Source organism: Neltuma alba, unplaced genomic scaffold (assembly GCF_004799145.2).
Source record: "Neltuma alba isolate B1F8T4 unplaced genomic scaffold, ASM479914v2 tig00010359_pilon, whole genome shotgun sequence".
NCBI classification, from domain to species: Eukaryota; Viridiplantae; Streptophyta; class Magnoliopsida; order Fabales; family Fabaceae; genus Neltuma; species Neltuma alba.
In genome coordinates, this window is record NW_021635267.1 from 855,247 (window position 1) to 927,335 (window position 72,089).

The window sequence follows — 72,089 nt, forward strand, 5'->3', positions numbered from 1 at the left end:
CTTGACTCTATTCCGTGAGAGCATGATACCAATGATATTTTTCCTTTAAAGAACATACTACAAGCTTCAAATAGAACTTGAAACTACCTCATTTCAATTTTTTTACAATTAGTTATGAATTTTCAAAGTTTGCAAAATTTTCAAGGTTTTGTGAATAGTAACTTAGGACCAAGTTTTGAAATATGGAATTTTCTTACCTTTAAGCCTTGAATAATGGTTCTAAATGGTCTTAATTGTGGTATCATGTATTATTAAGATAGGTGTGATACTTTTTGGTATCAGAGCCAAGTTTTGGATAATTATTGGTTGCATTGTAATGATTGATGCGAAATATGGTTGATTATTAGTTATTATTTGTGAAATTGGGTTATGTTTGGTTGTGTATTGTGAAATTGATGTAAGTATAGGAGGTAAAAATGGCTTGTTGTGAAGATAGTTAATCAGGAGGTATTGTGAACTAGAGAATGCTCAAGGAATCATATCCGAAGTGGTACCACCCACTGATAGAAGAAGACTTTGATGACCGTACTCTACCACCAGGGTACTATCAATTCTTAAGTGAAATTAAGGATATCCACTCGGAGCTAAATTCCAACCCGATCATAGAGCTTCAGGATGATGCATAAAGTGTGGTGAGACCTAGACCCAACCTGGACCAAGCAGGTCCTAGTGCGATCAGAGCGATACCTATAATTATAGTGGGACCCAGTAAAATCAAGGCTAAGGATTTGCCAATTAAAAAGAGACCTTTATTGGTGAAAAAGGAATTCAGAGGGTATGGTGATATCTTTCGGGAATTACTGGAGCTTGGAAGACATATAGATGGTCACAAAATTAGTATGCTTCCATCTATCTAGATTACTTCTTTTATGTGAGACTATTACACAATGAGGTGATTGAAGAGGATCCAGATGTTGATGATGCGCTTTGAAGGCAAGCATTATTAAACACACTTCCAAGGACCCGGATTTGGCAGGATGAGGTCTAAAAGATCTATGGTTGTTCGTACCTTATGAAGTTGACCAGTTGCTTGATAATTTTAGATCTTTGCTATCTTTATGTTTCCTTTTTCTTCTATGCCTTGAACTTGGATGACTGCATAATATGTAGTTTAATGAAGTTGAATGGTCCTGGAGTTATGTGTTGTTATATCGTGTATTTGTGAACTTTGTAATGAAATTTGGATGATGTAAATTCAAGACTATGTGTTGTGATGTAATGCTTTTGTTCATATATATTGGCCTGTTATAACTGGTTTTGTGTGGCATGAAAATGAGGAAAAGAAATACAAGAATTCATGGTCAATGGAGATAAAATTGTCGTAATTTGGATAAATTTTGAGACACATAAAATAATAAGCAAATCAAGTGGTAGATCATTAAATTTAGAGTTTTGTGCTAAGAGTTATGCCCTTTCAAAGTTGGGCTAAAATTCTGAAAAATTGAAAAATGACCAAATGAATAGTATAACTTTGCATGTTTCTTGACTCTATTCCGTGAGAGCATGATACCAATGATATTTTTCCTTTAAAGAACATACTACAAGCTTCAAATAGAACTTGAAACTACCTCATTTCAATTTTTTTACAATTAGTTATGAATTTTCAAAGTTTGTAAAATTTTCAAGGTTTTGTGAATAGTAACTTAGGACCAAGTTTTGAAATATGGAATTTTCTTACCTTTAAGCCTTGAATAATGGTTCTAAATGGTCTTAATTGTGGTATCATGTATTATTAAGATAGGTGTGATACTTTTTGGTATCAGAGCCAAGTTTTGGATAATTATTGGTTGCATTGTAATGATTGATGCGAAATATGGTTGATTATTAGTTATTATTTGTGAAATTGGGTTATGTTGGGTGTGTATTGTGAAATTGATGTAAGTATAGGAGGTAAAAATGGCTTGTTGTGAAGATAGTTAATCAGGAGGTATTGTGAACTAGAGAATGCTCAAGGAATCATATCCGAAGTGGTACCACCCACTGATAGAAGACTTTGATGACCGTACTCTACCACCAGGGTACTATCAATTCTTAAGTGAAATTAAGGATATCCACTCGGAGCTAAATTCCAACCCGATCATAGAGCTTCAGGATGATGCATAAAGTGTGGTGAGACCTAGACCCAACCTGGACCAAGCAGGTCCTAGTGCGATCAGAGCGATACCTATAATTATAGTGGGACCCAGTAAAATCAAGGCTAAGGATTTGCCAATTAAAAAGAGACCTTTATTGGTGAAAAAGGAATTCAGAGGGTATGGTGATATCTTTCGGGAATTACTGGAGCTTGGAAGACATATAGATGGTCACAAAATTAGTATGCTTCCATCTATCTAGATTACTTCTTTTATGTGAGACTATTACACAATGAGGTGATTGAAGAGGATCCAGATGTTGATGATGCGCTTTGAAGGCAAGCATTATTAAACACACTTCCAAGGACCCGGATTTGGCAGGATGAGGTCTAAAAGATCTATGGTTGTTCAGTACCTTATGAATTTGACCAGTTGCTTGATAATTTAGAGATCTTTGCTATCTTTATGTTTCCTTTTTCTTCTATGCCTTGAACTTGGATGACTGCATAATATGTAGTTGTGACAGGTTGTACTAACACTTAAGTAAATGTTTTGGCTAATTATGCTATATCTATATACAAATAGAACAGTTTAATGTAAAATATCTTTTATGTGTAGTAATAATTCTATTCCTCTTGTAGCTAAGAAGACTTAATAAAATGGTTACAATAAGATGCGGAATCAAGGCAGGGGAAGAACTAGCAAGACCCCCTGTTGATCCAATACAAAGAATTATGGAAAGATTAGAGGGATAGTAAAAGACCATGCAAGAGATACAAGCTACACAAGGTAAACAAGAATAGGAAAGGGATGCTGCCATAGCTATAGTAGTAACAGCAACATTAGTATAGTTACAACAAACCAGGCAAGGCTTGACTGGAGCAGCCCAACCCATCCAACAACCTTAGCAACCTCGAGAAGGAGTTGCTGAGAGGACACAGCCTATTATAGAACACGATACCTTGCAATAGTGGATAGTAAAATTTGGGAAACATCACCCTCCAGCTTTCGAGGGAACTTTGGACATGCAGGTAGCCGGGGACTGGATAACTAGACTAGAGAAAATCTTCAATATTCTAGAATGTTCATCTGAAAGGAAAGCTCACATATCAATTTACAAAGTAGAAGGGGAAGCTGACAGATGGTGGAGGAACACAAAACTAGTCCTCCAAGCAAACGCGACTCCCGTTACTTGGGAGGTGTTTAAGGAGCAATTTTTCTTGAAGTATTTCTCTTGCTCAGTAAGAGACGAGAAGGAGGCATAATTTTTTATGGTGAAGCAAATGGCCAATAAATCTTTTGATGAGTATTTGGCCCAGTATATTAAGCTGTCTAGGTATTTTACATACCTTCAACATATGAATGATGAACATTGGTTCATAGAAAAGATGATTCAGGGGCTGAGATCTGAATTGAGAGAGGAAGTGGTCCCGAGATAGCTTGAAGTCTTTAACAAGGTAGTGGAAGCCTAACGCATCATTGAGAGTAGCCAGAATCATTACGAGTTGACCAAAGTAACCCCTAAAGCTGAGAAATCAGGGGTAACGTCTGGACAGGAAGGAACTTCTTACGGTGATAGTAGGAAGAAGAGAAGGCCTAACTTTGCTAGAAAGCCTAGGTGGGGAGCCAGATGAGGAGGTTTTGAGAACGTTTGCCGAGGACGTGAATATGATATCTGTGGCAAAAATCACAGAGATAGGCCATGCATAATGGGTTAGAATGTGTACTGCAGATGCAGAGAGCCCAGACACTTTGCCAGGGAGTGTCTGCAAGGTGTCGAAAGTGCGGCGAGGCCTTTGGCTCAAGGCAGGGTGTTTGTCCTTAATAGGAAAGAGGCTTGTAAGTCACCCGAGATGATCCAAGGTACGATTAGTGTGAATGATTATCTTGTGAATGTATTATTGACTTGGGTACCAGCCACTTTTATATCATATGATTGTGCTAGGTGCTTAGTGTAAGGAATTGAAAGACACGTAGCGGAAAATAATTTTAAAATTTTCAATCCTTTGCCCGGATCTACCGATTGTGTTTAAGTCAAGTTGTAAGAGGTGTTACCTGCGGTATTCGAATAGTTGGTGGCTCGGGGATTCTGACGTTCAAGATGCCTATGCTCTCCTTTTGTTTGTGAGAAGTCGACAACTCAAATCGGCTTCCTCTACCGGTATCCACACGAACAGCGTTCCAATCACGAACAACGTGCTAGCGCCTCTTGTCCTTCTAGGGTGTTTTTTTTTGAGAATCCGTCCTTACCGTCTCTATGTTGGCCATTTCTTATCTGCAAACCTTTTGCACTCTCCCACACACAAAATCCTAGCTCCTAATATCAAATATATAGGATGCTATCGGTATTATGAAGGACATTGGATTTCGGAATTAATCCTAAATTAATTCTGAAATTAATACAATATCATATATTGCGTAATCTGATAAGAAATCAATTAAATAAATATGGTTTATATATTAAATCCGTCCTACAGATTTAATTCACCTATTCATTTAATTCAAAATAAAGATATGACGGAATTATATTTGATTTATTCTAATAAATCAAATTTGAGATATTATATATACCTTATCAATTTAAAAATGATATAGATTTAATTTATCCTTATAAATCAAATCTTATAAATTCTCTTATATCATATAATATATATACGAAAATTTATATATATATACACATCCACCCTAGATTATTCATTGAATCTGGACATATCTTAGATTCAATGAATCTGGACATCATAGCTCGTGTTGGGCTATTTTGTGTGCGACCCTTTAGGCCCATATGAAGTTGGCAGTAGGCCATTTACTATAATGACTCACAAGTCATAAGCGGTCTCTAGCAAGACATCACGACTACCCAAATCATATGAGGATCGATGAATGATGTAACCTTTCATACAACCATATCACGTCCCTTTTGTCACACAACATTTTGGTCATGGATGAGGCATGGAGAACGTCATCCTCCTATTCTTGACCATTACTTTCTCGATCCCTGAGTAGTCTGATTATAGAAATGAAACTACCATTCCATTATAGTATGGCCATACATTTCTCAGACTCACTCATCGAGAGGCCCAGTAATATCTCTCTACGAATGTGAGGGACAAATTCCATCTTGACCATTCACATTCCTCCATATGAAAAACCACTAAGCCTAAAGATAGTCTTTATGATCACTCGGTCAAAAGTGACTTTTGACTAGGTCAATGCTGAGCGTTTCTAATGTAGGAATCCATGATGATCTCAGGTCAAAGGGCATAGTGACATGGTTTGTATATGAGAGAAGCTTATGACTTAACCCATACAGCTCTCTCATAGCGGGTCGGTCCAACACCTTGTACTCTTACATGTGCCTATGACTTTGATTTATATCTCTATACATCTTCAAAGTCATATTGGTCTTATTTCATCTCTGCTCCCACATAGATGACTGACCAGGGACATTTAGGATAAGATCATGAGTTATCCAAGGATAGTCATCACAGTAAACATGCAAATAATATGATAACATAATTAAGAAATTCATAAATCAACAATGTTCATAACACAATGATTGGCCCTTAAGGCACAATTTCCAACATCCTCCCACTTGCACTAGGTACAATCATTAATTTGCCTAATTCCCATTGACTTAACATGACACTCATGCTTTGCCTACACAAGCGGCTTTGTTAGAGGATCAGCAATATTGTCTTCTCTTACTACTTTGCATATTTTTATATCACCTCTATCATTGATTTCTCTGATGAGATGAAATCGCCTGAGTATATGCTTGGTCCTTTGATGTGACCTAGGCTCTTTGGCCTGTGCAATGATACCGCTGTTGTCACAGAACAAAGTTATTGGATCTGAGATGGTAGGTATCACCCCAAGTTCAGTAATGAACTTCCTAATCCAAACGGCTTCCTTAGCTGCATCAGATGCTGCTATATACTCAGCTTCCGTTGCAGAATCCGCTATAGTGCCCTGCTTAGAGCTCTTCTAGGTTACTGCTCCATTATTCAGGAGGAATATGTATCCTGATTGCGATTTAAGGTCATCTTGGTCAGTTTGGAAACTTGCATCTATGTAACCAGTTACACAGAGCTCATCATCCAATCCACCATAGACCAAGAATAAGTCCTTAGTCCTTCTTAAGTACTTAAGGATATTCTTGACAGTAGTCCAATGGCCCTCACCAGGGTCCTGTTGATATCTGCTAGTCATACTTAAGGCAAACGAGACATTCGGTCGAGTACATAACATGGTGTACACGATAGATCCTATGGCTGAGGCATATGGAAACTTACTCATGCGACCTCGCTGATCAGGTGTACTAGGACACAAATCCTTGCTGAGGTGAATACCATGAGACATGGGTATGAAACCCCTCTTTGATTCCTGCATACTGAACCTATACAGTATTTTGTCTATGTATGTGCTCTGACTGAGTCCTAGAAGTCTTTTAGATCTATCTTATAGATCCTAATTCCTAGGATGTAGGTGGCTTCACCCAAGTCTTTCATTGAGAAAGACTTTCCTAACCAAGACTTGACAATCTGCAAGGTAGGAATGTCATTCCCAATAAGTAGGATGTCATCGATATAGAGTACCAAAAACACAACTGTGCTCCCACTAACCTTCTTGTACACACAAGGTTCATCAATATTTTGAAGAAATCTAAACCCTTTGACTACTTCATCAAAATGATAATTCCAACTTCGAGATGCTTGCTTCAATCCATAAATGGACCTTTGAAGCTTGCACACCTTATCAGAGTCCTCGGAACGCACAAACCCTTCAGGCTGTGTCATGTACACATCCTCAAGGAGCTTTCCATTAAGGAAGGCTGTCTTGACGTCCATCTGCCATATTTCATAGTCATAATATGCTGCAAGGGCAAGGAGGATTCTAATTGACTTGGCCATTGCAACCGAGGAAAAAGTCTCATCATAGTCTACACCATGAGTTTGAGTAAATCCTTTTGCAACCAATCGTGCCTTGAAGACATTTACATTGCCATCCATGTCGGTTTTCTCCTTAAAAACCCACTTGCACCTGACGGTTTTTACACCTTGAGGCGGGTCGACTAAGGTCCAAACCTGATTGTTGTACATGGATTGCATCTCAGACTTCATGGCATTAAGCCATTTTTCAGAGTTTAGTCCCACTATAACTTCTTGATAGGTAGTTGGCTCATTATGCTCAATGAGCAACACATCACGATTGTTAGAAATCAGAAATCCATATCTCTGAGGCTAAAGCCGTGTCCTATTAGTTCTCCGTGGACCTTGCGTGACTTGAGGAGTCTTAACAACTTCTTGTGAGTTATCTCTGTTTTCCATCTGTAGTTCTGTGGCGTCTTGTGGCTCTCGAACTTCTTTGAGATGTACCTTGCTCCCACTGGTTCTTTTAGAGATAAATTCTCGTTTACCATTTCTGACAACAAACACTTTGTTATCGCGAGGTTGTAGACATAGTATCCCTTGGTTTCCTTAGGATATCCCACAAAAAGGCACTTTGAGGATTTGGGCGCTAATTTATCTGAGGCTTGTTGCTTAACATAGACCTCACATCCCCAAATCTTGAGAAAAGACAAACTAGGTTTACTCCCAGTCCATATCTCATACGGAGTTTTTTTTAATTGCCTTAGATGGAACACGATTCAGTGTGAACGCATCTGTCTTTAGGGCATGGCCTTAAAAGGACGGTGGAAGATCTGTTCGACTCATCATGGATCGAACCATATCTAATAGTGTTCGATTCCTCCGTTCAGAAATGCCATTCCATTATGGTGTTCCTAAAGGAGTCAATTGTGAGACTATCCCACAACTCCTAAGATGATCAATGAACTCTTGGCTCAAATATTCACCACCCCGATCAGATCGAAGGGCTTTAATTGTGTTGCCAAGCTGGTTTTGTACTTCATTTTGAAATATCTTGAACATTTCAAAAGATTCAGATTTATTTCATCAGATAGATGTACCCATATCTACTAAAATCATCTATGAATGTGATGAAGTACGAATAACCTCCTCTGGCATTTGTATTCATCAGTCCACACACATCTGAATGTATGAGGCCCAACAAATCAGTGGCCCTCTCACTGTGCCCAGTGAAAGGTGACTTTGTCATCTTTCCTAACAAGCAAGACTCGCAAGTGTCATATGATTCAAAATCAAATGAGTTGATAAATCCATCTTGATAGAGTTTAGAAATTCGTTTCTCATTTATGTGGCCCAGACGACAGTGCCAGAGGTATGTCAAATTCAAATCGTTTGGTTTGACCCTTTTGGTGGTTATGTTATAGATATTTCCATGATTGAGTTGTTCCAAATTCAATATATAATGATCAACATGCAAATCACCATGAGCATAGAAAACATTATTACGATAAATAGAACATCTACCATTCCCAGCAATGGAAGTATAACCTTCCTTATCCAAATAAGAAAGAGAAACAATTACTACTCAAAAAGCAGGAACATAATAGCAATTGTTCAAAACTAACAAAAGCCCAGTGGGCAGAACTAATTCATAAGTGTCTATAGCTAAAGCAGTAACCCTTGCTTTGTTTCCAACTCGTAGGTCAGCTTCACCCTTCTTCAGCTTCCTACTGTCCTTTAGACCCTGCCCATTTGTACAAATGTGAGAACCACATGCGGTATCTAATACCCATGTATTGGAAGTAGAAAGATGAATGTCTATACCATAAATACCTGAAGTGATAGCCCCACTATCCTTCTTGTTCTTTTTTAGATCTTCGAGGTAGAGCTTGCAATTCCTCTTCCAATGACCAGGTTCATTGCAGAAGAAGCAGACTCCTTCCTTTGGAGGCTTTGCCTTCTTTGGTGCAGGCTTGGTTTCGGGCTTGCCTGACTCTTTGGTCTTACCAGATGAGCCATGACCTTTCCCTTTGCCCTTGCCTTTCTTCTTCATACCCTTTCCTTTCTGAACCATCAAAACAGTACTGGGCTTCTTCTTAACACTTGGCTCAGCAGTTTTAAGCATCCTATACAGTTCAGAAATAGATTTCTCCATGTTGTTCATGTTGTAGTTCATGACAAACTGGTCATAACTTTCTGGGAGTGAGTTTAAGATCAAATCAGTAGCTAACTCCTAGCTCATGGGAAATCCAAGCCTCTTAAGGTGATCAATGTACCCTTTCATCTTTAAGACATGAGCACTGACTGATGCACCTTCAGCCATCTTGCAGGAATGTAAGGCCTTAGTGGTCTCATACCTCTCTTACCTTGCCTGTTACTGGAACATTTCCTTGAGATGGACAATCATCTCATAAGCCTCCATATGTTCCAGATCTCTTTGGAGCTCTGGAACCATGGTGGCAAGCATCAAGCATCCCACATCGACAGAGTCTTCTTTATGCTTTGTGTAAGCATCTCTCTGACCTCTAGGAGCATTGGCTGCTAGCTCCTCAGGAATGGGTTGATCTAGGACATGTGCCTTTCTTTCTTGCTTGAGAACAATTCTCAAGTTCCTGAACCAGTCAAGAAAGTTTGTCCCATTGAGTTTGTCCTTCTCAAGGATAGATCTCAATGATAATGTAGCAGTATTACTAGTCGTCATGATTCTACAATTAAAATATGCAATTGAATTAGCAATCTCCCACTAAATATACAACCCTCAATGTAATAATTAGTGGGCTAAGATCCATATTTGGCTTAAACTTAAGTCCGCTTTGGCAGGACGCTTAAAATTAAGTTATTTAGGTAGGTAACACCTTTACCAATTACATCAAATGTAACTCTTAGATGTTCATGGGATTATATCATCATATGATCCGGCATGTTTTAATCCCATCTAATGCCTTGAGACCCAAAACCGTTTTGTTAATCTCAATTAAGTCAAACAATAACAAACATATGTGAGTAGCACCATTACTCTTGCTTATCTCCCCAAGATAACTCAAATGCACCCACTTTGGTGGAGTCTACAAGTGAGCGATTGAGGTTTTGACAAGTGTTCATTAATTGACGGCATTATAACTTAAGATTTCATTTAGAGGGCTTAATTAACTATCTGGTTTACAAGAATGCATGTATCGCGGTTGTATCTTATACAAGTAATATGCATATAAAACATACATGTAGTGATATAATCATAAGATGCATGATTTTAAATGTGACACAATATGGCTCACCTATTCTAAGTCCCCTCAAGCCAATGAGAGGAGCTCTCTAATAAGAAAAAGAAAAATTACATAAAGAAACCTTGTTTTAACATTCGAGGGGAATGAGATGAGAAGAGAATGTACATCGAGAGTAAATAGAGGAAGGCACGACACGCAGGCCGTATTTAGAAAAATTACACACTTGTAATCTAGAGCCATATTGTTCACCATACCCAAACATTCAAGAATCAAGATTCATATTATGTGAAGGGCAATAAATGTTACAAAACTAAAACATTCATGCACCAAGAAAGGCAGTATATGTTACGATTAAGTCGCGCTATGACCAGGTAGCCACGGCAGTCCTGCTATTTTCTTAGATCTTCGTCAATTTTAATTGATCAAAATCAATTAATATGTATCACATACATGACCGATCAAAATCAAGAATTCCAATTCAGTTTCAATTTGGATTCCCTATATGTCATACATAATCGCACACATATCTTCGCACAATGATTATGCAATATGCATGTTCAATTCGAATTATAGAAATAACTAGTCGTACATCACATGTATCAACAATCGAACCTAACTTAAACACAAAACGGCACGGCTCTGATACCACTGTAAGGAATTGAAAGACACGTAGCGGAAAATAACTTTAAAATTTTCAACCCCTTGCCCGGATCTACCGATTGTGTTTAAGTCAAGTAGTAAGGGGTGTTACCTGCGGTATTCGAATTGTTAGTGGCTCAGGGATTCTGACGTTCGGGATGCCTATGCTCTCTTTGTTTGTGAGAAGTCGACAACTCAGATCGGCTTCCTCTACCGGTATCCACAAGAACAGTGTTCCAATCACGAATGACGTGTTAGCGCCTCTGTCCTTCTAGGGCCTTTTTTCTTTAGAATCCGTCCTCACTGTCTCTATTTTGGCCGTTTCTTATCTACAAACCTTTTGCACTCTTCCACACACAAAACCCTAGCTCCTAATATCAAATATATAGGATGCTATTGGTATTATGAAGGACATTAGATTTCGGAATTAATCCTAAATTAATTCCGAAATTAATACAATATCATATATTGCGTAATCTGATAAGAAATCAAAAATAAATATGGTTTATATATTAAATCCGTCCTACAGATTTAATTCACCTATTCATTTAATTCAAAATAAAGATATGACGGAATTATATTTGATTTATTCTAATAAATCAAATTTGAGATATTATATTATATTATCAATTAAAAATGATATAGATTTAATTTATCCTTATAAATCAAATCTTATAAATTCTCTTATATCATATAATATATATATACGCAAATATATATATATATACACGTCCACCCTAGATTATTCATTGAATCTGGACATATCTTAGATTCAATGAATCTGGACATCATAGCTCGTGTTGGGCTATTTTGTGTGCGACCCTGTAGGCCCATATGTAGTTGGCAGTGGGCCATTTACTATAATGACTCACAAATCGTAAGCGGTCTCTAGCAAGACATCACGACTACCCAAATCATATGAGGATCGATAAACGATGTAACCTTTCATACAACCATATCACGTCCCTTTTGTCACACGACATTTTGGTCATGGATGAGGCATGGAGAATGTCATCCTCCTATTCTGACCGTTAGTTTCTCGATCCCTGAGTAGTCTGAGTATAGAAATGGAACTACCTTTCCATTATAGTATGGCCATACATTTCTCAAACTCACTCATCGAGGGGCCCAGTAATATCTCTCTATGAATGTGAGGGACAAATTCCATCTTGACCATTCACATTCCTCCATATGAAAAGCTACTAAGTCTGAACATAGTCTTTATGATCACTCGGTCAAAAGTGACTTTTGACTAGGTCAATGCTGAGCGTTTTTCATGTAGGAATCCATGATGATCTCAGGTCAAGGGCATAGTGACATGGTTTGTATATGAGAGAAGCTTATGACTTAACCCATACAGCTCTCTCATAGCGGGTCGGTCCAACACCTTGTACTCTTACATGTGCCTATGACTTTGATTTATATCTCTATACATCTTAAAGTCATACTGGTCTTATTTTATCTCTGCTCCCACATAGATGACCGACGACAAGGGACATTTAGGATAAGATCATGAGTTATCCAAGGATAGTCATCACAGTAAACATGCAAATAATATGATAACATAATTAAGAAATTCATAAATCAACAATGTTCATAACACAATGATTGGCCCCTAGGGCACAATTTCCAACACTTAAGCCTTACTGTTGACACATTACTATATGATTGTGTGTTTCCACTCCCATTGGGAATAAAGTTTTGACTTTTAGTGTTTGCTTGATTATTGTTGCTTAATGCAATATATCCAGTTATGCCCATTGTTGCACTACGTTAGACTTATATGCATGCCTTTCTATGATGTTGATTTTATCCTTGGCTTGAACTGGTTATCTTCACATAATAGTTCCTCAAATGCAAACAAAACAAAATGTTAATCCTTCCTACCCAAAAATCAATCCCTTGTACAGAAGTAAAGTTAGATTTGATCACAACATCCTAGGCGGATAATAAGGTTTGAGACAGGGTTGCCAAGGCTACATGGTGTTCTTCTTGGTAAAAGTAGAAATAGTAGAGGAAGAGAGACGAGATGACAGACATACGCAGTTTGACCCTGAAGTTTTCCCAACAGGGATTAGTGGATTGCCACTAGAAAGAGAAGTGGAACTTGCTATTGACTTGGTACCAAGAATGAGTCAGATTTTGAAAGCTCCATGTCAGATGGCTCTAAATGAGATGGCAGAGCTGAAGAAGCAACTAGAGGAGCTACTAGAAAAAGGTTTCATACGACCTAGTGTATCTTGTGGGGTATGCAGGTATTATTTGTGAAAAAGAAAGATGGTAGTCTAAGGCTGTGTATTACTGGGAACTAAATAAAGTGATGATTAAAAATAAGTATTTATTACCTCGGATTGACGAATTTATTACACCAATTGGCTGGAGCTACTGTATTTTCCAAGATAGACTTAACATCGGGTTATCATCAGCTGAGAATTAAGGCAGAAGACATTCTGAAAACTTCCTTTCAGACTCAATATGGACATCTTACATGTGCCTATGACTTTGATTTATATCTCTATACATCTTTAAAGTCATACTGGTCTTATTTTATCTCTGCTCCCACATAGATGACCGACCAGGGACATTTAGGATAAGATCATGAGTTATCCAAGATAGTCATCACAGTAAACATGCAAATAATATGATAACATAATTAAGAAATTCATAAATCAACAATGTTCATAACACAATGATTTGCCCCTAGGGCACAATTTCCAACACTTAAGCCTTACTGTTGACACATTACTATATGATTTGTGTGTTTCCACTCCCATTGGGAATAAAGTTTTGACTTTTAGTGTTTGCTTGAATTGCATTATCCAATATGCCCATTGTTGCACTACGTTAGACCTTATATGCATGCCTTTCTATGATGTTGATTTTATCCTTGGCTTGAACTGGTTATCTTCACATAATATGCTCCTCAAATGCAAAACAAAATGTTAATCCTTCCTACCCAAAAATCAATCCCTTGTACAGAAGTAAAGTTAGATTTGATCACAACATCCTAGGCGGATAAGTGTTTGAGACAGGGTTGCCAAGGCTACATGGTGTTCTTCTTGGTAAAAGTAGAAATTAAGGAAGAGATGACAGACATACTAGCAGTACGTGATTACCCTGAAGTTTTCCCAACAGGGATTAGTGGATTGCCACTAGAAAGAGAAGTGGAACTTGCTATTGACTTGGTACCAAGAATGAGTCAGATTTTGAAAGCTCCATGTCAGATGGCTCTAAATGAGATGGCAGAGCTGAAGAAGCAACTAGAGGAGCTACTAGAAAAAGGTTTCATACGACCTAGTGTATCTTTGTGGGGTATGCAGGTATTATTTGTGAAAAAGAAAGATGGTAGTCTAAGGCTATGTATTACTGGGAACTAAATAAAGTGATGATTAAAAATAAGTATTTATTACCTCGGATTGACGATTTATTACACCAATTGGCTGGAGCTACTGTATTTTCCAAGATAGACTTAACATCGGGTTATCATCAGCTGAGAATTAAGGCAGAAGACATTCTGAAAACTTCCTTTCAGACTCAATATGGACATTATAAATTCTTAGTGATGCCTTTTGAATTAACAAATGCACTTGCAATATATATGGGTTATATGAACAGAATCTTCGAGCCGTATCTGGATCAGTTTGTTGTAGTATTTATTGATGATATCTTGGTGTGCTCTAAGTCACCAGAAGAGCATGAGCAACATTTGTGGATCGTTTTGAGCACTCTAAGAGAAAAGCAGTTATATGCCAAATTGAGCAAGTATGAGTTTTGGCTAAATAAAGTTAGATTTTTAGGTCATGTAATTACCCAGGAAGGAGTAGCAGTAGACCTAAGCAAAGTAGAGCACTGTAAAAAAACAGGGTATTAGTAGCGGAATTTTATTTCGTCGCTAATCCCTCATAAATTCCGTCACTAAAATTGGCGATGAAATTTAGTGATGGAAAATTTTCGTCGCTAAATTAGTGAAGGATTAGTGATGGAATTTTATTCCGTCACTAACTTAGAGACAGATTAGTGACGGAATCTTATTCCGTCACTAAATTCTGTCACAAGTTTGTCGCAAATTTTGTTTTAAATGATTAGTGATGGAAATTGGACGAAAAAATTATGTCACTAATTTTCGTCACTAATTCGTCACTAACTCTCATTTTGTGATGTAAATTAGTGACAAAATTTTTCCGTCACTAATTTTCATCGCAATTTCGTCACTAATCCAGAACTTCATGACAGTCCAAACCAAAGCCATAAAATCTACAATAGAAGAAATGGAGAAGGATTTGTAATATTATACGCAGAAATTTTTGAATGGAAAGGCAGTACAAGACGTTGTGTACACATGCACACACAGACTATGACTACGGGGAGGGCTCTTGTTACCAAAACAGCATCAACGATGAAGGCACTCCATACTAGAATAGTAGTGATGGTGAAGGCTCTCCTTACCAAAACGACGACGATGGCGAATGATCTCTCTCAACGCAACAACATATTTTTCTAAGAGTGAGAGAGAGACACATAATTGCTGGAGCTATCAAATGTTTCTAGAGAGAGGAGGAAGAGCTTCAGTTTCACAGAGTTTTAAGGGGTAAAAATGTCTTTTCCTTTTCTAAATTAATTTCAGTTTGCTTCTTTGGTCTTGCAATGACATTTCAAAATATTTTGGGGCTGTTTGAAATAAATTGTTCATTGTAGTCCTTAATTGATATTTTCCCTTTAGTTTTATGCATTTATCATAGTGCTGTTATAATGTCATTTTAAAATACAGAAATTCGTCTTGCCTCCACCCTTTAATATAAAAACTAATTGAAAAGTTAAATTTAGTCTTAAATATAATATCTCAATTCACTTTGTTCTCCTATATTTATCATTATTTTCTTAAACTACTCCTATTGATTGAATTTTATATTAAGGGGGTTTGTATCAAAGGGAAATTTCAATGTAAATAATTTAAGAGGGTATTTAAGGAAATTAATACATATTTTTGACAAATAACTAATTAATTTATTTTCTTAATGTACCCAAACTAGTTAATTAAATGGGTCTTATATTAAAGACCAAAATAGTATTTCCCATAATTTAATTCTTACTTGGGCACTTAATATGATGATTAGCATTTAATTTATCAAACATGACGATTACCATTTGATTTACCAATACGTGATATGGTTTACAGTTTTCCACCAAATTCAACAAGGAGTATATAAATCAACAAAAATGACAAAAACTTGCCTATGTAATCTGCAGACAAAAAACTTCAGCCGAAAAAATATCCGTGACCATATGTAATTTAAAATGGAAAGGAATATATAGAAAAGAATGGAGGGTATGAAAATTTATTCAGATGAAAAATCAAGACACAGTAATACACATATGAATATAATATAAGTATATAAACAACTACAGATAGTATGACTTTTGTCTTACATTTCATACAATACATCACCAATTGTCTCTAAATAGGGAGATCCCGTGGCAAGGGATGAATTTCGGGGAGCTCAATGCATCTTATTCTCAAGTGCAATATTTGTCATAAGTAATCAAATCACTTCTAATTTCATTATAATAAACCATCCGATACGGACGCCAATAATGTTTTCATTGTGAATCAACCTTGGCATGCCAAACACCAGAGAGACAATGACCTAAGACTTTTTGAATTAGATCGTAATTTGAGTGTGAAGATGTTTTTCTATAAGCACAAAGATCATGAATGATATGTGATAGTCTTCCAAACATGTCTTCAATAGTTTCATTCTCTTTTATTTTGGAGTGTTTATGTTCATAAACAAGCATTTCCATCTTTCAGATGCACTTAACTCTCTCCTTCATGGACGATTAATTTATCCCACACTTCTTTTGCTGAGTAGCACAGAGAAAGTGTTATATATTCTTCTAGCTTTATTGCACATAATATCTTCTTCGTTCCACTCAGATTTATCCTTCTCTATTGGGAAGCCATTAAGAGTGAGTTTTTCAAGACTGTGAGAACCATTGACAATCACTTGCCAAAGTCGATAATTAGTTTATTTGAGAAATACTTTCATTCTTTACTTCCAATAAGTGTAATTGGTTCCGTTAAATAATATAATGGTGGTCGAGTTAACAGAGTGAGCTTCGACATGGTACGGATCTGTATCGGTAAACATTTTCTGGCAAAAAGGAAACGAAACATTGTAATACATGAGTAATAAAGAAAGGTAATGAACAACAATAACAGGTATTATCGAGTTAACTATACAGATCGCATGACGTTATCTTGTTCCATCAATAACTAAATATTTGAATAACTATTTAAACAAAAGATGATGTTCAATAAATTCATTAATAAACAAGGTAATAAACATTTTGAGAAATTTGACTTTGATCTAAAGCAGTGAACAGATTAAGGGGCTTGCCTGCTTCCTATCATTATTGTGTTCATGTCTTCAAATATAAAATAAAATGCGCAACATGGGTAAAATAATGTCTAGGATTTTCTTAGCTAACGAGCATAATTATAAATTCATTTTTGTCAAAAAAACATATTAATATGAAATTCAGTAGTAATAAAAAAATTATAAATAATTTTATTCAATTGATGAACGACTCTATTTTCCAGAAGCTTACTCAAACATAAAGAAATTTTTTTAAAATAAAATAAAATAAAAAGTGATCATGTCTATATATCCGCTATATTTATAAAGAGAAGTTCAATTCTCACGTTGGCTTTGACAAATAATACTAATAATAATAATCAGTGAGTGAAACTTGGTTGTTACTGGTCCCATTTTCTTACAGACAATAAGGCCCAAGAGCCAAGCGTCTCTCCTACCATTGTCAGTGCCTTCCGTTGTTATTACAGTACAGACAATAATTCTTTTCGGTGATGTGCTCCCACGCTACTAGAAAAATTTTAATTTTGAAACACTCCAAGACCAATTTATAATTATGCAGGTGTAATGAATCCAAATATATAATTCATATGGTCCACATCATTCAAATAAAATAAGAACATTTTTATTATACTTATACACCTAAAATTTAACGATGGAACAAGCAGGAAGAGATATTCAAGATAGGCCACCCCACATGCAAACGTAATAATTACTAATGTTTTAAAAGCTGGACAGGACATCGAATTGGAAAGATAAGAAAGTCATGGTTCGTTTGGTCCGATTGGTTGAATCAGCTGTTGGACCGATAACATAATAATTAAATAAAAATAATATTATATAATTATATGAGAATTTTTTGGCCTAAAAAATCAAAATAATATGTTATCAGTAATTTATAAATAAAGTTAAATAGCTTAATTTCATAATAAATCAACAAATTTATATGTCTAAAAACGGATGTTTAATTTTATATTAATTATTTTAGATAAATATAAAAATAAAATATAAACGTGTAAATATATAAAATTAAACATAGGAAGAATAAGATAACTCAAATAAACTGAAATCAGATAAAAAATATAAATAAACATTTTAAAAAGATGCTGTCACCGTTGGTCGTTCCAATTATTTCTCACTCCACAGGGGTTAAATATTTCAATACCTCAGTGAATATGTGTGACTTTGTTGACTGGTGATAAATTTATTTACATTGAAACTAGTAAATGAGTCGTAGATTCACAGTGACATAATGGAGAAGAAAGGGAGTGATTATTGTCTTTTAGGCTGTTCATTTCATTTTCTTCCCATCTCTACGTTCTTTCATTTCGAACTTCTTCCTTCTTCGTCCAAGCCCCAGCATATTCGCGGGTCATGGAGAGCAATTGGTTCAGGTTTCAACTTTTGTTTTTAGATTTCATTGACATTTTTTCATTATTTTTGCTAGAAAATATCATAAAAATATGCATTAAGGCTGTTTTTTTTTTTCACTGGTTCTTCCTTCTCCCCTCCCTTCTTTTTTCTTCTTATCCTTCAATTTCATATAACTAGACTCTCATCACATGACCTATCTGGCTTTTTAAAATCAGCACCAGTTTCCGGTTTGATAGTGGTTTCCGACTCAAAAGCCGTCTCTCATCGGCTCAAGACGACTCAACCTCTAAAGCGGTTTTCGACCCAAAAATGAGCTATTTAGAACTCATGTCAACTATCTAACCAGTCTGGTTGTCCGATTTGGTCTGGGTTCAAAACTATTGGTAATCACACTCAATTGTATAATTAGGATAGACCAAAAGAGAGGGTTAGGTGCAAGACCAAAATCTGGCATCTAAGGCTCTGTTTGGTTGGAGGGTTATTGAGGGGAGGAGAGGAGAGGGGAGAGAAGGGGATGAGATAAGTGGTGTTTGGTTGGGAAAAATAGAGGGGAGGGGAGGAAAGAAATATGTCTTTTAGTGCTCCCAGCCTTTCTTTCTGCTCCGTTCCAAATTTGGGGTATTTTGGAGGGGAGAGAAATATTATGTCCAATATTGACTAAACTACCCATACTATCTTTTCAATATTCCAAGCTTGCCCCTCTTATTAGAAAACCTTTTCTCCCTTCTTTCTCTTTTCAGCCAGTATTATTATACTGTAAGGGAGGTTACCGACTTGCAGCTTAGCTGTTTGAAAAGTCAAAGTCTTTGTCATCGTCAGTATGCTTGCATACTTAATTTTTATATACAGGCTTCACAATTTGTATGATTGCTTTCTATTAAATTCCAAGTTCCCACTTTGTTGTGTTCATATAATAGTATAGCCTGGCTTATATTTTGCATAAATTGAAAACAAATAAGAAGAAAATACTCAAATTGAGAATAATTTTAATCATTTTTTGAGAGTGAAACTAATAAAAATAGCATGTATTGAGCAATTGAATTACTTTTCATATACATCGATTGATATATATACATATCACAATGTGTGTGTATTATAATCTCAGATGGGCTGCAAACATGCATATATATTAATCTTAGATAAGCTGCACACACACATGTATATTAATACATAGATATCATAACGTGTATGCATTATAATTATATAATATATACATGTCATACACATTAATACACATGCGTGTGTATTATAATTATAAAATTAATAGGATAGAATGTTAAACTTTTTATCATATTTCCTAATTTTTTTTAGTTTTATAATTTTTTATCACATGCAAGTGAGGTAATTGGTTTTTTTTGAAATTGATAAATTAAGAAATAATAATTTTGATATAAATATTGTAATAAAAGAATAACGTAGTCTAAATATATAGATAAGGACATATTTGTCAATTTACAATTACCTGTCCTCTCCTCCCTCTACGAACCAAATAAGAAATCTTCCCTTCCTTCCCCTCTCCTCCAACCAAACAAAACTCATGACCTCCTTTCCCCTCCTTTCCCTTTCTTTTAATTAACCTCCCCTCCCATCCCTGTGTTAAACCAAACAAGGCCTAAGGGATTCTAGGTAATTTTTATTGTCCAAATACAGAACCAAGTGTAAACCAAGATAATCGTCAACTTCAGCTTTGATGTCTCTCAACAACTCATCCTCGTAATCCTCAAGACTCCCATCAAAGGTTTTGACAGTACCATCTTCAACTACCCATATTTGACTCCTCTCTTCATCATCGCATACACGTGATCTCAATCTAGAATCATGACTAACAAGAACAACTCCACTAGTGAATTCATCCAATGCATCAGCTAACGCATCAATACTTTGCATATCTAGATGATTAGTGGGTTCATCCAAAAGCAAAATATGGGGCTTTGACATGGATATAGAGGTGAATACTACTTGAGCTTTCTGCACTCCTATTAGTTTGACAATAGGGGTAAGATGATTATGGCTCGGCAATCCAAACTTACCAAGTTTTGCTTGAATAGCCTCTTGCTTACTAAGTCCTTCCTGATCTGGATGGAGACGAAGAAGATACTGCACGAGTGTTCATCCATTGTTAGAAGGTCCACAAAGTACGGGGAATATCTTCCAATCCTCAATTTCTGACTTCTTCGAACTTCACCTTTAGTTGGAGACAAGTCACCAGCAAAAAGATTCAATAGCGTCGATTTCCCAGCTCCATTAAGCCCAACAATGGCTACACGAGTCCCATATCAATGCCAATATCAATATCTGAGAGTCTGAAATACGGTCGATTTGGATAGCTAAACCTCACTTCAATAAGTTGCAGCAAAGGAGGTGTTAGTTCAATAGGTGCAGGGAACTGAAACTCAACATTGTAATCCCTCCACTTTTGTGGAACATCTATAGGGGCTTCATCCTCATCAACTTTGCCCTTGCCCTTGCCCTTGCCCTTGCTTTTGGTTGCTTCCTTAGTAGCTGCAACCTTAGCTCGATCCTTCACCTTTTCTTATTGAACCCAATTTCCACCTCTTTTAGCTGCTTTCATCTGCTTATCATAAATTTCAAACTTCTTATTCATCTCTTTGCGACACTACTCATAACCACTTTCAAAATCATCAAAATTTCCACGATAGATATGAAGTTTCAAATCATGTAGATGAATAATCTCATTGCAAACTGTATTTAAGAAATCCCTATCATATGAGACGACTGCCAAAGTCTTCTTCCAACGGCACAAGTACTCCTCCAACCAGAGAATAGCTCTCAGGTCAAGATGATTTGTCAGTTCATCAAGCAATAATAGAGTTGGCTGAATAAAAAGTGCTCTATCAGTACTACAAAAAGGTCCATTTTCGTCGCCTATTTTCATCTAAAATTAAAAACAGATAAAAATACAGCCTCATATTTGTCTGGTCATTATTGACTAGATGAATATGGGCCCTGTTTTAGGGTCCATATTCTTCTCCTGTACTTTGTTATTTTCACTCCCGCCTCCTGCTCCCCCCTCCATTTTCTCTCCCTCTCCCTTCAGCTCCCAAGTCCTCTAACCTTCGGCCTCCCAAAGTATCCCCCCTTCTACCCCCTCCCCCACTGTAATCCCCCCTCGCGTCGTGGTCCCCCCAACCCTAAAACCCCAACGTGGTCCCCTTACCCCCCGTAACTCCATCCCCCCGGTCATGGCCCCCCTAACCCCACCATGATCCCCCCAGTTCCCCACCCTCAACCCCACCGTGGTCCCCCCAGTCCCCCCCATCCCGTGGTTCCCCACCCCCTAACCATGGCCCCCCTGTTTCCTACCTCCCTGCCCTCATAACCCCCCTTCCCTACACCTGCCCCCAACTATGGTCCCCCCCGGGTGTCTCCCCACCCCCCAACACCCAAAAAAAAAAACATTCCCCTATCCTCTTTTTTCAATTGAAGGTACTCCTCTCTTTCATTTTAATTTTTTTCCTCTCTCTTTTCTTCTTTTTCACTCACATTTTGCTTGTTTGTGTGTTTGCAGCTCAACGTGGGTAATTTACAGCTCTCCCTCATTTTTAATTCTTCACTTCATAGGTAAGTTATGTTAGATATCTTTTCAAGGATTAATTGATTGTGCATATTGTTTATGTTGCTATTTGATGAACCTGTTGGAATTAGGGGGCATGTAATTGTATTGTAATTTAGATTTTTGATAAAATATAGATGTATAACCAATAATGGAATGGAATTGAGTTTTTGATTTTATATTATTTACATTTTTTTAATTATATCAATGAATTATGCAGAATGAATGGTTTTAAATATTTTGTTATAGTAGTTATGGTGTTTGACTCACATTTCTTTTTGTTTCACTCTTTTTTTTTTTTTGGTGTTTCCAGCTCACCTGTACTGTGGGTAGTCTGCAGTTCTTTTCATTTTGCATTCTTCACTTCATAGGTAAGTATGATATCTTTTTAAATATTAATTGATTATATATAATGCTTATTGTTGTTTGATGAACCTGTTGGAATTAGGAGTCTAGCTTGTGATTGTATTGTAATTTAGATTTTTGAATAACCTATGGGTAATACAGATGTATAATCAATAGAATGGGATTGATGACTTTTTGATTTTATATGATTTGGTTTTTTGTTTTCATTAATTATATCTATGAATTATGAAGAAGTAGTGGTTTTAAATATTTTGTTGTAGTAGTTATGGTGTTTGATGAAATGGCTATCTCTCTGAATTACATGAAATTAAAGTATTGTTGATTTCGGTCTTAAATTAAATTTAAATTTTTTTACAATTACTTATATATTAACAGAATGGATTGTAGTTGAATGAGTGCTTTGAGAACATCTAAGGAGTATGAGGACACTGTAGAAGAATTTATTGAATTCACTAAAAGGAATGCTTATGACAAAAGAGGAAAGTATTTTTGCCCCTATGTTAATTGTTTAAATGGGAGACGATTGACTATTGATGGTTTAAGGAATCACTTATTTTGTGAGGGGATAAATCTTCTTGCGCCTGTGTTAATTGTTTAAATAGGAGGCGATTGACTATTGATGGTTTAAGGGATCACTTATTTTGTGAGGGGATAAATCTTCGATATACAAGATGGATATGGCATGACGAAAAAGGAACAATGCCATTGGTTGAAGAAGAGGAAGTAGTGGGTGGATTCAGTGATAGAATGCATGATATGATTCATGATGTTGGGCTGGGGTTCTCCGCACAATTGCATATAAATGATAGCTTGCAAAGTGATGCAGAAATAGAATTACTTTAATTGTTGGGTGATATGCTTCTGGCTGATAATGTTCTTTCAAATAGTATCCATGAGGCCTAGAAAATCTTGTCTCAGATGGGAATGGGCTATGAAAAAATACACGCTTATCCTAATGATTGCATATTATACAGGGAAGAGTATGTTGATCTTAGTGAGTGTTCAAAATGTGGATCTTCATGATATAAAGTGAAAAAGCACAAAGATAGTGATGGTGATGCTAATAAGACAACTAAAGGGCAACCTTTGAAGGTATTATGGTATCTTCCGATAATACCACGATTCAAAGGGTTGTTTGCTAATGCAACAGAGGCAAAAAAGATGACATGGCATGTCAATGGGAAAATATCAGATGGAAAATATCTTAGGCATCTTGCTTATTCTCCTCAATGGAAGAAAATAGATGAAATATATCTAGAATTTGGTAGTGAGCCAAGAAATCTTCGTCTTGGGCTTTGTACAGATGGAATTAATCCTTACAGTACTCTCGACAGCACACATAGTGCATGGCCAGTTTTGCTTGTGATTTACAACTTACCTCCCTGGTTATGCATGAAGCGCAAGTATATGATGTTGTCTATGATGATATCGGGACCAAAACAGCCGGGGAACGATATCGACGCCTACTTGGCACCTCTGATTAAAGATTTGAAGAAATTATGGGAGGAAGGCGTAGATGTGTTTGATGCACATAAACAAGAGTCCTTTAAGATGCATGCAATTATCTTCACGGCAATAAATGACTTTCTTGCCTATGGAAACTTGTCAGGATACAGTGTAAAGGGACATAAAGCATGTCCTATATGTGAAACGGACACACACTACGACCAACTTAAGCATGGAAGGAAAACAATTTATCTTGGTCATAGGAGGTTTTTTGATTGATTCCACCCATACTATAGATTGAAAAAGGTTTTTAATGGTTCACCAGAACATGGATTGGCTCTGAAGCCATTAACTGGAGAGGAAGTTTATAGTAAAGTGGAAAGAATTGATGTCATGTTTGGTAAGACTAAAAAGATTGTAGGTGAGAAGAACATTTGGAAAAAAAGGTCCATATTCTTTGATCTTCCATATTGGTGTAATCTTGATGTTAGACATAGTCTTGATATGATGCATGTGGAGAAAAACATTTGTGATAGCCTTATTTGTACTCTTTTGCACATAATAGGAAAAACTAAGGATGGAATCAACGCGAGACTAGACTTGGCTGAAATGGGAATAAGATAACGGTTACATCCGTAACTAAAATAGGGTGGTAAGAGGGTTTATTTGGAGCCAGCGGTACACACATTGTCGAAAGCAGAGAAAACTAGCTTGTGCCGATGTTTGCATAACATTAAGGTGCCACAGGGTTATTCTTCTAATATGAAAAAGCTTGTCTCGATGGATGATTTAAAGTTAGTTGGGATGAAATCTTATGATTACCATGTATTGATGCAATAACTATTACCAGTGGCTATTCGAGGTATTATGAAAGATGATGTAAGAAACACAATAACTAAACTGTGTTTTTTTTTCAATGCTATCTGCAGAAAAGTTATTGACACTGAAAAGTTAGATGAATCAGAAAAAGAGGGGTTTGTTATTTTGTGTCAACTAGAAATGTATTTTCCTCCAGTATTTTTTGATATTATGGTACATTTGATAGTGTATTTAGTGAGAGAGGTATGGCTCTGCGGCCCTGTATATTTAAGATGGATGTATCCATTTGAGAGATTCATGAAAGTCTTAAAGGGTAATTCTAAGAATCCTTATCGGCTTGAGGCATCAATTTTTGAAAGATATGTAGCTAAAGAGGCCATAGACTTTTGTAAAGGATATCTATCTGGAGTGGAAGCACAAGCTCGACATGATGATGGGATAGGTAAGGGAACTCGAGGGCTTAAAGTGAAGAGCATTGTTCGTGAAGAACTGTTCCAAGCGCACTTATACATTTTAAATAATATGAAAGAAGTTCAACCATATTTAGATAACCATAAGTAGATTTTAAAGGACAAGTATCCAAAGAAAAATGATAGACAGATAGCTAATGAGCATAACAAGACATTTATTGTGTGGTTCAAGGAACAGGTTTGGAAGGAGACAAATGTTTCTGACACAATAAAATGGTTAGCTTGGGGGCCTCGATTTGATGTCACCACTTGGAGTAGATATGATATAAATGGGTATTCCTTCTAGACAAAAGCTCAAGATGAGAAAAGTATTGTGTAGAACAGTAGGGTAATGGCAGTTGCTGAAGCAATGCATTTCTCTAGTACCAAAGATAAAAGCCCTAAATTGGCATCCATGGCCTATTATGGTGTTATTGAGGAGATATGGGATGTAAGTTACACTAATTTCAAAGTTCGATCCTCAAGTGTAAGTGGGTCAACAATAATGGTGTTCAAATAGATCAAAAATTTGGATTTACATTAATTGATCTTCATAGGGTTGGTTATACAGATGAACTATTTATTTTAGCAAGTCAAGCAAAACAAGTGTTTTATGTCACCGATCCTGCAAATACCAAATTGTCAATTGTGCTTCAAGGTAAAAAAAACAAAAGGACGGTGATCCAACTTTTAACATTGATGAGACATCACCTTTCACTACAAATCTACCTCCATCAAATGAAGTAGAATTGGTAGATGATGACGAATATGTTGTTAGGACTGATCACTGTGAAGGAATATAGGAAAATGCATAATGTAAGACCCTAACAGAAAAGTTATGCACTATAATAGAATTTTGTTTTTCTTATTTGTTAATTTTTTATTGATTTCATTATAGTTGACTCGCCTGTTTCACTCTGGTTTGCTAACAGGACATGGAGGATGATGATAGAAACATGGACGATTTTGGTGAAGATCAAGTGAACGATAAACCTATTAGAAAAAAGGGTAGAGGCACCACAAGAATGCCAAAGCTAGCAGTACGTCACGGGAAAACTCTAAGGAAGCATGTAGATTTTGATGATAATATAAATCCAGTTGGTCCAGAAGCAGATAGGTTCATAAGCTACGTAGGCATTCTAGGTCGAAACAGAGTGAGCATTCTGTATTCTAATTGGAAAGAAGTACCAAATAAAACGAAGAATGCGATTTGGCAAGATATGTTGGTATGTAACTTCATAAACTTCTTGTACTTTTTAATAATATTTCTTACTATTAAATATTCTAATTTCATTTATTACACATGAACCTCACAGCAAACCTATGATATCCCTCCCACAGAGGAGATGAGAAAACGATGGCTAGACCAAGTACGCGAATGATGGAAAGATTTTAAGACAATTCTCACTTGTACTTGCATTCAAGGGCCTAAAAAGGATGAAAACCCATGTGATTTTTACTTATTTCTTGAAGAAGACACTTAGAGAAAATTTGTTGCGTCACATTTAGATCCTGAATTTCAGGTAAACTTCTACTTAGTGAATATGACCATATAAACTAGTTTTATTTCATTGAACTAACTTCATTTTTGTTTGTTTTCTATAGAAATTAAGTGTTAAAAATAAAGAAAAACAATCTAAAAATCTGTACCAGCATTACATGTCTCGTGGCGGTTACAGAAAGGCACAACAAGAGATTATGGAAACTCATTTGCGAAAAATGCAAGAAGCTGCAAAGTTAGACCCCAGCATTATTGTTCAAGCCCCCTCTCCTCCTTCTTGACATAGAACAGGGAAGCATGTAAGGATGAAGAAGGGTGAATATATCAATCAGACTGTTGCTAGCTGTAACACCTTACGTTTACGACCTTATATTATGCCAAGTTAAGACATTCGAAAGCGCAGTTTAAGGTTACCGGGTCTAAAAACCTGAATTTGAAAATTTCTTTTCCCGCATTACTATTCACCGTAACCTTAAACTTGGCATAACTTTGGAAAATTATAACTAATTCTAGAAAAATCGAAACGAGGTCGTTCCAAGTCTCACTCGAAGCTCTTAACATCATCTATCAAGGAAAAATGACCTCAGGTTCTGTTTTAATCAGAAACGCATTCGTTTTCAATTTCGAAAAGTACTGTTCATTTGGTCATTTTTCTATTTTCCAGGATTTTTGCCTAACTTCGGAAAAGCATAACTTCTTACACAGAGCTCCAATTGTGACGCTTTACCACTCATTTTAAAGGGAAAAATAAGATCTATTTGCATGCCAAATTTCAGGGAAAAAGTCAACCATTTGATAAGGGTCTTCATTGGTCAAAGTTTGGTCAAATCTAGACCATTTTTATCCCCCTTTTTCACTAATTCTAACAGCATTTCGTTTTTCACTATAATCATACCATAATCACATGTAAAGCTATTCTATCATTAATATACATTCCAAAAAGGGTATCATATCATGTATTTATGAACATAGTATGCTTACATGGCTTGAAAGAGAAAGGTTCAAAACCGTATAATACATTACATAATTCATAACTTCTTCAAGCCATGACTATTTCCTTTCCTTTCTCCTTAGCAGTAGTGGCACCTAGGATATCATGTTATAGGAGGAATGAGATTTCATAGAAATCCCAGTAGCATTGAACATACAACCATCAAGTCAACATGCATAAGATGTCATGCTACATGCAGTATAATAACATTTCTAGTCTTTATGCCATGCCATAATCATTCTGTATCCATGTCATCATACCATGGAACATATAATCATTCTGGTCAAAACTCAATCATGCAAGAGCCAAGGCATACATTGCAAGGAGTTCACATCATCTGTACATAAACATTCTCATGGCACATAAACACACATAGCAGATACATCAAATACAGATCAACAAAATAATTGCAGTTCACGCTACCTCAATTCCACGCTTATCGTTTCCTCCTTGTTCCCTTGCTTGAGATCCTCCTAGGTATCCAGAGAATTGCCTATCAACCATACAGTAAGGGTATGGTAAATTCCATATCCAGTATACCATTCCTTCTCAATATAATGCTACCTTGTGCCTTTCAATTTATAATTTCTGTATACCTTTCCTAAACCTTTGACCTTGGTTTGACCAAGCCTTAATCCTCAATTAAGGTCTTGGAATTCTTCCTTAATCCATGATTAATCATGCTTTCTTGGTTAATCATTAACCCTTAATCCTTAATCCAATATTTAATTAAGGTCCTCAAGTCACATAGTCATAATCCTCTAAGATTAAGTCACTAATCCCTTTTGGATTAACCATTAATAATTCTCTACTCAACATGATTAATCCTTAATCATTCCTTAATCAACATGATTAACCTTTAATCATTCCTTAATCATCATGATTAATCATTAATCATTCTCTAATCAATATGATTAAGCTTTAATCAATCCTTAATCAACATGATTAACCATAATTAATCATCCTTCAATTATCATAACTAATCACTAATTAATTAGGGTAGCTAACCTTAATCACTTACTAATCCTTAATCAAATAACATGACTAATCTTAGCTATCACTAACCATAATTAATCAAGGCAATTAATCCTAATCTTCCTCAAATAAATAATCAACTAAAAATAATTAACACTTAGGGAGATAAACATACCTTAATTAGCTCTTAATCGGCGATTAGAGGTGTCTAAGCTTGCTTTCTCTCTTTCTCTCTCTTCTTTCTTCCTTTCTCTCTCATAGAACTCAAGAACACAAAATTCTCTCCCAACAAAACCACCTTGGCCGAATTCTTCATGGAAGGGGGGTATTTATAGGCTTTGATATTTCAAAATGCCAAAAATGCCCTTCGGGAAAAAGATGCGATCTCGGCCGTCCATTTTTTTCTACTTTACACATGGACAAATCTTAGGGCACACACCATAAGAAAATGACACATGGAGGGACACCTAATCACCATGTGATTTTCATGTGGAAAATAAATATTATTTTATTGTTTTGTCTCTTATTTCCCTTTATGCCCTTGAACAATGTGGAAAATTCCAACTTTGTCCTCCCCTTCTAATTTTGGCCGAATTATTGCTCTTAATATTGGAAAAAATATGACTCATCCAATAACCAGTGCAATCCACTGATTATTTGTGTATTTCTGGTCCGATTTTCCAATAATCCTGTCCAATTTACTGTCACAAAATTTTGATTTCAACACCTCATTAAATTCCCCTCATTCCAAGGGTAATCCATGATTTTTCTCAAGTTTTATCTCCCTCTATAATTTTCTAAATTTTATTCTGTCAAAAATCACTATTCTACCGATAATAATTCGGTAATAAATATCCTTTAAGCTAACCTCTGCACATCCAAAGGTGGAAAATAATTTTATAAATTAGGATAATATGTCACATAATTTATCCATATTTTTCCTTGAATTTTTGAGGCCTCTATATATTTTAAATAATGGAAATTGGCTAATTTTCCTTAATTAGCCAAAAATTCCAATAATTACAAATAACTCCCTGGTAAATTATTTTTAATCTCATATTCATCTTCTAAGCCTCAAACATTATTCTGTACCCTCCTTTCTATTTTTCATGATTTTCTGGAAATTTTCAGGAATTTTGGACATTATTTCCAATACTGCCCTTTCTTAACTGATCTTTTCAAGAATGACGGTTATGTCCCTATCCTGATTTTTCCTCATAGCCTGGATCCTCTACCAGTCTACTATACTATTTGGCCTTAGTTAGTCACAAATCATTCATCAACTAGAATAAAATTATCAGGGTGTGACACTAGCATTGCTAAAAAAATTGTAAATACTTGAATTAAAACAACCTAAATTAAATTAGTGTTCACATTCTGTTGACTTATCATTTATTGCTTGTACGTTATAGGATGCACTTGAGGAGTAGAGCAGTCAAGGTTCTTTTACTCCAAGTGGAAAGATAGCTATCCTAACAGCTGCAACTGGGAAGTTAGACCATCCTGGTCGAGTGAGAGGGTCATCAAAGATAGTTGGTTTAACCCAATTTTTTGGTTTTGGTTCACAAAGCTCTACAGGCAGAAGTGTCCCAAGTGTTGACTTGATGGATAAAATTCGAGTAGAAGTTCATCAAGAGATTATGACAAGTGATAAGGTTCGTCAATTCTTCAAAAATGAGTTTACATCCAACATTTGGGAGGAGATGCAGTCCTTAGTCTCAAGCATGCAAATTGGGCAATTTCAACCACAAAAACGTACACCTCAGGTATATAATTAAGCACAACATAATTAATTTGTTTTGAATTTTGTCAACATTGTTTCCATTTAATTCCATTCTTTTATTTGTATCATGGACTCTCAGAATTCTCCAGCATATGGCAGCACAAAAGGGAGTTTCAATCCACAAGTGCCGTCAGCTCCGTTATACCCTAGTCCCACACCAAATGATGGAGAACCTTGTGTTCTCTATTTAGATAACCCAAGTATGCATGTTGTTACCAATGCCATTAAATACACAAAAGGGTCTAAAATTCATAATCAAAAAATTCCAGCGGACTCGGTTAAAGTGATGGTTACGGCTGTTCGAGAGGAGGAGGTAGATGTAGACTTGCCATTTTGCAGTGACGAGGTTGGCAAGCTAAGCGAAGCAAAAGGGCATTTTATTTTATGGCCTAAAAGACTAAATGACGTCATATCTCCAATGGTACAAAACACAAGTATTTTCTAATTTCTCTTTCATATACTATTTATGTTACTTATTTTTATTCTATTTTTCTATTTAGGATGTTGAATATGCTACGAAATTTCCCTATTTGGCACAACTGTATAACATTTATGAATCAGTTAACAAAGTCAATTTACAAATGCCTAATAGGATTGTGGGAGAGCAAATCACATATCATTTTGGATTGGACAAAAAGGATCTCAAGGACTTTCTATCCTTGGATCAGCTAGACATTGCACGGATTCAACTAGCAATAATGTGATTTTATTTTATCATTTATCTTTTCTAATTGCTCATTTTTACTTATATATATGAATTAATTTTTGTTTAGTATCAAATTTGATAGCTACTTTCATAACTTGTGCTCTTTTACGGGAAAGGGACATTTGTATGGATTCATGTGTCCAACCGCTTTGCAACCTGTGAAGAACAGCATTGATAAGCAGATGAGATACGTGGATAATACCATGTCAAACCCTCACTTACCTTGTTATTTTGCTCCAATTATCGAAAAGGAAGTAGCTTATATTTATATTTGAATATTTATATATATATATATATTTAATTTTCAAAGAATCTTTACTGGTTTTCCTTCTTTTTATATTTTAGTCAACATTGGTTGTTGTGCATTCCTTGTCCCAAAGATAATTTTATTTACTAGTTTGATTCATTAGGTCGTCCATCAAGTAGGGAAATGAAACATGTCTTCGACACATAAGTTTTGTTGTCATATATTTAGTTTTCCTACTTCATTAAGTTGTTCTAATCTTTGCTCATTTCTATTTGGTCATAGGTCTTTCAAAACATATTGTATGAGGGGAGGGAAATGCGAGGGAAAAAAATGACAAGATTGTTTGGCACAAACCAAAAGTAAGAACATTTTCAATTCTTTAATGCCATCAACTATATATATACATATTCATATTCACTTTGATTTTACAGTGTCATCGACAACCAGGAAGTGCAGAGTACGGATATTATATTATCCGTTTCATATATGAAATTATTGAGTCTGAATGTATTCTAAATTTTGAGATGGTAATAATTCATTTAATTATGATTATTTGCTTTTTTCTATTGAATTGTTTTTCTTTAATTCTCTTATTTTGATAAATTCAATCTTCTTATTTATAACTTACAGATCTTTGATGATGACAACTATTATAATGATGAAGAGATTGATGCTATTCGAGATCGTTTTTGGCAGGACAATTTCTTCAAGAGTTTTACTCTCAAAATGATACATGAGGTTGGCTTGAATGGTACTGAAGTGCCTAGGATTATTTTGATTGTTAAAACATATTAGAATGTTATTAGGATTGTGTATATATTCTTTTTCCATGGAATGGATCTAAATTTGGTGTTGTGTATTGATGTTATTAGGATTGTGGATTATGGAATGGATCTCAATCTGTTGAATTATTATGTATTGATATTATTAGGATTGTGGATTATGGAATGGATCTGAATCTGTTGAATTGGCTGTACTTTACTTTTTACAAATCTTTCAGGGTTTTCTGTAAAAAAATTCAGGCAATTTCACATTTGTGAGGAAATTTTTTTTTATGGAACATATTCGTCTGTTCAATCAGAACAGACAAATAAGACAATCATATTTCTGCTCATTAGGAACAGACGAATATGAAGCATCATATTCGTCTGTTCCTAATGAGCAGACAAATATGATTGTCATATTCGTCTGTTTTGATTGAACAGACGAATATGATGTGTCATATTCGTCTGTTACCAACAGACGAATATACAGCATTTATCTACGTCTGCTTCTTCTACGTCCCCCTCAAAATAGACAGAAAAAAACCTCCAGAACAAACGAAAATGACCTTTTTTTTTTAGTAGTGTATCTAAAGAAATTCTCATCCTCCAACCCCCGCTAAATGATTTTGTAGGACAGCTCTATATATCCTTTGTAAAACCTAATCATGCTAGAATCTTTGATGCTTGAGCTTCAGCTGCATCAGATCCCATCAGTTGTAACTTCTCATACAGCTCAGCAAGCTTCTCTCCTCTTCATAACTATCATCCTTGTCTATGCTTTCTTCAACAGAATTTGCATTTTGAAGAAGAAACACTTCTTGTCGGGTTTTAATAAGTACTTCATTTGCTGAAACAATAGCTTCAAGTGCTCTTTTATCATCACCAACTCCCTCCTATTCAACCAGAAGCACATCAATATTCTTCAAAACTGGTATCTTCCTCTAGGCAAGGAGCTTCAGCAGTGTGGACTTACCCTTTCCATTAGGCCCAACCAAACCATACCTCTTCCCATAAGATATCTTCACTGATACATTCTTAAGGAGTTCTTTACCACAAGCTGACACAAAAAAGTTTTCTATTGTCACATCTTTCACATTGGCATCAGCATCATTTTCTCCATCAAGTACTGAAGTCCGGCTTCCAATGACCACAGTAAAAGCATCACGGTCATCCTTAAGTGCTTCTTGCTTAGCCAACTCTGCAGCATAGGCAGTAAGAAGATCCTTCTTTTCCCGTTTTTTCAACTCTTTGTCAGCGATAGACACCTCAAGAGGTTTTAAATCAGGCCTTTGCTGTTGAGTGGACCGCTTAGGCACATTATCTTGTTCTTGCTCCTCTTTCATGATATCTTCATCTTCATCATCAGAGGGAGGAAGATCAAGACCATTAGTGTATGCAGAAACTTTTAGAGCAGATTTTGCCTTGGGCTTACTAGATAATGATGCCTTTTTGGGTTTGTTAGGTACCAGTTAGGGGAAAACAGAGGATTTAGAAGGAGAGGAAAAGAAAGGAAGAGGAACTAGAACCAGAATTTGAAGTTCTAGGGGAAGAGATAGGAAAAGAGTGTTTACTGAATTATACTTCATTCATAACCGTAGCTTTTCTTACATACTAGGCTTTTATACTAAGCCTCACAACTGATCAATAACTAACAGATAAGTCCTAATGACTGAATAGTAATAACAGACATAAAAGAAATAACTACATATAACTACCACTTAAAACATAGAAAATAACTAGTCATAAAACTACCCCTTCTTCCCAGTTTTCTTCCTAGCATATACTAAGAGTGGACACTGGTTCCTATCATTACTCCCTCCCTGGAAGACAGCCTTGTCCTTAAGGCTGAAAGTAGGAAACTGTACTGCCACTGCATCATAAGTCTCCCAGCTAGCCTCCTCTATAGGATGATTTTTCCACTTGATGAGGAGCTCAACAATGTCTTCTCCTTCTTTCTTCGTGAGCCTACTTTGCAGTACCTATTCTGGTTTCAATTTGAAGTTCCATTCATCATTCATCAACAAGGGTGTAAGAGAAGATGGAGTAGGCTATCCATGGGCTGGTTTGAGAAAGGAAACATGAAAAATAGGATGCACCTTAGACCCTGGTGGTAAGTCTAATTCATATGCAATAGCTCCAACTTTCCTCACAATAGGATATGGTCCACAATAACGAGGAGAGAGTTCCTGAAATTTGCTTCTGGTCAGAGAAGATTGTTTGTAAGGCTGTAGTTTCAGATAGACCATATCTCCAGGCTGAAATTCCACTTCTCTACGCTTAGAATCAGCAAGCATTTTCATCCTTGTTTGAGCCACAACCAAATTATCATTAAGAGCTGTAACTACAGCATCCCTCTCCTCAAAATACTCTTCAAGCTCAACTAATTGAGTACCACCTTTAAGAAAAGGTAAAAGAGCAGGGGGGTCACGACCATAAATTACCTTAAAACGTGAATGCCCATAAACAGAATGGAACCCTTTGTTGTATGAAAACTCAGCCCAATGCAAGTAGTTGCTCCAAGTCTTAGGATGATCAGTAGAAAAGCATCTCAAGTAGGTTTCCAGACACCTATTCACCACTTCTGTCTGTCCATCACTTTAGGGATGATAGGAAGTACTCATCCTCAGTTTAGTGCCACTCAACCAGAATAATTCTTGCCAAAAGGAACTTAGAAAGATAGGGTCCCCATCTGACATAATTGAGGATGGGAACCCATGTAATTTAACAACATCTTTGTAGAACACATGGGCTATAAATTTTGCTGTATATGATCTGGGCAAGCCGATGAAATGAGCATACTTGCTAAGGCGATCAACCACCACTAAGATAGCCTCCCAACCATTAGATTTTGGTAACCCAGTGATGAAGTCTAAAGAAATCCCCTCCCAAATTTGTTCAGGAATTTCTAAAGGCTGTAAAAGACCACTAGGAGCTTGTGGGAGGTACTTATTCTGTTGGCAAGATAAACAATTCTGCACAAATTTTTTAACCTCTTCCTTTATGTTTTTCCAAAAGTAGTATTGTTGAAGCCTTTTTAGAGTTTTGACATGACCACCATGACCTCCAGTAGGAGAAGAATGAGCTTCAGAGATTAATTTGGCACTCAATTCAGATGGAGCAGGTATGACCATTCAATTCTTATAAAACAACTTTCCATCCACTAGAGAAAAATGAGGGACAGATTTGGAATCACGCTGCAAAGAGCGAACAATTGTGGCAATGTACTGGTTCTGTAGCAAATCTGTGGAGAGAGTATCAAAGTCAGTGGCATATGGAATGGAAATAGCAAAGAAATCTGCAGAATGGGACAACGAGAAAGTGCATCTGCCCCCTGATTTGATGAACCTGTCTTGTGCACTATTTTGAAGTCAAAAGGGAGCAACTTCAAAATAAGGCGTTGCTGATTAGGTGTAGACAATTGTTGCTCCAATAGATATTTAAGAGAAAAATGGTCCGAATGGACTTCAAACTTGTGCCCCATTAAATAATGCTTCCACTTCTCCAAAGCTGAAACTAACACAAGTAGTTCCCTGTAGTATGCAGACTTGTGGCGCTTGGTTGGAGAGAGCCCATTGTTATAGTAAGCAATTGGGTGGCCATTTTGCTGCAGAATAGCTCCTAACCCAGTTGAAGAAGCATCACATTCCACTATAAACATCTTTGTAAAGTCAGGCAAGGACAGAACAGGAACACTTGTCAAAGCCTGCTTTAAATTGTCAAAGGCTTGTTTGGAGGAATCAGTCTAGCGGAAGGCATCACGCTTAGTCATATCTGTAAGTGGTTTAGCAATCTGTCCATAGTGTCTCACAAAACGCCTATAATACCCTGTGAGGCCCATAAACCCTCTCAATTCTGAAATATTGTCAAGTAGAGGCCAATTGACTACCGCAGCAATCTTTTTAGCATCAACAGCAACTCCTGTCTGAGAGATGACATGTCCCAAGAATGCAATTGCAGATTGAGCAAAATTACACATCTTAGGATTAGCAAAGAACTCATGCTGTTGTAGAGTGTGGAAAACAATTCTCAAATGAGCCATGTGTTACTTAAAACTGCCACTATAAACCAAAATGTCATCAAAAAATACCAGTAAAAATTTTCTGAGAAAAGGCCTGAACAAATTATTCATGATGGCTTGAAATGTAGAGGGGGCATTAGAGAGACCAAAAGGCATCACAATAAACTCATAATGTCCAGAATGAGTCCTAAATGCAATTTTAGGAACATCATTGTCAAGAATTCTGATTTGGTGATAACCGAAGCGCAAGTCTATCTTGGAAAAATAAGTAGCTCCATGTAATTCATCAATCAACTCATCAATATTAGGTATAGGATACTTATCTAGTATTGTAATTTTGTTCAATTCCCTGTAATCCACACAAAACTGCCAAGTAGAATCCTTTTTAGGCACCAAAAGCACAGGACTAGCAAAAGGACTCACACTAGGTTGAATAAATCCTTTGCTTAACAAATCTGCCACTTGCTTTTCTATTTCATCCTTCTGGCAATGTGGGTACCTATAAGGACATATGTTGGGAGGTACAACACTGGGGATAAGAGGAATTGCATGGCAATGATCACGAGTAGGAGGAAGAGATTTAGGTTCCTCAAAAATCCTAGAATATCGCTGCAAAAGCTGCTGTAGATGCTGGTAATTCCAATGATCATAATTTTCATCTGACATACTATTCATAGATGCCACAAACACTATATGAGGAAGATTCCCTTGTAACTTGTACTTCTTTCCATCCATCTAGAAAATCATATACATTTTCTGCCAATTAGCTTCTACAGTATTGAGGGAGGCCAGCCATTTTATTCCCAGAACCATGTCAATAGCCCCGAGAGTGAAAGGAAAAAAATCTTCCCGGATTGTGAGGCTTTGGACTTGAACTTCCAGTTTCTTACAAACAAATTTGCACATGATGATGTTTCCATTTCCAATCTGCACGCCAAAAGGTGGAACAGGTTCTATGGGAATCTTTAATTCTGCTACTAGTTGGGAAGAGATGAAGTTATGGGTAGAACCACTGTCAACTAAGATAAGGATAGGCTTAGATAGGACATTACCACAAAGCTTCATGGTAGTGGTGGCTGTTCCACCCAGAATAGCATGAAGAGAAATCTCTACAACAGTAGCTTCGCTGGAATTTTTTGCCTCTTCTTGCTCAACAGTGTTTTCTTCCATATCTTTAGTAATTTCTATCAGCTTGAAAGAGGACGTTTTGCATCTGTGACCTGGAGAAAATTCTCCCCACATTTAAAACAAAGTCCCTTGTCCCTGCGTAACTGCTTCTCCATATCTGAATGAAGTGGGGTAGTGGTAATTGCCAAGGCAGTTGGCTTTTGCACTCCACTATGTGGAATAACTGCCGTAGAAGTGGAGGAAGTGGTGCTCGAAAAAGGCCTCTGAATAAATTTGTTTTTATTTTCAAATCTACGTGTCCAATTTGAACGCTGACTAGGACGGGTAGAATTCTGCATTAATAATTTTGTCTCAAATTCAAGAGCCAGACTTGAGGCCTTGTAAACCGTTCTTGGTTTCTGGATTTTAACATCAGATTGCAATTCCTCCTTTACACCATTAATAAACACTACAAGTAAACAGTAGGGGTGTTTAATTTGTCCTGTCCCGGTCCCGGTGAGTTTAGGACGGGACGGGACGGGACAAAAAAAATTTCGGGATGGGACGGGACGGGGTCGTCCCATCCCGGGATTTTTTTTCTTTGAAAAATTATTTATTAATAATTATTATTAGATTATTCAATTTACTTATTAATAATAACTCTTGTTTTTATGGTGATTTGTAGCTCTTAAATTGTAGTATTATCTCAACAAAATCTCCTTTCTTAATAAAATAATTCACAAAGTCATTATATAGTGTTTTTTTACGGTATTTTTTTTACAGTTATTTTTACACACTTTTTATGCTATATAATTGAGCTTTCTACGTAATATTTTTTATCTTTAGAAGCCCAAAAAAATAAGTATTAGAACATAAAAAAATTCATATAAAAATTATAGTTTTTTTTTTAAAAAAAGGGGGAAGCGGGATGTCCCGGTCCCGTCCCGGTTTCGTCCAGAACTGGAACGAGACAGGACACGAGACAAAACCCCTGTCCCGTTCCTGTTCACCGGTATGGGATCGGGACGGGCCCGTCCCGTCCCTTTAACACCCCTAGTAAACAGTGTTGAGGCCAACCTCTTACCCGTGATGCTCTGCGAATAAACTCCTGTTTGTAATCATGAACAGTACCCATCTGTTTAATGCTACAAAGATATACATCAAGATTTTGAAATTCAGTAGGACCAAAATGCTCTTGAAGGACTTGAATTAATTCCTCCCAGTAATTAATTGTTCGTCCAGAAGAGACCCACGTAAACACATCAAGAGCATCCCCTTCTAAGTTCATGGCTGCCACTTCAACTTCAATATCTTAAGGTGTTTGATAATACCTGAAATATTTTTCTGCCTTAAGTATCTAGCCTCTAGGGTCCCCACCATCATACTTGGGAAACTCTACTTTAGTATGGGGCCTCTGATTAGGATTCTTGCTCCACCAAGGGGTTTCAACCTCAACATCATCATTCTTTGTTTGGAATGTTCTATCAAGATGTGTGGAATTTACTGCTATAACCTCGGGCACTTTCTGTTTCCTTAATTCAGAAATCTCAACATCCATTTGGTTAAGTTTAGCAACAATTATAGACAATTGTTGAGAAAGTTGATGCTGAGAAGTAGGGTCCTGTGGTTCATGTGAGGGTATTTCAGGCGAATCTGATGTTGGAGTCTGGAGAAGAGGAGGAATATATTGTCACCGCAACCCAGATCAAAAGGCTCTGATGCCAAATTGTTAGGTACCGGTTAGGGGAAAACAGAGGATTTAGAAGGAGAGGAAAAAAATATTATGTCTTATCCTGACTAAATTATTCATATTAGTTTTTGAATATTTCAAATTTATCCTTTTTAGTAAAAACTTTTCTTACTCTTTTTTCTTCTTGGCTGCTATTCTTTTACCAATTGTTATCTTGCTTGGCCTTTACTCCATTGGCCGTCAAAACATGTTGTTCTCGCCATCATCATTGCCAACTACTCCTATAGCTACTCACGTCTTCATTTAGGTAAGTGTTAGAGTTCTTGGTCATCAAATTATAGAAATTTCCCACTAAGAATTTTGTTATCATTTGTTTGAATGAAGGGAGTGAATCAGGTATGATTTTTTTATTTAGTCATCAAGTGCTTTGTTTTTTCAAATAACTGGGTGTACTTTTGTGTATTACATGAAATTTGAGAAATAACATTAGTCACTCATAAAATAGTGCTTTTTGGGTATTAGTGGAGCTTTTATATTGATTAAAAGTAAAAAGATTGACTTAAATAATTATTTGCTTTGGGAGAATCAGCGTTATCAAATCGGATCAATGAGTCATGCCTTCATCCATGATTCTTTGCAATCTTAAAAGCCATTTACTTACATATATAATATTGAGTATGAGAGTATACATATATAGACTTTAATTCTTTGTTATAGTTCCTTAGACATTTTTTTTTGAGGAAAAAAATTTACTTAACTCCTACATTTCACATTCAATTTTCAAAAGGCCTGAAACATCCTGAAATGCCAGTGCACCCCATGGGATAACTTGAAATTAATTCATATAAAGAAAAGATAGAAATGCCCTAAAAAAACAAGAAGATTTGGTGTCCTGAAGATAGGGAGAAGAACTTGGCGTCATTTTAGACCAACCACCATATAGTGATGAAGGGAGACTATTCCACCACCATGAGTTAACAAAAAATGTAGTGGGGAATGATTAATCTAAAGTCACATTCATCTATCAGCTCTTGAAGTCACTAGTTCTTTGTGTTAGGGGGTGTTTGGATGAAACCAAACTATGGTTTGGAGAATAGCTTCTGGAGAGTAGATTTTGTGAAAAAGTGATTCTAAGAAGTGAAAGTGTTTGGATAGTTATTACCAGAAGCACTTTTTACACGTGCAAATTACTAAAAAGGGTATAAGTTAATATGATAATTATATAAGGGATAGATTTTATAATATATTTTGATTTGAAGAAATAAAATTGTTAATAAAATAATTTTTACTAACATAATTAATAATATATAAGATAATATAATTAATAAATAATTATATTATCTTATATAAAATAATTCAGAGTAGCGACGGTGAAGGAAGGGCAAATAGGGGAGATAAAACTGTCGGTGAGTGATTTCGAGCTGGGTAATGGGTGAAATAATTGATGCTTGTGACTGATGAATGATTTCGAGCTGGGCAATGGGTGAAATAATTGGGGTATGCTTGTGACCGGTGGGTAATTTTGAGTTGGTGAAATAATGAGTGAAATAATTGGGGTGTTTTCAGTCAAATACCGTTGGCCCCTCTGATGCTTCAAATTTTAGTCCCCAAAAGTGATAAATTTCCACTTCTGGGCAAACCATGGTTTTACCGTATCAAACTAAGGTTTCAGAACAAACCAAAGTTTTGAAAAAATTGATGTTGTTTGGGTGACATCCCACCCAAAACCATGGTTTGGGCCAAACCATGGTTTTGGGGAGCACCCAAATAGGCCCTTAATATAAGATGAAGTATACAGCTAGTTTTGATGTAAAAATATTATTGGACCTTGTTAATGATGTGGGAGTTGCATAGTTAATTGACTACAACAATAGCAACAGTCATATATATGTTTGTAAGAATGGGAAAGATTTGACACAAGTGTCATAGTTGGATAGTGCACAAAAATAAGTTCTTTTTAATTAGGTTTAATGAGATTTTATGTATAGAATAAGAAATTTGTCATATTTTCATAAACAACTAATAATATTTGGAACTCATACTTGTTTATATATGCAGAATAGATGATTTGATAGGACCTTCTTTTCTTTTAGAAGGTCAGTATCTCTAACTATATGGGATTTAGACATAGGCAACTTAAACACATCTCCTTTACAAAGTGTGTCAAAAACAATAGCCATTGAAAAGGGGAAAAGAAGCTCAAACATAGAAAGTCTAGGCGTGAAAATGTTACCAACACTAATGCCAATGATTAATTTTCAAAGTGAAAAGATTTGTTTATTTCGAATGGTCAAACATTTGCTCACGCTACACAATTTAGAGAATCACTATGCATGTATAAACTTGCACACAACTTTGTATGCTAATTTGTGAAGAATGATAAAGATAAGATTATTGTGAAGTGATGTGTAGATGGTTGTCTGTGGAAAAGAAAAAATTACCATGTCTGAAGCAACATATTTTATTAATAGAGGGTCCATTCAAATGTTGAAATTAACATAAAGTCCCCAAGAACCTGCAAGTAAAACATTCAAATTGTGAAAATATGTTTTTGCCCTCATTGATTGAAAAAGAAAAATAGATGAGAAGAGATGTCAGTTCGCACTTTTTCTCTGCCACATGAGGAAGGTAATGAGCTTTGCAATTAGCTCCATCATTTTGATTATTCCAAGAGCCATCTTTTTTCTTTATTGTATTTGTAGGTCTCATCATTCACAACATTTATATTCTTTTTCCCTGCAATATGAAAAGTTTAATTTTGGTTTGAATTTTGATTGGGTACGAGTATGCGGGTATTGAAGATATCCTTTAGCTCATATGTTGAATGGCTTACCCATTTTAATCTTATGTCCTCTTAATCATTTTAGGTGTTGTTTCATTATGTGTGAGTGGGGCTCTGAATTTATGCTCTGTTTTTTGGTCTATGAATGAATATGATAGAAGTTTTTGGTCCTAGAACCCCTGTTATGTGAAGGCAAAATGTGTTGTCAATAGATGCATGGAAGGTTGTCAATATTGTTGTTTAACTTGTTAATAACAAGTATTTGTCACCGATTTATATGAAAGATGGTAAGTTTAAGAGGGAAGCATCTGTTTTGTTTTGTTCATATAGCAAGACACTTGCTTAAAGGTATAGAAGATAAAATACGATATGTCAGGGATAGTGTGAGAACAAGAATCATAAAGGAAGGTATAACATTTGAAGAATTGAGAAGAATGATAGCATCAATTATGGGAAAAGAACGTGACAAAATTGCAATGAAATTCTCAGTTATCTTTGATACAAGTACATTTATTGACCTTACAGATGATGAAATAGTGGGACATTTAATTAACTTTAATGGAAAAAATGGTTATATATATGAGAAAATAAAGATGAAAATTCATAACCAGTAAGGGATGATTCAATGGAGCAGTAACATGTACAAGTTTTATTTTTTTATTTTTTTGAAGTAATATTGTCTATTGTCATTTGTTGCCACTTAACTTGTCATTTCAGTGGTCGAAACTTGTTATTAACAATATCTTGATTGTCATTTACTGTAGGATGGATGAATTGTTTGGAGGTTCAGATGTATTGTTTATGTCTTTACTCACTCTATTTATTGAAGACCCATTGTCATTGTCGTGTGGTTCGCAAATAATGCCAACACCTTAGATAGACATACATGCAACCCATCTGATTTTTTTGGATGGGTTTTGAATTTTTTTTAATTAGATTGTATATACATATGAATTTGTAAATGAAATATGAATGAAATATAATATTCATGTTATATTTATATTCTGCAGTACTTGTCAAATCTAATTATTGTACTTGTCATTAGACATGCATTGAGTAGTCAAAAAAATTATCCTTACACTTATCAATGGCATTCTATACAAAATACCTAATATAAACCTATCATTTAATCTCATATCATTTTACATATTCTAGTCACACATGTTTTCAGCTTGAATTTGATTATATAATACATTTTTCATATAATTTGATATCATATGGACATAATATTATCCTATAAATTAAGTTCTCAACTTAAATTTCCTAACTTATCAATAGCTTCACATTGACTTGTTAATGAATGCCCTAGCACTTGTCTGAAGCATTCTACGCAGAAAATTTTGATATAAACCTATCATTTAATCTCATATCACTTTACATATTCTAATCATGTTAATGGCAGTTTCACTCAAGAAGGGGTGAATTGGGTGATGTATAAAAATTTGACATAATAAAACAGTGAAGCAAATAGAACAGAGGAGATTAAGTTAGGAAGATTTCACCGAAAAACGAAGACATAGAGTTTTTACTGGTTCAGTCTCAAGCACTTGACCTACGTCCGTCCTTAGAACACCTCTGAGATTTTCACTATATTCCCAAGATTAAATAGGCTCTTGGTGCCTTAGTATATTAATTGAATTTCTCAATCACTCCCCCTTACTACTTGTAAGGCTACAATCCTTTCAAGAGTTCACACTCTTGAGTTACTCTCAGAAAATGAGTAATATAAAGTGTATCAGGCTCTCTTACAGAGTAAATGAATGTTAAACACTGAAGTTTGGTAAAATAGAGTATTGAATGCAACAGTAAATTTTCAATAGACGGTAGCTCCCGTATTCAATACTTCATTTAATTCCCTTCGTGCCTTTCATAGTTGGAGAAATTTAATTATCCGTTAGACTAAAGAGCTTCTAGCCGTTAGAAGATCGCTTGCGTGTGTTCTACAGTTGTTACACCTTACTTATGTAATACTTTAGAGTCCATTTCTAACCATTTTAGACTACTTTGGATGGCATTAAACTTAAAAATTCCAATCTGGATGTTAATTTTCAGAATTTTACTGTTCACTGCTTGTTTTCCAGATTAAAGGTCCAGCTTTGAAAAATTATAACTAATTCTAGAAACATCGTATAGAGGTGTTCTAAAATTCCACAAAAAGCTCTTTCAATGCTCTTTAAGAAAAAAAATATCCAAGTAGACTTATGTTTAGCCAATTCATACACTTTAATCAATAAATATTACTATTTATTTGGTAAAATCTAGAATTTTCAGATTCTGTGCCTCAAATTTGAAAAATCGTATCTCCTTGTGTACACATCCAATTAAGGTGATCTACTCTCATTTTAAAGCTTGAGCTGTGTACTATAGGTCTGTAAAATTTCATGCTTAACTCATTCATTTCATAGGTCAAACTGGAGCTCGAAGCTAACTGCTTTAGAACCTATGTTTTATCCCTGAATGACTCTTTACTTTAATTCTTTTTTATCCCTTTGTCATACATAACTTAGGTTTACTCTTTCCCATTCATGCTCATATATTTTCATACATGCCATAAGCATTATAATTAATTACATGGCATCATTAACATCCATAGACATAATTTACAAAGTGAGAGAATTATACATTAAGCATTAACCTTATTCATTAACATCAATAATTCTCCACTTTCTTCTCCTTGCTTCTCATGCTATTATTGCCACCATTGATTGACCTAAATGGTTAGTTAGGGAAGGGGTGAGATTTAGAGGAATCTCAGTAGCAAACAATACCATATTAATCATACTAAATGGATGCTAATGCACTACACACAACTTGTTTATTCTCTTGTTAATTAGTGACATATTAGTATGCTCAAAGCTAACTTCTTGATGCATGGCCATGAAGACATAATCTATTCATCATGAATAGCAATTAAAGCAGCCAAAAAATATCACAATAGCATTCAAATAACATGTACATAGCAACACAAGCATACAACATCAAGCAATGACAATAGGTAAGTTTACTACCTTGTACTTCAAGCTTTCCTCTTGCTTTTCCTTTGATTCCCTTGACTTCCCAACCATAAGGGCTTTTGTTCAATATCAATAAACATCCTCTTGGATGTTACAAGATCCTAAATACAATCACATTGATCATACAATCCATTATAACTACTAGATTACATGAAGTTCAAGACTAACTCTCTTGAACTCAACCTTTTCTCTAAATTTTTGGATTATTGTTTTAACTTTGTAAAAATTATTCCCTTAGGCCAATCCTACACAATTTTTCCCAAGAAATCCAAATATGAGTTTAGATTGATAAAAATCCAATTCCTTCCCTAAAAATTAGTTTGGCCGAATAGGGGGGTTCATAACTCCAAAAATTTCAACTTGGATTCTAATGCTTCCAATACTTGTTCTTTAGGTTCATCCTACACAATTTTCCATTTTAAACACAATGGAAGCATCAAAACTATGAAAATCTCATCCTAGGGTACAAATCTCATATTGGCTGAATAGTACCCTTCCTTAAACAATTATGAAATCTTTTAAACAATAACTCAAAACCACTTGAAACAACCTTGAATCAATGGGTTTTAACTAGATATAACATCAAAACTTCCTTCTCCTAACTTCATATAATTCGGCCAGCATCATGCCTTAAGGGAAACCAAGCTTCTCAACCATAAAAACCAAAGATTCAAAGCAAGAAGCAAGATGGAACAACTTACTAACCTTAGATCCAAACTTGGTTGATCAAAATAGGTGTCTTCCTCTTGATTTAAGCTTCAAGAATCAAAATGGCAAGAGTTTCCCCTCTTATTCTCTATCTTGGCTAAAAATGTGAAGGAGGGAGGGTCTATTTATAGCCAAAACTTTGGCTTGAATGGACCAAAATGCCCTTGGTGGCTAATAGAAAGAATAAGGGCAATCTTGGAACTTCAAGTGCACTTTTGCATCATCATTACATCATCTTCTTACATCATCCTTACATCATTCTTCTAGAAGGTGCCAAGAGTGACAAATTTGGTGGAGGAGAAGGGAGATTGAATCCTAGCCATTGGATCAAAACCTAATCCTTAATTTTCCTCCTAATTTATTTGGCCCATATTTCTCTAGCTTTCTTGACGGTATTCTGGAGCTCAGAAAATTCTTCTACCTCCTCCATAAATTCTCTTTTATTCTATATAATATCTATAAATTTTCTCACGCAATAACACTTCCTTTAAGCTTTGCATAAAAATCATTGACTAAAATACCCTTTTATTAGCATAATTGGCTTTTTAATTTATTAAAGCCATTCCACTAGCCTTTTAGTTACGGTGCTAATTTTATAAATTAGTACAACCTTTCAACCATTTAACCTCATTTTTGTGTACATTTTTTAGGTCTCTTGCTATTTTAAATAATTATCTCGAATGGTATACTTTTTATCGGTCACACCCTTTTAAATTCCATTTAAGTTGCCTTAGGGGTATTTTTGTCATTTATCTTTACAAAAGATACTTAGAATATTATTTCTTATTTTTTTGGGATTTTCTTAGAATTTTCTGTATACTTTCTGTTTTTACCCCTGTTGGCCACAACTTTCTGAATTTACAATTTAGTCCCTGCTTAGACTTAAACTCATACAACCATCTCTTTGTGGTTTCTATCTTAAGTTTTGGCCTATTTCTAGCCTCTTTTCTCTTCCTAGGCCTTTGAGACTTTACTAGAGCCTCTAGTTTTGGTTATACTTCGGCCCCTCAAAACTTTTACTTTGCAGTTTAGTCCCTGAAACTGCTTTGACTCTCTTTCTCATTTTTGGGACTTCTACTCAAAAGGGCTTAGTAGCCTGCCTTCTTTAGACTACTTCTAGGGCTCCTAGGCCTCAAAATTGAGATGTGACAACAGTTACAATAGTAGTTCGCCATTAATGCTTCTAACACGGTAAGTTAAAGGCTACAATAAATAACCATTGAGGTTCGTAATCTATATAAATCTTTTAACACAAGTAAAACCTTCTTCTCAAAGGAAATTAGTAAGCTTAATAGAATAAGTGATGATCATTGACAGCGATGTAATAATTTGAAAATCACTAAATCAATCACTAGATACTTAAAAAGAAATATGAACTTACTTGATCGATGTCTTGATCGATAAATGTTTAATTGATCAAGTTGTCGATTAAATATAAGAAGAAAGACTGAATTAGATATATGCATTTATCAAATAGATTATGGATCAGTACATGATCGATAAATGATGAAACATAAATACAATGAGCTCTAAATGAATTATGCAATAATAATCTTTTTTAAGTTATGTTTGCCTTCGTATCCTTTTAATAGAGAGTTATGTTTCAAAGGAAGGCTGAGAAAAGCTTGAAGATAAAGAGATAAAAGATTTTGAAAATCTTCGTGAATAGTTGTTTTGAAATGAACTGATGTGATAGAACCCAATCTATATATGGTTTTCTCAAGCGTTTTCTAATGTTTTGCAACAATTTTACCCTCATTATGCATGCATTTATATCCATTTGATTATATTGAGTCATACATTGCATTTTGCTATTTAAGGGGTAAAAAGGGTCATTTTTTTCTTCTCAATTTTAATTTCCTTGATTTGTAATCAGTTGGTCTTTACAAAGCTCTTTGTTGTGATTTTTAGGCAATTGGATAAGGACCCAAGAACCATGATGGAGCATGAATGGAGCCAAAATGTCACAAGGACCAAAACACAAGAGTTGGGAGTGTTCTGCCTCCCCAGGTCGCGACATGGACTCTTGAGGTTGCAACCTGGATGCCTCTTAGCAAAATTACGCGTTTTGGACCTAAGTCAAGATGAGAGCTCTCTGTCTTCCCAGGTTGCGACATAGAACTTATTAGGTTGCGACCTGACCCCCCTAAGTCGCAACCCTACATTCCTGAGGTCGCGACCTGAGTGCGTTAAGTGAAGCTATGTGTTTTGGAATAGGTTTTTGAGCTTCTATACCTAAGGGGGGTAGCCCCCACAAAAAGACACTCTTCCATTCTGTAGATTTGCACAAGGTTGAGCCACCATCATTTTCTCTCAAGTCTCTATTGATCCTATACCTAAAACTTCCATTTTTCTTCATCTCTTCATCCTTTTCTGCATTACTAGACCGATCAAACCACTCCAACACCCTTCTTCTCCATTTTTCCAACTTCATTTTTAGCTTCAACCATGGCTGTTCATTCTTGGAGTGATTGCGATTGGTTTGAAGGCATGAGAGGCTAAACCCCTTAGCCTCTTGGTGATGGAGAACTAAGCTTGAGCTCAATGATCTAATTAGGGAGTTTTTCTATAGTCTAAACCTTTGTTTAATACTGTGTTAAATATTTCTAGATTTAGGAACTTTCTGCACTTGTATCAAACTTGGTTTATGATTGTAAATCTGGTGTCTAGACTATTCTATTATATTTGGATTGGATGATATTAATGTTGATTAATCTATATAATATTTCAGTTTGAATCCTTGTGTTCAGTTTGATTTTCAATAATTATTGTGATTAATCTGCGTGCTTGGTATTCTGTGATTATCGATTGACATTCAGAGGACATTTGCATCATCCGTTCATCCATAAGTGGTTTTCAGCAGTGTCTTAAGAGATATTAATTAACTTTGACTAAAGTGAGTTTTCATTAATTAAGACATTGGACCCAAGTGATTACTTGGGGTTTTCTTCAGACTTAGAGGTTTTCTAAAACTCCCAATCATTCTAAAGAGAAGTGATAGCTGAGTTTTCATTATCAAGAGACTGTTTAACCATAATTCCCTTTTAATTCAAAACATTTCTTCATTCATTTAAAATACCAAAAATAGTTAACTTTCTGCATTTTACATTTGTTGCACCACCTTTAAAACAACTAAAACCCCCTTTTACTCACTTAAATTTACAGTGTTTTTGAAAACCAATTTAGACTAGGATTTCCAATAACAAGCTCTTCGAGAAGAATGACTGGTTGCATCCTATATTGCATTTTATCTGGTGCAACTCACTTTCTTGACGATCCGGAAGGTGACAGTCTGGCCATCGATCAATGGCGCCATTGCCGGGAAGCCATTGAATTGGTTCCCTAATAATTGGTTTTCATCACCATTGTGATTTGGGTCGATTCTCATAGAGTTTTAGTTTTTTAACTTCAATCTTGCATTCCATAGCATCAAAAATTTTGAGAAATAGAACCAAATATCTTGTTTTTCTATACATTTGTATTTGCATTCTTGCATAGCATTTTGCATTTTATTCTAGCTTGATCCTGAATATTTTAGCCAATTGACTCTGTGCATAGCTGCTCAGCATTTGGTTGAAGTACTGAGTGATTTTTTTCAAAGATTTTACGAAAATAGCTTTCTGTGACTTTGAGTCACGACCTAAGTGATTGAGTCACAACTTGACTTATGGCTTGTCGCAACCTCAACCTTCTGTTTTCTAATGTTGCTCTCGATTTATTTAAGTCGTGACCTGGACTTTTGCAAGTGGCAACCTCAACTCCCTCTTCTTTCAGGGTTGCTTTCTATTCATTGAAGTCACAACCTGGATTACCCAAGTCGTGACCTGATCTGATTTTCTATTGAAAATTTTTCTGAGTGTCCAGACTTACTCTTTTTGCATAACTTTGTTTTTTGCACATACTTTGAGAGTGTATAGCACTTCATACACCTCAAACTCACTAAGCATTATTTGAAATCATTGAGTTTGCCTCAATTTTGGACTATACACTTAGTAAATACATGGTTTTGAACCTACCTCTTTCTTGAACTCTATTTATGCTTGAATTCTTGAGTAATTGTGCATGCCTAAAGCGCGTAGAGGTAAGAGAGGTAGATATACAGGATCTCGTAGCCTGCTTATTTTACGAGACCTACCCCATTCATCTAATGAGAGTGAGGAAATAGAAGAAGAAATTATGGCTGAAGTACCTCCTCATGGTCCAAACAGTGGGAATGAGAATGGTAACCATAATAGACCTAGTAATGGTGGCAATGAGGGGCAAGGAGAAAATAATGGCCAAATTAGGATTAATGAACAACCTAAGGGTAGAACCATTAAGTAACTAACTCAATCTGATGGGAACTTTGAACCTATACCTGGTGCTTTTCCTACTTTCAATGTAGATTTTGAAATTAAAGGTTAATTGATCCACTCATTGCCTAAGTTCTATGGTCTTGCAGGAGAAAACCCATACTTGCACCTCCGGACTCTTTATATATAGTGCTTGTCCATGAAGCCAGTAAGAACCAGTATTAATGACGTTGTGTGGAAGGTTTTTCACTTATCTTTGGAGGGCAAAGCTAAAGAATGGTACATAAACCTGCCACTCTACGTGGACAATGCCTATGACTCATGGACCAACTTGAAGAAAGCATTCTTGGATAAATACTTCCCTCCACAAAGATTTCAGCCGCCCATAAGGAAATTTCAGCAGCTAAGCAAGAGCCATTCGAGACATTCTTTGAATTTTGGAGCAGATTTCAAGAGATGCTCACCCGATGCCCCAACCATCAAATTCTTGAGGAGCACTTGGTACAATATTTCTATAATGGGTTGTCAAAATATGATGCACAAGTTTTGGATGCCACTGTAAATGGGTCTGTGAAAAATATGGAACTAAGGGCTGCATGGGAGTTAATAAGGACCTTTGCTCTTAATAGACAACATGTGAGCTCAAGGGATTCAAGGGACCCCAAATCTGAAAGAGACCCCCTCTTAGTAAAGCTAGCCCAAGACATGTCTAAACTTGCAAATATAGTTGAAAGCCTTCACTCTAACAAAACTCACTCTCTTGCCCTAGTAGCTACAAGTTGTGAAGTTTGTCATTCACCTATGCATACTACCTCAAATTGCCCTGGGCCAGTTGAAGAAGTGAATGCCATGTACCAAGAAAGAGAGGGGCAATATCAGAAAAGGGACTCCTACTCAAACACCTACAACCACTACTACAAAAAAACATTTAACAGCGGTTAAAATGAGGTTTTTAAGGTGATTTTAAGACCGACGTCTATGCCATCGACGTAAAATATAGAGGATTTTATGACGGTTTAGGAACCCCTGTGGTATGTGACTTTTCACGGTGGTTATTTATATAACCACCGTGAAATTTTTTTATTTTTTTAGGCTATGTTTCACCCTACTGATCAGGATGGAATGGGAGAACAAAGCCTTAAAGGAAGTCTCTCACTAGTTAAAAGCATTTTGATGGAGTAAACATAGATTCTTTCCCGCTGTAATAGCGTCACTTAGCTTCACCTTCAGCCACTAGACCGAAGCCACTAAGATTTAATAAAGGTAAAATCAAAGACTCAGATCTTCTAAATATCAGATCTCTTTAAACTCAAATTAAATATCATATTTTTAACCAAAGAAAATAATCATATCAAACCATAAAAACTATGAAATCCACAAAAAGAATGGAGGCGAAAAACTCACAAATAAGAATGAAGAGGATGAGGCGATAGTGACGGCAACAGCAACAGCGACGGTGATGGAAGAACATGGCGGAAATGGTAGAAGCAATGGATAAACGCCAACAAATATAGGAGGAGCTAAAAAATCAAGTGAGGATGGTATGGGGGACTTTGAGCTCTGATTTTGAAAAGTGAAAACTATCGCACGATGGATTTTAAAATTTTGATAGAATTTTTACGACGGTTATTTAAAACATCACTATTAAAAGTATTTTTTACGACGGTTTTTTTAAATAACTGCCTTTAAAAGTATGCCTACAATTACAGAAATGCTATCGTCATATTTTTTTACAATGTTTTTTCTAATAACCATTGTAAATTAGCATCGTGAAAACTCTTTTTTGTAGTAGTAAACCCCAGTTAGAGAGATCATCCAAATTTCAAATGGGGTGGGGGAGCAAATAGACCAAACCAGTTCTAAGGCAATCAGTTCCATAATCCTGGGGCCTCCTCAAGCACATTTTAAGATCCTTCAAGAGCAGTGGTGACAACTCCACAACAGACTATGATATCTCAACCATCACCAAGAGGAGATGACACTTCTTAACTTTTAAAGGGCATGGCTACTCAAATGACAAACATAGAGGGGCGAATGAGAGTGATGACAAGTTCATCTCCATAACCATGATATTGTAAGGGATGCAAAAAGATAACTCAGATGTTCATAAGAAACTGGAGGAGCTCACTTTAAATAACACTGATATCACCAGTCATTTGACCCAACTGTCTAATATGATCAATGACATACAAACCAAAAGTAGAGGCAGCATTCCCTCCAATACAGTGATCAATCTAAAGGGCCTCAATGCCATAACTCTAAGAAGCAGTAAAAAGGTTCACTTTGAAAGTGAAAAGTTAGACAACGATGATTCTGCACAAGGGGTAGAGAGTCCCCCACTTTCCCCAATGAGGCTTTGCAAGTCTAAGAGCTCCAAAGAAGAAGAGCTCATGATGAAGGCAAGAGCACACACTGAACCAAAAGAGAAGTCAACTCAAGTACAAGAAGAAGCATCTCAATAGGCTGTGCTAGAAAATAAGAGCACTGTAGAGAGCTTGACTCACAAAGGCAAGTAAAAGGAGGACAAGCCAGAGACCAGTAACCAAGGAGCCTCTAAGCCAGTAGGTAAGGAGGTATGTGCTAAAAACCTTCCTTTTCCTAAAGCCTATTTCTATGGTAAGAAAAAGTTTGATGCTGAATTGGCTACTGATGCTTACATATTGTTTAACAAGCTGGAAATTAATGTGCCGATAGTTTAGTTCTTAAGAGGGAATCCTAAATACTTTAAATTACTAAAGGAACTATGTAATGACGAGCAAAGGCTTAGGTCCCTTGAGAGAATTCAGGTGAGTGCTAATGTGTCATCCTTATTCAAGGCTGAACTACCTGTTAAGTGCCAAGATCCTAGATTTTACACAATCTCCTGTACCATAGGAAAGGTTCACATCAAGGGGGCGTTATTAGATTTAGGGGCTGCTATAAATGTCATGCCTTGGTCGGTTTATTTGGCATTAGGGATTAATAGGATTAAAGACACAAGTGTAGTGCTCCAATCGGCAGATTGGTCTATTAGGTATCTTAAGGGCATAATTGAGGACATTCTAGTTTAAGTTAAGGACCTAGTGATTGAGCTCAAGATATTATTATCTTTTCATTACTTTATCCATGATTTTGTGGTATTTTCTGGCCCTTTTCAATGATAATTGTGCTTAATTTAGATTAAGAGTCTTTACTTTAAGTTAGTGTCATTTTGAGGATTAAATTGTCATAATTGGTTGTTAATTGGATTCAATTGATTTCTAGGACAATTTATACCTCAATTTGTTGCTTTTTTATTGTAGGACACTAAAGATTGGGGCTAGAATTGGAGAACTCAAGGCAAAAGAAGCAGGAAAGGACCCTCTGCCTAAGTTCGCCGCGGCAAACTTCTTCCTTCACCGCGGCGAAACTCATCTGTTGAAGTAAGGCTCTCTGCCATGTTTCGCCGCGGCGAACCTATTCTTCGCCACGGCGAACCTCTCGAATCAGCAAATCTCAGACCCGACCATTTCGGGAAATTTTAACCTACCCAACCCCAAGAACCGACCCATGCACGCAAGTTTCGGGTTAGAAACCCTATTTTGGGTATGATGAGATTAGACAATGATTATTCAGCCTCCACCAACGTATCTTTCATCCTCCTTCTCTTATCTCCACCTCAGAAACCCTAATCCCATTTCCATTCCTTCCATCTGCTCCTGCCATCGCTGAAGAACAATACCTAGTTGGAGTTGATTCAAGAGTTATGACGAGCTAAGCTTCTCAACTCTTGAATATGGTGGAAGAAGCATGAGTTCAAGGAGCTTCAAGGGGAGTTAGCTTCATCCATAAGTTCTAGTTCTTTATTTATGAACTTCTAGGTCTTAGGATTTGTAAATTTGGACTGAACTATTTTGATTATGGTTGTAATCAATTCTGGATGATTATCTTGTGTATTGGATTAGTTAGTGATGAATTTGAGCTTCAATACATGTGGTTACATGTATGTTTATATGCAACTCTTTTGATACTCTCCTTCTTGCATGGTATTGTTTGATTGTTGAGTTAATTTAGGCTTGCATTAAACCAAGTGCATTAATTAATCTTAATACACACACTAAGTGAGCTTAATAGGATCTTATGAGATGGGTGCTATTGATTAAGATCCTAGACTTAAAGAGTTCTTTAAGGTTTTCCATTTAGAAAACTTGGTGATTTTTACTCCCAAAATTATTTTGAACTATGATTGCTTCAAAGCCATATTCAAGAGATCACATATCATTAACTTCACTTCATTACTACTATCTTAGAAAAATCCAAAAACATAGTAACTTAGATTTGAATTAATTGCATTCAGTTTTGGCATTTCATTAATGGCTAAAAACACCAAAAAACCCCCTTTTTCATTAATCTGCATAGCATTAGTCTAACCTAGATAGCTAATTAAGGCTCCCAAAAGAGAACGACCCGAGTTAGCATTACTGCATAGCTTGGATAAATTTTTGAGCGAGAACCTCTAAGCGAACGATAACTAAGGCTCTCTTTCACCTAGTATTCCCTGCTGATTTCTATGTTTTAAATATGTCAAATGAACTTGCAAATGAGAGCACTTTGATTTTGGGAAGACCTTTCCTACAAACCTTTAAGACTATCATAAGCATGAAACACAACGTATAACAATGGAGGTAGGGGACCATGTTGTAACTTTTAATATGAATAAAGCTATGCGTTATCTTTTTGACAATTATGCATTCATAGGTTTTAATGCCATTGATTTAGCTATTGAGCAAGCTAGGGATGAGCATGAGCTGCATATGCATGATAGTTATGACATGAGTTCACCTAAATTGATTGATTCTTCTGTTGCATCATCACATGAATCTTATGAGCTTTACTCATCGTTGAGTGCATATGATGAATACTTCAATTCCCTCTCTTCTATTTATTCATTTTCTAGTCCTTCCAGAGATGAGGTGCCATGCATTAATTCTGTAGAAATTGATAGCATGCTTTCTATTTCTCAAGACTTTTCTGTTCCATCAAATTTTGATTCCATTTCTGCGTTTACAACTGACATTGGCCTTGAAAGGAGTTTGTTAGTTAATGATGCAGATTTTCAAGAAGTGGTGAGTACTGAGAGTGGAGTAAAATTTGAGGATATGATCCTCTGTGACATGAGGTCGCGACCTAAGGATTCTCAAGTCATGACTCCAAACCAAGTCTGTGAAGAAGGTGGCCTCTGTCAAATTAATTCGCGACCTGAAGGTCATCAAGTCACGACTTCAACCCAAGCAATCTGAGAGGGTGACCTCTGTGAAATTAAGTCACGACCTGGAGATATGAAGTCATGACCTGAGTCCCTTGTTTCACCCCTTGAACTTCAGACTTCAATTGCTTCATCACCTCATGTCTTAAGGGTTGAAAGGCCAACACTTTCTGACTCAATTGCTACTTATACACATTCCAAGATTACACCTTATACCTTACTATTTTTGAATGATCTAATTTATAACAATGATGTAGGTATGGAGGCAATCCAACCTAAGGTTGTTGCCGCTGTAAGCCAACTTGAGCTTGGTGCAACATTTGATAAGATTGAAGCAAGCATAGTGGATCCAAGTGAAGTTGGTGAGTGCTTTTCACAAGGGTCTCAAAAGGGGAGTTTCTCTAACTTTACTGATGCTTCTACTCTAATTCCCTCTGTTGTTGAACCCCCAACTTTAGAACTGAAAGATTTACCTCTCAACCTCAAATATGCTTATCTTGAGCTTGAGAATAAACTGCCTGTCATTATTTCTAGTTCTTTAATTGAATATGAAGAACCTAGTTTAATGGGAGTCCTTAGAAGAAATAAGGAGGCTTTGGGTTGGCAATTATCTGACATTAAGGGAATAGAATCCACTGTGTGTACCCATAGGATTTTACTGACTGAAGATTCCAAGCCAATTAAACAAAGCCAGAGGAGATTGAATCCTCTAATTTCTGATGTAGTTAGAAAAGAAGTAGATAAACTTCTGAGAGCTGGAATCATATACGCTATTTCTGATAGAGAATGGGTGTCACCGGTACAAGTTGTGCTAAAGAAGAGTGGGATCACAATAGTTAAAAATAAGAATAATAAACTCATCCTAACTAGGGTGCAAAACTCATGGAGAGTTTGTATCGATTATAGGAAGCTGAATTATGCCACTAGGAAAGACCATTTCCCCTTACCTTTTATTGATCAAATGCTTAAACGGTAAGCAGGGAAGAGTCACTATTGTTTCCTAGATGGATACTCTGGATATTTCCAAATTCCTATAGACCCTAGAGACCAAGACAAGACTACCTTCACTTGTCCATTTGGAACCTATGCTTACGAAAGAATGCCTTTTGGTCTTTGCAATGCTCCTGGCACATTCTAACGTTGTATGCTATCCATTTTTGCTGAATTTATTGAAAAATGCATGGATGTGTTCATGGATGATTTTACTGCGTATGCGAATTCTTTTGAAGATTGCTTGAAAAGTCTTGACCAAATCTTAGCACGATGTATTGAGAAAAAGCTGGTTTTGAATTATGAAAAATGCCATTTCATGGTTAACCAAGGCATCGTACTAGGATATTTAATCTCTGAAAAAGGAATTGAGGTAGATAAAGCCAAGGTAGCGGTGATATCTTCTTTACCCTACCCTACCAACTTGAAAGAGTTGAGGTCCTTTTTAGGACATGTGGGGTTCTATAGAAGGTTCATCAAGGATTTTAGTAAAATCGCTTTACCTCTTTCTAAATTACTGTAAAAAGATGTTGATTTTCAGTTTGACCATACATGTGAGCTTGGTTTTGATGAATTGAGGAATAGGTTAGTTACTCCTCCTATTTTGACCTCTCCCAACTGGGATTTGCCTTTCAAAAGTGATGCTTAGAACTTGAGTGTGGGGGCAATGTTGGGTTAAAGAGAGAATTCAGTTTTGAAAGTGATTGCTTATGCCTCTAAAACTCTAGATACAGCTCAAAAAAACTATACCACTACTGAGAAGGAATTATTTGCAATTATCTTTGCACTTGATAAGTTTAGACCATATCTAATAAATTCCAAAGTAGTTGTGTTTACAGATCACACAGTAGTGAAATACCTCTTCCACAAACCTTAATCGAAGCTGAGGCTCTTAAGGTAGATGTTATTGCTTCAAGAATTTGATGTGGAAGTGAAAGATAGAGCTGGAAATGTCAACCATGTGGCAGACCACCTGAGTAGGCTACCTTTAGAAACCAAGGGAGTACTCGATTCTGATATTATCTGTGATTCATTCCCTGACCAATCTCTATGTGCATTGTCTATTTCTCAACTATGGTTTGCTCACTTAGTTAACTATATTGCTACTGGTCTAATCCCTTCTCACTTAACCACCTTTCAGGCTCAAAAGCTTTGGAGCAAAGCTTCCTATTATATTTGGGATCCACCGTACCTATGGAGGTTATGTTTTGACCAAGTGATTAGACGGTGCATTCCAGAAGTAGAAGCTCGAGCCATTATGGAGGCTTGCCATAATAACTGATGTGGATGGCACTTCAGTGCTAGAAAAATAGCTATGAAGGTTTTAGATGCAAGATTTTACTGGCCCACCTTATTTAGAGACACATTCACTTTTTGTAAGGTATGTGATAAATGCCAATAGTTTGGGGGGTTAGTAGAAGGAATGAAATGCCACAGCAACCTATTTTGTTATGTGAGATCTTTGATGCTTGGGGAATAGATTTTATGGGCCCCTTTCTACCTTCTCACGGTTACACCTACATTCTCCTAGCTGTAGATTACCTCTTTAGGTAGGTAAAAGCCATCCCCACATGTAAAGATGATGCACCTACAGTTTCTAAATTTCTGAAGTCTACCATCTTCAGTGGATTTGGGATACCTAAAGTGCTTATCACTGATCAGGGAACCCACTTCTGCAAACAAGTTACTCAATAACTTGTTGGCAAAATATGGGGTTTCCCATAAAGTGTCCACCCCTTATCATCCTCAAAACAATGGTCTGGCTGAAGTATCAAATCAAGAGATCAAAGGCATCTTGGAACGGATTGTCAAGCCCTCTAACACAGTCTGGAGCTTACGACTAGATGATGTAATGTGGACCTACCGCACTGTCCACAAGAACCAAATTGGTATGTCTCCGTATCGAATCATCTATGGTAAGTCCTACCACATTCCAGTGGAGTTGGAGCATCGATCATATTGGGCAGTTAAGAGCTGCAACGCCGACTTGGAGGAAGCTGGCCTAAACAAACTCTTTTAAATTCAAGAACTTGAAGAAATACGGTTAGACGCCTACTGTAACATCCCGATTTTTGGACCCTGAAGTACTAGAAATAGCCTGAATGAGATAGGTTACTAGACCCCTTTTTAGTAGAGGTCCTAAAGATGAGAAAGGAAGTTAAAGCAGTTTCAGGGACTAAACTGCAAAGTGAAAGTTTTAAGGGGCTAAAGTGTAATCAAAGTTAGAGGCTCCAGTAAAGTCCAAAGGCCCAGAAAGAGAAAAGAGGCTAGATACAGACCAAAGGTTAAGTTAGAAGCCTCAAAGAGATGATTTTATGAGGTTGAGCCTAAGCAGGGCTAAAATCGTAAATTCAGAAAGTTACGGCTATTAGGGGTAAAAATGGAAAGTACTTAGAAAATTCTAAGAAAATCCCAGAAAATGGGAAATAATATTCTAAGGCTCTTTTATGAAGAGAGATGATGAAAATAGCCCTGAGGTAACTTAAAAGGAATTTATAAGTTGATGGCTCAATTTGAGATGTAGAGGTAGATTTAATTGTTTGAGTCATAAGGAAATCTCAGAAAATTATGGTAAAATAGGGATGTATGATCTAAGAGACTATAGAAAATTATAAAATTAGTCTCATCCCCAGAAGACCAGCAAAATGGCTTTAAGAATACTTAAAAGCCAGTTGTGCCGAAAAAGGGTATTTTAAAGAATGATTTTTAAGTGGGCTACAGGTTGAGTTATGACCTGAGAAAATTCACAGATTTTCTCTAGAATATGAGAAATTTTATGATATTTTTGGATGAATTTTTGGAGCTCTAGATTGAATAAAATGCTCCAGTCAAATATTAAATAATTTTGTCCCCTAAATAGGAGACAAAACCAAAGAAAATGTCTAAGAACCATCATGACGATGCTGAGTCAGCGTGCTGAGTCATCAAGCGTAATCATGACACCGATGAGTCATCATGCGTACTCATGACACCTATGACTCATCATGCTGAGTCACCAGAAGATATTTATGGATAGCATAAAAATCAGAACGCAGTACTGGAATATTTTAGACAGTCTTTTGTCTAACCGTTATAGTGAAATCTCTACTGCATGACTCAGTAAGGTTAAGTAGCCTGTCAGTAGAGCTAATTATTTTTCCCTCTGCTCCTCTAAAGTGGCACCATATATGTACTTAATTAAGATGAGAAAATAGTGTTAGAACATGTCCTGGTGGTACAGGGTAAGTCAGGACCCGAAAAGTATCTGATACGGTGCAAGATTGGCTTGGTAGGTGGAGAAATAATTAAGAAAATATTTTTACACGAAATTTCCATTTATTTTCTCCCTATTTTAATGCCATAAATGATAAAAGGACATGAAGGTGACAAGTGTACGGTTAGATGGGAAAAAGAAAATATTACGTGTATGGCTAGATGTAAGACACGTGTACGGTCGGATGCAAGACACGTGTGCGGTCGGATTAAAGACATGTGGCTTGATGATGTAAGCATGATATCATCATGATGAGGTAAGCATGATGTTATAGGACACTTGTCACCGTAAGATCAAAAGAGAAAATAGACGGTCCAGATCGAGCCACGTATTTTTAAGATCAACGGTCCAGATTCAGTCTGCTTTTCTATAAATACCCCCTCCCCTCCCTACCATTTTGTCCAAGCATAAGGAATCCATGGGAAAGCTCTTGCAAAATGGTTTCTAGAGAGAGAAAGAAGAGGGAGAAAGAAAGGCCAAGTGGTTCCAAGGCAGATCAAACTCTAAAACAAGGTATGTGATGGTTATAGCACCTGATTTTATGCCTATTTTGGATTAGTTACTGTACGTATCTGATTCTAAAATTTTTCATGCTTAAAGTACACTCTGTGAGCTTTAAATCCATAGGTAGAACACTTTATTTGGATATGTGTACGATTTATGGTGATTTTTCAAAGTTAGGGTTTGAAATCTAGAAACAGTGTTGAACTTTTGGAAGAGTTTCTCTTTCCGTACATTTCTGGTACTTTTTGGCATAGAATTGGTTCCTGAAACTATTTTTCCCTTAAATTTAACTTAATGAGCTTTCAGTGAGACTTGGAATCACTCAATTTTTATTTTTCTAGAATTAATTATGAATTTTCAAAGTTGAGCAAAAATTCTGAAAATTCTGCGTGAACAGTACCCGCGAAGCATAATTTTCAGATTTGATCTTCTTGAATCTAAGGCCATCTAAAGTGGTCCTAATTGACAAGAAATGGATCTTAAGGATGGGAAATGATAATATTTATGTTAGAAAAGTTGGAAAGAAAATCCTAAGACTAAGAGAAAGGGTTGAGGTTCAAGAAAGCCAGTCTTGAACTTTATGTAATCTAGTGGTCCTAATGGATTGTATGATCAATGTGACTATGTTTAGGACCTTTGGAACAACCAAGAGGATGTTTGGTGATGTTGACCGAATGTCCACATGGTTGGAAAGACAAGGGAATCAAAGGAAAAGCAAGGGGAAAGCCATGTTACAAGGTAGTGAACTTACCTATACTGTGTGCTTGATATGTATGCTTGCATGATGTGATTGTGTTGCCATGATGTGACTAAGCTATGATGAAATGTTTGCAAAGTTATGTTTGCAAGTTTATATTATGTTTTGCATTGGCAATATGTTATGGAAGCATGAAATGCTTTAGCTTACTTTCCATGGCATTCATGTGTTAATGTTATAACATGTCATGCATGTGCATTATGTCTTGCATGCTTATGGGTAGTGTTTGCTACTGAGATTCCCCCGAATCTCACCCCTCCCTAACCAACCATTTAGGTCAATCAATGATGGACAATAATGGCATGAGAAGCAAGGAGAAGTAAGCACAGAATTATTCTTGTTAATGGATGAGACTGTTGATAAATGTATAATTCTACTATTTTGTAAACTATGTTATGGATGCCAATGATGCCATGTATTTAATTATAATATTTATGGCATGAATGAAAGTGTATGAGTATGAACAGGAAAGAGTAAGGCCATGTTATGTATGCCAAAGAAATAAAAAGAATTAAAGAGATGTTAAGGGATAAAACGCAAGTCCTGGAGCAGTGAGTTTGTAGCTCCAGTTTGACCTATCAAACGAGTGAGTTAAGTCATAAGATTTGGCAAGCGAAGAGATCTGATGTTTCTTTTTAAAATGAGGGGTAGTTTGCCTGATTCCGATAACCGACCAGAAAGTTATGCCTTTCCAAAGTTAGGCAAAAATACAGTAAAATCCGAAAATGACCAAATGAACAGTAATATTTTCAAAGGAAATTGAGCTTGAATTTCAAGGCAATCAGTCCAGAAACTATTTTTCCTCAAAATTTTATCTAAAGAGCTTTTTGTAGAACTTGGAATTACTCAATTTCAATTTTTCTACAATTAGTTATGAATTTTCAAAGTTTGTCACATTTTAAGGTGACAATGAATAGTAACCTGTAAATGAAAATTTTCAAACTTGATTTTTCATCAATTGTAGCCTTCAAAAGTGATTCCAAATGCTTTCGCAAGGAAATTTAATTGATTTAAACATGAGGTGTTACACCTACAACAGCTCAGACATCTACAAGCAGAAAACCAAGCTTGTCCATGATACCAACATCTTGAGAAAGAAGTTCAAGAAGGGTGACAAGGTATTGAGGTATCAAGCTCGATTCAAATTTAAGAAGGGTAAGTTCAAGACGAGCTGGGATGGACCCTATATTGTGATGAAAGTACATAACTTTGGGATGATAGAGCTTAAGGAGGAGGCCACAGGCAAAATGTTTCAGTGCAATGGTCATCTCCTTAAGCTCTACGAAGACCCTGCACCGCCTTCTTAAGGCCAGGTCATCCCTTTCCTTTACTTCTACTGTTCACATGAATTTACTTGTGCTTAAATTATCTTGCTGTGAATTTTGGAGACTGTGGAAGGGATGTCCTCAATAGAAGTAGTTTTAAATTCAGTTTGTTCTATGTTTGTTTTTAATAATCTCCCTTGGCTTTTTGTTTGATGTGATTGTAATTGTGCTTCTATTCTGTCACCACCACACACCTCTTCGCATTCTTGAGTTTATCTACCTTTGCGCTTACCTCTTTTCCTCTCTCTAGAAGGGTGATGTGTTGTGCTTCAGTCTTGAACTGAACTTCACAACTTCCACCTTTGTTGTTTTGTGTTTTGGTTTTATACTTTTGGTGTGACTATGTGCCGCAATATGGACATTGCTTTGAGTGTGTGGGGGAGGGAGTTCTTAAAAGTGGTTTTGTGTTTTGGTTGTTGGGATGTTCCTTGTTATGGGTAGTTCTTGCTGAAATTTACCAAAATTTTTCAACAAAAAAAAAATTATGAACTTTTGAAAGTTTTTCCCAATCTTCCATCATTTGTTTTTGGAGTTTTGTTTTGAATTGTTAAGAATTTGATGATAGATTGCAGAGTTGGGTTGTTATGGCAGGCATTTTGGTAAGTGATTTTGGTTGAGGGACTTAGGTTTGAAGTATTTCAGGGAGTGTCAGAGCCTCTTTGTACACCTAAGTCACGACCTCACTATTGTCAGGTCGCGACTTAGGGGGTTAGTTTGTGTTTGGGAGCTCTCTGTGTTCAAGTCGTGACTTAACTATATATGGTCGCGACTTGGGGAAGACAATGGGTAAAGGCTCTCTGTGAGTTTAGGTTGCGACTTCGGTGGTTTCAAGTCATGACCTGGAGCCTTTTCTAAAACCCTAAAAGCCCCTTTCTTTGGTTAAGTCCCGACCTCACTGACATCAGATCGTGACCTGACATGAAAAGTCAGAGTTTTTCTCTGAGTTCACCTCTTTATCCCCACTTATTTACACCCTAGTTACCATTTTGCCCTTGAACCTACCCTAAATTCAAGTTCCATTCATTCCAAACTTAAAACCCTAGGCCTTTTTTTTTGTAAAACCACTTAACCCCTCCTTTCAGCTCATTTCCTATGTTCTTCCCCCCACGTTCAACTCTCTTCTCCTATGGCTGCTCCTTTCCTAAAGTCGCGACTCCCCATCTTGGATTCTTCAACAGTCGTAGCTTTTCAAATTCCCTCTAAAGTCGCAACCACTCAGCCCTTTTTAACGGTTTGCTCCTTCCCTAACTATTCAGTTGTTCTATTCTTCACTTTCTATGATTTCTGAGTGCCTCCACTGTGAAATCCACCTCCTGTAGTTCATGAACAATCCTATCTCCACCTTGCATTCAGTCCTTCCATCCTTCTACTCTCTCAAGGTCTGTTTAATCTTCCTTTTTTGTTTTCAGTTTTTTTGTTCTTTCTAGTTTAGTTTTCTATGTTTTTGTGGGTAGATAGTGTTGTTTTTGTTAGGGCTTTGATTTTGGTTGAGTAGAGTATTGGTGGACATTAAAAATGTTATTTAACTGATTTTCGGACTGCTTGGGATTGCATTTTCTGAAAAAGATTTGGTTTTGAGGAAACTGGTTCGTGCTGTGTTTTCTAAACTTCATGGGTTTAGGTTGCAACCTCAAACCTTTCTGAATTAAAAATTTTTTGTCTGTTCAAGTCGTAACCTGTCTGTTCTCAGGTTGCGACCTGAGCTCATAGAGGAAGTTTTAAACCCCTGATTCACCTCTGTTATCTCGAAACTACAATTTCTTAATGGATCTTGACTTTACAAATCAAGGGTTAGCAAGAAATGGATTTTGGGGCAATCGAAAATTATGAATACTTAGGTTTTCTTATGACTTCCCCAATGGTTTTAAAATGCAAATGTCCCAATTCAAAATCTTCAACTATTTTGCTTTAGTGAGTCTGACAATGGGTAAATGTAGGCCTAGTGTGGGGGCTGCTTAGTTTCTAGGCTTAGTGTAGTTTTTAGTTTCTTTTCTAGGTTTGTTTGTTTTGTGTTTACTTTAGTTGCTTGTTGGTTGTTTGCTTTGTGCCCAGATGCCTCGTAACAAAAATCTCAAGTCTTTAGGCTCGAAGAAGAAGCTTTGCCCTCATCAGGAGACTAGACTTTCAAGGAAGAAAGCTGTGGAATTATTTGCCAACAAGGGGTAGTTCAAGAGTGATATTTTCCACAAACACAGCAGTACCATTTTTCAAGCTTGCCAAACAAAGGGGCCTTAAGGAACTTATGAAGAAGAGGAACAAGGCTAATCTAATGTTGGTGAGAGAATTCTACACTTGCCTTGCCATGGACGGACATAGGGGGATCACTTTCAAAGGCAGTGAATGTTTCTTAACTTGGGAGGCTGTTGAGAAGTTCTACAAGTTGCTTGATGTCCCTGTCTGTGAGTACCAGTGATGGAAGATCAGACTTACTGAGGTTCCCTGGGGAGAGGTTTTCCAAACCATCAGGACAGGGAAAGCTGGGTGGACCATAAAGGAAAGTGGGCGGAAAGTCTTCGAGCGCAAGCACATGAATGATGAAGCCAGGATTTAGCTGAACTTCATGGTTTATAATGTGATGCCATCAGCCCACATTTCTGATGTTTCTGAAGAGGGTGCACTTCTTCTACATCTCCTAATGACCATGCATCCTGTTGACATTACTATTATTGCCCTAGACCAGATTGATCACTGTGTCAACAATGTCTGGACTCTTATGGTATTTTCGTACTTGATTACCGATCTGTGTGCAGCGCATGGGATACCAATGTGCCACTCTAACTCTCTCTTAGACCCTCTCACGACCAAGTGCTATGCCACCTTTAAATCTAACAGAGAAAGAAAGAGAGGAAAAAGGGTGATTAGGGAAGAACTAGAAGAAGAGGCAGCTGAGGGTGGCTCTAGTTTCAACCTCACCTCTTTGAATGATCAGATTACCAAACTCAGTCAACAAGTGACAAACCTAAGCAAGGAGTTCGATGCATATAAAGCTATCTCTATGTGTGACGAGTTTAAAAGGCAGAGGTTTATAGATCCTTTGATGTTGGAGATGGCTAGGGCTCTTAAGGTCAACTTCCCCCAAGAGTATGAATGGGCTTTCTGGGAGAACACCATTCCTGCCACAGCTTTTTTAGTAAGGGTCCAAGGCAATCTTCTAGTGTTGCTGCTACTGCTCCTACTAATGTTAAAATAGGAGAAGCTAATGTCTAAGCAAAGGAAGATGTTGGGGCTAAAAAAGAAAGAAGAGCGGAGGATGATTGAAATCTTTACTATTGGAAGCTTTTTTCTTTTTGTTTTGTTTCTGTGTTTTTCTTTTCATTTTTTGTTGCACTATCCTATGATCTCGGTACTCAAAAGCTACATTTCCTTTATATGTTAACTTTTCTGTAATGAATGGTTAGTTTACTATGTTCTTTTATGGCTGCTACTGTTCTTTTCCCTTTTCAATTGATAGTGGGGACATTGTCAAGTCTCGGTGTGGGGGAGTAATTCATTTCACTTTGTTACATCATTTCGGTGGTTGTTTCAGATTTTTGGTAAAATTTTTTTTGAAAATCCAATCTTTCATCATCATTATTTGGCTTTGAATTGATTGTAGATGGTGAATTACTGTGAATTGGATCATTTAATGCTTGCTGAAAGGGTTTTTACTTGTTAATTATTGGCCATAGCTTGAATTTTTTTGTGTTGGTAGTTTCTGTGAGTTCATGTCACGACCTCACTGCTTCAGGTCACGACTTGAAGAGTGACTTTGGCTAAGGAGGGCTCTCTATGATCCCAGGTCGTGACCTATATGATCTCATGTCGCAACCTCAGCCTCCTTTCCTGACTTGGCGTCTCTGTGTACCCAGGTCACGACCTCATTGTATTCGAGTCACGACCTAGACTCTTTTGCTGTGCACCGTTACCCCTCTCTTTCCTTTTTGGCATTGCTGTGTAGGAGGAACCTTTTGAAGCTACCTTTGCATCTTTTTCAAGCAAATCTTTGCCTTTTTCATATACCCTCATTGCATCAAACAGTTTTTCTTGAAAACCGTGCCATCCTTGGACTTTTAAGCATACTGGATTTTAAAAATGATTTTTCTAAAGATTTTATAGTCACTTGTGGGATTCAAGTATGTTCTTAAGTGATTATCTTGGATCTTTTTAATCCTCATCTCATGGGTTGCTTTTGTGATAAGTGTCTCAATGCCTTGTGACTAGTGCATATTGGTTGAAACTTCTTGTATGAGCAATCGAGATGTGAAACCCTTGTTGGAAGGATATTCTTGAGCTTTAATTCCTATATTGAGTGATTACTCATGTAGTTTACATTCTCTAGAACTTGTTTTAGCTCTTGGTCAAAATTACATGTGCATTTATGATTTTGAATATGATGGAGGCATTCCTTTCTACCCAAACACAACCCACAACCATTTATCTGTTGCTTAACCATTTTTGAGCCTGTACTTCCTTCATTTTGTCTACCATTTCAAGTGTTTTGAACAATGATGTTAATTGAGTTGAATCTGTCTCGTCAATTACGATTTCTTGATCTTCATCGGTCTTATTTCAGTTTGAAAAAGAAAAAAAAAAGAAGAGTAAAGAAATACTCCTTATATACACATAAGCTATAACAGCAAAATAAAGTTTAATAAAGTATTCCCTTGTTGATAGAAGGTTGGGATCTGAACTTCCTTGCCTAAAAATAGATATTATTTAACTCACATGTCTTTAATTCTTGGCACTCAATTTTACCTTTTTCTATTCCATTTAGCCTTTCCATCACTATAATCCTAAAAGTCCTCTTGATTCTTTACATGGATGCTGAATAGTAGTGGAGATTTTAGGGTCATTACAAGCTTATGGTAGAATGTTTGCTGCTTGGATAATTGAGAGAAAAGAATACCAATGAGGAGAGATAAGTGATTCAAACACTTATACCTTGTGAGCGAATCTCTATTGTTCATGCATTTTGAGTTAATTGCACCTTATATCTGATTACTTGGCATTGTTCATGTTATCATTTTTGTATTCCTAAAAGAGGTTGATTGATTAGCTCTTGAGATCACTGTTGAACATGCTAGTCTCTTTAATTGTAGCTGTACTTTCTTTAGAATGATTTAAGTCTTTGTCTAGGAGTACAAAGGTTCAACTATGGGGGAGTGATAGAACCTAATCTACATATGGTTTTCTCAAGCGTTTTCTAATGTTTTGCAACAATTTTACCCTCATTATGCGTGTATTTACATCCATTTGATTATATTGAGTCATGCATTGCATTTTGCTGTTAAGGGGTAAAAAGGGTTATTTTTCTCTTCTCAATTTTAATTGCCTTGATCTGTAATCAGTTGGTCTGTACAAAGCTCTTTATTGTGATTTTCAGACAATTGGAGAAGGACTCAAGAACTATAATGGAGCATGGACGAGCCAAAATGTCACAAGGACCAAAACACAAGAGTTGGGAGTGTTCTGCCTCCCCAAGTCGTGACATGGGCTCCTGAGGTTGTGACCTAGATGCCTCTTAGTGAAATTATGCGTTTTGGACCCAAGTCAAGATGAGAGCTCTCTGTCTTCCCCGGTCGTGACATGGAACTTATCAGGTTGCGACCTGACCCCCTTAAGTCGTGACCTTACATTCCTAAGGTCGCTACCTGAGTGCGTTAAGTAAAGCTGTGCGTTTTGGAATAGGTTTCTGAGCTTCTATACTTAATGAGGGCAGCCACCATGAAAAAACACTCTTCCATTCTACAGATTTGCACAAGGTTGAGCCACCATCATTTTCTCTCAAGTCTCTATTGATCCTACACCCAAAACTTCCATTTTTCTTCATCTCTTCATCATTTTCTGCATTACTGGACCGATCAAACCACTCCAACACCCTTCTTCTCCATTTTTCCAACTTCATTTTTAGCTTCAACCATGGTTGTTCATTCCTGGAGCGATTGCGATTGGTTTGAAGGCATGAGAGGCTAAACCCCTTAGCCTTTTGGTGATGGAGAATGAAGCTTGAGCTCAATGATCTAATCGGGGAGTTTTTCTATAGTCTAAACCTTTGTTTAATGTTGTGTTGAATATTTCTAGATTTAGGAACTTTCTGCACTTGTATCAAACTTGGTTTATGATTGTAAATTTGGTATTTAGACTATTCTATTGTATTTAGATTGGATGATGTTAACGTTGATTAATCTATATAATATTTCAGTTTGAATTCTTGTGTTCAGTTTGATTTTCAGTTATTATTGTGATTAATTTACGTGCTTGGTATTCTGTATTTGTCGATTGACATTCAAAAGACATTGGCATCATCTGTTCATCTACACTCTAAATGGTTTTCAGCAATGTCTTAAGAGATGTTAATTAATTTTGATTAAAGTGAGTTTTCATTAATTAAGACATTGGATCCAAATGATTGCTTGGGGTTTTCTTCAGACTTAGAGGTTTTCTAAAACTCCCAATCATTCTAAAGAGTAGTGATAACTGACTTTTCATCATCAAGAGACTGTTTAACCATAATTCCCTTTTAATCCAAAATATTTCTTCATTCATTTAAAATACCAAAAATAGTTAACTTTTTACACTTTACATTTATTGCACCACCTTTAAAATAACTAAAACCCCCTTTTTACTCATTCAAATTTATAATGTTTTTGAAAACCAATTTAGACTAGAATTTCTAATAACAAGGTCCTCGAGAAGAATGATTGGTTGCATCCTATACTGCATTGTATCTAGTGCAACTCACTTTCTTGACGATCTGGAAGGTGACAGTCCAACCATCGATCATGATGTAATGATCAAACAAATGATTGAAAAATGTTTGAATGATTATATTATCGATAAAGCTAAGTATAAGATAAATATATTTTCAAAGTGTGTTGATTGAATATCTTATTGATAAATGGTTGATAGGAAAAGTGATCAAAAAAAGATTTTAAAGAAACTTTCATAGTGAAGTCACAGAATAGATGATGATCGATTAAATGATCAAATAATGAGTAATTGATTAAGTGATAGATAAATATTCGTTGAAAGTTGTTTTTAGAAAAAAATAAGGAAAGGACTTTGATCGATCGTGTTATGTGAAAAGAAAATACAGAGATCCTGATGATTGATCATTCTATTGTTAAATGAATGATAGAACAACTGATCTAAAAATAGCTCAAAACAGATATGTGGAGTGAAGGAGTTGATGATCAATCATTTGATCAATAAATGATTAGTCAATTAAAGACCTTGAAAGAATACTTTGACACAACATATTATTGATTAAACAGAAGTAAATCATGACACATTGTTAGAACAGGCTATCGATAAAGGTATGATCGATTAATGGTGAATTGATCAAAAGATAAAGTAAGTAGGAAGACTTTACCATTTATCTGTGTTCATATCGATAACAGCTTGATCGATCAGGTGATCGATAAAAACTTTCAAGTACTTTACTAAGGTTTTGTGCCTTTTTTTGACAGTTGATCGAACACTAGATTATCGATCAATTGATCGATACTTTTATGTAAACTTTTACATTAAACAGTGTTATTGATGATTGATCAACTCATAAACTTTGATTTATCTAACATATTATTGATCAAATTTAGTGCTAAGTAACTAAAATACAAAAGCAGTTTATCTGACACATGATTGATTAACCTTTGATCAATCAGGTGATCGATCAACTCATTAAAACCAGAAAACACTTAATTTGTTATCATCAAAACCTTAAATCTAATATTCTCTCCCTTTTTGATGATGACAAAACATAGGTATAAATTTAACAAAGAGAAACATATTCCATCAAGTAGAATTTCAATTGAACCAAATTTGACAGAACCAAAATTCGATAGAAATGCATAAGTCAGAAAAAAAATGATGGCATGATAATTTGAAAAAACTTGATAAATAATAGTAAAGATTAATAAACCCAGAAGCTTATCAGATTGTTAGAATACATAAGCAGTGTCACATAAGCATAGTACATAAACAAAAGTAAAAATATGAAAAACAGTAAAGCTTATCAGAATTTTTCTTCTCCCCCTTTTTGGTGAGTATCAAAGGAAGTGGAAAGAGAAGCAAAAGTAGGCAAAGTAAGAGGAATAGGGAGAGGAGGAAGTTGGGAAATGGGAGAGAGGGATTGAGAGATAGGTGGCTGATAGACCTTGTCGCTAGGTAATCAAAGTTTTACTAGGGAAAATGCAGCAAGTGAGGCACTACCTAGGTCATTCTTCACAAGGAGCCTTAAGTTGAATTTCAATTCTTAACAATTCACTATTAATTATCAAATTACCAAGATGAGAGCTTGAGTTCAGAAAAAGAGAAATCAAAACAAGAAACAAATCTAATGAAAGGTAAATTGCAAATGAGATTCAGATGAGAGATAGTAGTTCCCCTAGCAATTTATCCAACCTTCCTTGTTCAATCTTATAATTTGGAGTCTCTTAATGTCAATTAAATGGATAGATTCAGCTACTGCTCAAATCTCTCTTAACATAGATCAGAAACAACTATCTTACTAGATTCATTATTTTGATCTATGAGAAGGAAAATCAATTGACAAGAACACTTGAGAAGCAAGATGCAATTCTCTAAGAATGACCACAACTGTGAATCATCAACATATTCAACCAAAATTCAGATTTACAGAACAACAGTCCAAGTAAAACGAATTAGATTTACAAATCAACAGAGAATCCTCTATTCAACTGAACTAAAGGACACAACTCACATCTAAATGTTCAATCAGATCTAAATTCCAAGAAACATAAATCTAATCACTCAATCTTCATTCTAATCACAATTGTTCAACTGAAACAAATGACTCTTAGAATAGAAGGTAGAAAATAGATCTGAAATGACTCCCTGTTTAGCTCCATGAACTCAGGTCAGCTTCATTGCTAGAAGAACTTGGAAATTCAGCTACTCATACTCTGGATTAGGGTAGAAACAGCAAGAATTGATGAAAGATCCATGGTTGATCGGTGGAAATTGATGGAATTGGACGAAAATGGAAGAGAGAAATGAGAGAGGGCGGAGAGAGCAAGAAAATCGCGTTGGAGGGAGAGTGAGCAACTGAAATCTGATCCTCCTGTTGAAGCGCGCGACTTCAGCTTTTAAATCTGGAAATTTCGGTCATCCGCCGCGGCTCCTCCGTCAATCCGCCGCGGCTCATGTCCTGTACGGCGTCGTTTTGATTAATGATCCTGAGCTTCATGAAAACCTCCGTCCGCCGTGGCGCCTCAGTCCATCCGCCGCGGCGCTTTTTACCGAGAGTACCTTGGAAATCCGCCGTGGCGCCTCCGTCAATCCGCCGCGGCGCCTCAGACAGAATGGCGAAAATGCTACTGAAACTTCCTGAAATTCATGCCAAAGCAGGGATCAAAAGTACACACAAATAAAATCATATAAAAACATGTAAAAACACTTGCAAAACCTCATAATTCTTCTCACCAACTCTTATACACAATGGAACCTAATTATGCCCAAAGTATGTAAATATAGATCGCAAAAGTATGTGTTTAGGGCTAGAAATGTATGTAAATAATGAGACTTATCAACTCCCCCACACTTAGCTTTTGCACTCCCGGGCAATTCAAGTCTAAACATATTGTGAAAGAGAAGGATGCAAGAAAGGAATAAGCAAGTTCAAAAGTTCAGGTTACAACTGCAACCAACAATGATTCTTCAACCAACATCCATCCATGGAACATTCTAATGCAAAGAAACCAAGCAATGATATGTAATTTAATCCAAGTGAATAAGATATAGAAGACCACACAAGGGAATTAGTGTATCGCTCAACTAACAAGTATCAAAGGTTCTTTCACTCAACTCACTTATTCAAATGCTCTACCATATGCTTGTAATAGCTCTACCTCTCCACCACTTAAATACATAAGTACTCAAGAATCAAGAGGACTTTTGTGGCTTGTAATGTAAGGGTGAGGAAGAAATGCACAAGAATGCATAGAAGGATAGAGATAATATGTGAATCAATGTGTAGAATTCAATAGCATTAGTAATATTCAATTGAGGATTTGACTTCTTGATCTTGAAGTCTAAAGCTATAAAGGTGCTTTTATTCCCACTTTCTTTTCTTTTCTTGCCTTTTTACTTCTTTTCAACTTTTCTATTCTCTTTCTCTTTTTGTTTTTTTTTGTTTTTTTTTTCTTTCTTTCTTTTACATTCGCATGTTTCTTCTTTTCTTTGTTGTTTTTTTTTTTTTTCTTTTAAGTTCAAGTATGCATCTCCTCATATCAATCCATCAATTGAATCCATCA

The 72,089-nt window shown here is 36.2% G+C and overlaps 1 pseudogene; it reads right to left on the reverse strand.

The window, feature by feature from the left end:
- Positions 1-20,110: 20,110 nt before the first annotated feature.
- LOC114755964 (ABC transporter F family member 4-like) lies at positions 20,111-33,629 on the reverse strand (annotated as a pseudogene).
- Positions 33,630-72,089: the final 38,460 nt, after the last annotated feature.